This window comes from Cavia porcellus, unplaced genomic scaffold, assembly GCF_034190915.1.
Source record: "Cavia porcellus strain 051 isolate PalLab524CR breed Dunkin Hartley unplaced genomic scaffold, mCavPor4.1 scaffold_23, whole genome shotgun sequence".
In the NCBI taxonomy this organism is placed as follows: domain Eukaryota; kingdom Metazoa; phylum Chordata; class Mammalia; order Rodentia; family Caviidae; genus Cavia; species Cavia porcellus.
Window position 1 is genome coordinate 17,468,647 of NW_026947506.1, and position 72,089 is coordinate 17,540,735.

Here is a 72,089-nt window from a genome sequence, read left to right on the forward strand (position 1 = left end):
TTTAGAACAGATACCTAACATACTTTCTGTTGTTATTGCTGTGTTGTTATTGCTACAGAGGAAAATACTTAACATCAGAACTTAAGAACTTTAGGTTTATTTTGTCTCATTGTTTCAGAGATTGTGGTCTGTATTTTACTAGTTTCAAAGCAGAAATATGGTAAACACAAGTGAAGACAAAGGGTAACTAATTTCTGAGAACCAGACACTAGAAAGAGTAGAGAAGGAACCTCAAAGGGAGATATTAGGAACTAGATTTGGTCACACTAGCATGACTCAACCAGACACAGTAAGAAGTGTGCTTTATAAATGTCCTGTATAGCCAACCAATTGTAAATAACATGGCTTCACATATTTTCCTTCTAGAAGTATTGATGTGGAAGGGTGAGGAATTTTAACCTGCAAGGAAAAATCTACTAGCCTGCAAAGCTTTCTGTCTGAAGTTATTACAAATTCATGCCTCAAAACTGGATAGTGACCAAATGGAACAAATGTGGGACATCATTTCAGCATTTATTGTGGCCTTCACACTGGTTATGTTTGTCTTCCAATTTCAGGGTTTTTAAAAATGACCTTGGATGAAGTCTGAAGCTTGTTTAATGGAGTTGGAATATTTGGCTTTCTGTCGTCTTTACTCTTTTGAAGAATATTGCTATAATTAAATTCTTTTTTACATTTACACAATAATTGGGGCTGGGGATTTAGCTCAGTGGCACAAGCACCTGCCTTGCAAGCACGCAGTCTTGAGTTCGATCCCTGATACAAAAAAAAAAAAAATAGTAGTACAGAATGATTATATTTCTTTTGGGAAATGTATATTCATTTTCTTATCTGAAAATGAAGATTGAGATAGACAGTGTTAAAATCTTGACACTGCAACTTGTTACCTCATTACTAAATATTGATATCTTCCCATTTTCACTAAGAATACATTGAGTCCTTCAAGAAAATAGGAGCTAATCTGAAAAGTCAGTTGTATCATTACTAAATATTGATTATCTTCCCATTTTCACTAAGAATACATTGAGTCCTTCAAAAAATAGGAGCTGATCTGAAAAGTCAGTTGTAAAGCCCTTAATGGCAAGTATCCTTCAGGTGAGGATAATTATTATATAATTATTATAGAGAAAAGCCTGGTCTAGAAGTCTCTTGGGTCATTTAGCTCCACTTTAACAGGCAGCGATTTGTTTCTCCTGTTGGTGCAGAGGGGGAGCAACGAAGCAGGCGTCAATCAGCAAAAAAGAGGCGGGCTGTAGGAACTGTCCAATCAGTTTGCCCAAAGTAGGAGGTCCTTCTAATGTTATTGCGCTGAAGTCGTTTCCACAGCAAATTCTGAGAGCCCTTACCAAAGACATAGTTTTGTGACTTTTAAAGTCTGCAGGCTGCTTGGGAAGGACTCTGGGAGATCCTGAACCACACAAGGCTGATGTTGCGGGTCGGAAGCTGGGGACGGGATGGAATCTGGGTGAGGTCTGAAAGAAAGTGATCAAAACCAGGTATGCGGAACTACAGTCTCCCTGCTTTGCTCCAGACTCTTGGGCACTGATATTTGTTGCTTTTTGTCCCCTTTTCCCTTTGCTGAATCACCGTTTCCTGCATCTTGTCCCCAATATTGTGATAGCTCTGACCCGGAATAAAATCCAAGGAAGCAAAGGCTTTATTTTCAGGCCTGGCAACACAGCCTCCTTAGGATCCACCCAGAGACTGCGTGCCTCACAGCTAAGGGATTAAGTTTTTAAAGCCGAAAACCGCAGGAATGTTGCAATCATTGACACAGATAGCATCTGGGCTTCTCCGTATTTCCTTGAGGTTAAGCATTTCTTAAACAACAGCACATTTTATTATAGATAGCCAGATGAGGGGGTAGGAGAGTTACAAGAAACTGAAACCTAAAGCTTTTACAGCTTTTTCAGGAAATAGAAACTTAACCTAGAAAGATGGGAAGGGGAGGGGGGCTGTACGGAACATATAGAACAAGAAGGAGACGCAATGGTTAGAGCAAGGCTATAACAAATATAACACTGTCAGTCCACAATGGTGTCCTGGGTGATCCCAGGCACAGCTTCATTTCCAACAGTCTTGGAGGAAATACGGATCCTGATTAAGGTGTGAGTTGAAACTAGGTGCACGTGTGGGATGCCAGTTCTCTGTTCTCCTTTTAGTAAAATATCTGGAGGGTTTGATATTTATAAATGTCTGCAAAACAGAGTCTCCCTCACATATCTGATCTCAGACTTCTGCTTATTATATTTACGGTGACTATCTCATTTTTCCAATATTTTCTCACATTGCCAAACTCATAATGTATTGAGAAGGGCCATGAGAATTCAATGCAAAGTTTAATCTTGCAGGTGATATGACTAAGTGGTGGAGTGCTTTTTTCCAAGCACGCAGTTCATTCTTACATTTCTTACTCAGCAACATTGAAAAATATCACCTTAATTATTTATGTCACATCGCAACACACAATGATAAAAGAGAGATTGTGGTCTCAGAATATTGTGGAATTAAAGAAGATGAAGTGTATTATGAGAGTTTTATATTGGAAATAAAAAGAGCTCCCAGATTCCTTTGAAGTATCCTGAGTGGGTGATCATGTGGCTACTCAATCCAGAGCTAATTATATATAACCAGAGTAATTGCAGTAATTGCACCATTGTTTAATAGCCACTTATCACAAATGACTCTGTACTTAAAGTGACCATTTGGAACTTAGACTTCCATGTAAAGTTTAAAGAATTTTAGGGGAAAAGTGGTTAGTGGGGTTTTAGAGAAAAACTGTTTAGTTTTCATTTTTAGTGCTTAGAATCTTGGTTGCTTAATAAGTAGCAGCCATATTTTCTGAGAAATTTTATTCTGGGTGCACTGTGTGTAGTTCAACTACTATTCTTATTTTAATTATTATTAATATGGCTTATTAACCCTCTTTCTCAGCCCCTTTTCACTAGATAGGTGGCTTGTTCAAAGATTGGTAAGTCAACTATTTATTACAATTAGATTATTTAAATGAGGTCTTCCAGAGAGTTTAGAATGCTAAGAAAAATGGAAGGGATGTTAATGTCTTAACATTAACTTAAGAGAGGGGATGTGGTTCTTGCGGAGGACAATTTAATAAAAGAGTTGCTGGTTAAACCTATACAAAGAAACATTGAACTGGCATATCTACATGTACATGATGATATAGGGGAAAGAAACTCCCAACCTACTATACAAGTACCCTCAACCTACTGTACAAGTAGCAAGTTCATGTCCTCTAAATTTGAAGAATAAATTTTAGGAACAATGGAGGTTAAGAGCAGAAAATATTTATTGAGAGAAAGAAAGCCTCTGAGAAAGACAGACAAACAGAAGAGGTCCCAAGAGGATTGCCAAAGACCTTGTCTTTTCTAGAGACTTTATTTATGGAGTAAAACCACAAAGAAAAGCAGGTCTAAGGTGGAGAAAAAATGGGAACTCACAAAGTGGGTATGAGGTGGCACAGAACTAATTGCTCAGGGACAAATGGGGAAGTGAGTCAGGTAGCAGGCTGGCATGCTTACAGAGCACTGACTCTTCCTGTTGGGGTTTGGGATGGTCACTCCTGGCTTACCCAGGGTGATAGAGATCTATTTAGAATAACAACCCTTATGATGTAGGTATATTTGTTAGATCTTTTGTCTTGAGGTCTGGCCCACACTGGGAGGTGTCTGTTTCATGCAAAGTTGCAAAATAACTAGTCTTTTGCACTGTCTCTTTTGAAGGCATAGCCCTGTCTAACTGCCTATAATATTACTATCTAATTCAGTTGCCTTTAAAGATGAGATATCAGCAGTAGTGGGAATGGAAAGGGATGTCATCTCTGAAATAATTGTTATAGTCCCGCTATTTTAGTTATGTTAGAAATATCATAGGTGGTCAGATTAGACTAGGCCCTTGAAAGAGCTATGTAGATGAAAATACTCTACAACTGTATTTGGAGTTACATTCCTTGAAGGCCAGACCTCAAGACAAAAGATAGAGTGACTGTATCCACACACTTTCTCAGGGGATGAAGAACAATCATTGATATTCTAGATAGGTATCAACTACCTAGGGTCAGAGAGTAGAACCTTCCTTGTCATATACATGAAAGAGCTCACATTATGGAAAAACCCTATGTATGTGAGCAATTGTGGGAAAGCTTTCAGCACACACGGTGTTTATCAAATACATGAAAGAAAACACACTGGGGAGAATCCATATGTATGTAAGCAATGTGGGAAAACTTCCAGCAGAAACAGTCATTGGAGAACACATGAAAGAATTCACATGGAGGAGAAACCTTATGTATGTAAACAGTGTGGGAAACCTTTTAGGACATGTGATGCTATTCAAATTCATGGAAAAACCCACACAGGAGAGAAACCCTATGTATGTAAGCAATGTGGGAAAGCTTTCATGACATGTAGTTTTCACAAACATAAAACAGTTCTCACTGGGCAGAAACCCTATATGTAAGCAATGTGGGAAAGGGCTCAGCAGATTGATTGCATGTACAGTACATGAAAGAATTCAGATGGGAGAAACCCTGTATATGTAAGCAATATGGGAAGCTTTTAGATGACACTATGACTGCCAAAGACATGAAAGAAATCACTCTGGGCAGAAAACTTATGTATGTTTGCAATGTGGTAGAGCTTTCACTACACAGGATTATTGTAAAATACATGAAAAAATTCACACTGGGGAGAAACCCTATGTAAGCAGTGTGGGAAAGTTTTTACCACATATGGGTATCATCAAAAACATCAAAAAAGTCACACTGGAGAGAAACCTTATATATGTAAGCAATGTGAAAGAGGATTTACTGCTAAATTCACATTAAACAGACATAAAACTCACTGGAGTGAGACCCTATGTATTTAAGTAATATTGAAGTGCTCCCAGCACAAACATGTAATATCAAGTATATGAATATATGTAGTTCATGTCAGATACATGAGAGACTCACTAACAAAAAAAATTGTTCGGATTACACACTTTTTGCTTTAAATTTTGGTGTATGTTCTGTGTATTTGTTGTGTCAAAATGTATTTTTCAATTTGATGCTATTTTCATATTAAGTATTTTCATTAGATGTTGAACATGTGTTTTTCATGAAGTTGAATCATTTTGACACATGTTATACATTTGCAGATTTTGTTTTTCATATCATGACAGGATGCTTGCTTATATGTATACATCACTGTAGATTATGTCATGTGCCTAATTTTGGATTTGTTTCATCTTCAATATTATCACTTCTATAAAATTTACCATCAAGAATTTTATGTTTCATATTTATATTGCAATGACATTTAATTTACTGGGAATTTTTCCAACACATATCCCAAAAATAAACCACTGCTGTAAGTTTCTGAGTGCCAGCATCCCACAAGACTGTAACTTGTCTCCAAAAGGATATCATGAATTATAGTAATCTCTCCAGAAAGAATAAAGGATGATACAATTTATCAAAAGCAACACTTTCTTTTAAAAGATTGTTTTTCAGCTCTAGGTATTTCAGGGAGTATAGTCACTATTAAATGTACAAAGCAAATGCCTTATTCTGTCCCCTGATACTGTGATACCATTCTATCTTTGGTAATCTTTATTGTTTTTATCTACTTAGCTATAATATTGGAAGTAAGGAAAACCTAAATCATGAGAGGTGCCACTCAGTCTATTAAAAGCTGAAATTTATAATTTACATTGTGTCAGGGGTTTTTCTGTGGGAGTGATGTACTTCTCAATGCTATTCTTCATTGTTCATAAGGTTCACTGTCTGATGTTGATGTTTGTTACAAATGACTTGAAACATACTTTGCCAACATGTATGTGTGAATCCCAGTTGGTCTCCTGCAATCTGTATTTTAAAAATCATTTCTATTTTTTTTTTTTGTCTTTTTCATTTTTATCGGTACCAGGGATCGAACTCACGACCGCCTGATTGCAGGGCAGGTGCTTATGCCGCTGAGCTAAATCCCCAGGCTCATTTCTACTTATTAACATCACTAGGAAGATATGTTTTCTATATTGCTATCCCAGATAGTAACAAAATATTACAAATATAATACATTTTCTCTTAATCACATTTACTTTCCCATTATTTTGCTGTGAAAAATAGATTGGTAGGCTTGGTGATATATTTTCAATCCTAGAAACTCAGGAGGCAGAAGTGGGATGAACACTAAATTGAGTACTGCCTAGTGAGAAAGTGTCTCAAAATATTTATCAAACACCTGCAAATGTACCCCAGTGGTTTAGTACTCCTAGGTATACTCCCCAGTATCAAAATTATTTTAACATTAACTATTACACATTAATTTTTTTGTCTTTTTCTCACTTAGCATATAAAGGTCTAAACCAAATAATATCCCTTAAGCACCAGCATCAAGAGAGTTTGAGACATAATGATCATGGCTTTAAGTCAGTTATGATGTAGATAACAGCTAGATGCCTTTGCAAACTAATCAGCAGTTCTCTTTTTTATCTACATATTTAGGTTTAAGGAAAGAAACAAGTTAAGTTCAAGAACACTTTTTTTTGGGGGGGTACCGGGGTTAATAACTGTTTTGTTCTGATAATCACTTTGGCTAAATATGTTGTGATGTCAAATAGTATAAATTTGAGGAATGTATGGTCTTCTCTTGGTAGAAAAATTGTTTGTAGTGGGGTATGAGGCCCTGTAATCCTTTGTGTGTAGATTATTGAATGACAATATTAACTGAATTAACAAGTAATTTCATACATGCCATTTCAATATATTTTTTATTAGTTCATATAAGTAATGAAAAATAGGTTTCATTTTGGCCTATTGAAGCATGCAAATAATACACTTTGATTACATATTCTTCTTTAATCTCTCCCTTTCTCTTTTTCTCTGGTCATCTTTCTTTTCTTTCTTTTTTTTTTTTTTCCCCTAATAGTCTTGTTACTGGATGGAGTGTGAGAAGACCTTTGCCTAACTTAAACATACAACGTTTAGGGTTTCACTAACTCCATTAACACAAAAAGAATTTTCAGGGCATAGCCACAAGAGGCACAGAAAATGTTATTGATAAAAATTTTTCTGCACAATAGTTTGAAACGAGGATTCTTTATGTATTTTTGGCAATACAAATTGTGAAATTTGGCAATCTATAATCTCCTGTTTTGGTAGATGGGGAAAATGGCTCACTCACATTAAGATAATAATTAACTCTAAGAGGAGCCTAATGTAAGAGGTTAATTTATATGTAAAAATGTGGACTATTCACAGGTGAAACAGGACAATTTGCCAGGGAATAAGGAACAGATAAACTTTTTTGTAGGTGAAAGGAAATTGTCCAGGCTTATTGTGTCCTGGACAAAAGGAAAAGTTTATACTGGGTTTGTGTCTTGAAGTTTCAATTTTCAGTTTTAAAGTTATGATTTTTTTACTTGTCTCTTTTTCACATATCTCTATTTCTCCCAACATAGCCCTCTAAGACTTTGATTTATACTGTATTGTATTATATTATATTATATTATATATTTCCAACTTAGTTAAGGATTAATGGTTCTCCAGTTATTTTTTTAAAAATATTTATTCATTTATTTATTTATTTTGTCTTTTTTCATTTTTATCCATACCAGGGATCTGCCTGCTTGCAAGGCAGGCGCTTATGCCGCTGAGCTAAATCCCCAGCCCCGGTTCTCCAGTTATTTCACAAGGTTTACGAGGAACCTATTTGCTCTTCTATAGTCTTTTACTCTACCAGTTCTGTCAAGTGCCAGAAGCATCAAGGTCTTGCTTGACTATATGGCTTTCTTTGGAGGCATGCAGACATTCCTCTCTTTAGTGATCCTCCCATTAGTGCAATGTACATTGTTTAAATCTTGTCCTCTGGAATTCAGTAATCTCCCTGTTTGTGAAGTTGGACAACTTATCAGAACAATATAATGTTTTGAGAGGAGTACCATAGTATTCTGGGTCTAGTTGAACATGGACTGCAAGGATCGAAATACTGGCTTTCCTGTTAACTCAGTTTGAATTCTTCTACATATAGTACACTTGGGGAACCTAAATATTTAATATGCCAAGAAGTTAGCATTAGTTAGCATTAAAAGTATATAGAAATGGTTTTATAAATATTAACTTAGTTTTTATGCTTACAGTGAAATTAATATACTTTTAACAGTTGTACATTGTGTAAAATTCTAATCTCCAGATGGTGTAGGGGAAATGCAGATCAACCATGATGGCATCTTGTCTTTCCAATTATCTATATATTTGGTTTAATCTCTATGAATTATCATTCAGAATGATTTTTTACTTCTTAATGTGATTGCCTCTCCTATTTAAGAGTACCTATGTTTTGGAGACTCTTCTCCGAGTATTATTATTATTTTTTTTGGCTTTTTCCTTTTTATTGGTACCAGGGATCGAACTCCTGACTGCCTGCTTGCAAGGCAGGCGCTTATGCCACTGAGCTAAATCCCCAGCCCCATTCTCCAAGTATTTCTATCATGACATCTTCTCTACTGTCTCCTCTAATAAGCCATGTTGCATCCCATATTTGCAGTTCCTTAACAACAATCTCTTTGAAGTAGGGTATTGTGATGCATGTTTGTATTCATGCTATTCAGGAGACTGAGGGAGGAGGATCATGAGGAGATAGAGGCCAACTTAAGTTGTTTAGTTGAGACCAGAAAATAAGGAATGGCTTAAACTGGCTGGGAAAGGAGGCATGGCAAAACTCCAGAAAAATTGTACCAAACTGGTTCTTCAAAATTTGCCTGTGAACCTTTCATGAGAACTTGTCAGGTTTTGGATGGGAGGATCTAATTGTGATGTAAGCATGGGAAAATCTGAAAAGAAATGTAAAGGAGACAGATGGCATTAAGTAATCACTATCATGATCCTCAGTTACTCTATTCTGTATTCTATAGTACTTTTACTTTTGGTTTTACTTTTATGTTTATTTTTCTTCTTTATTTGCTTAGGAAAAAACTCATTCTGCAAAGCCCATTTTCATACCTTTCCTTTTATTTTTTTCCTACATTTAATTCTTATGGTTGTTTCATTTAATTGTTTGTTCAAGACAAATGTTCCTAGAAATCATCTCTAAATGGAGACTCCAGATCCCCAGAAACAATAACAACTGGGCTTAGACAGCAAGGACATCAGGAAAGACCATTGGACACATTTTTTCTGTTTTCTTTCAGTTTCTCTTCCCTAGGCTGGGAATTCAGGAGTATTTTAATGCCACCAGAAACTGCTTCTTTTCCCACCATGTGGGAGGACGATAGGGAATACATCACTTCTGTTTTATTTCTCCAGCTACAATAGACATTCAATCCTGCTGGAAGTTTATCTCTCTTTTTCTCATTTGCAGTCACTCTATGGGTGCAAATTAAGTAAAGAGATATCCTGCTATTGCCCCAGTTACATAGTAGATCATTTGGAAGCTGTGTATGCTTGACCTAAAGTTTATGATGGCTGGTATAGTGTGTGCAATATAAATTTTGGTGTGCCCTATTATCAGCACATTTTTCAACTCTTTTGAATTTTGCTACTCTTTGGGGCAAATTAGCCTGGATTCTGCATACCACAGTTTGAAGCTCTTGAGCTCAGAATCTTATCTGTGTGTTTTTCCCAAATGTATTTTTCTTTCTCAAAGTGCTATTTTCATCCTGGATACAGGCTGCCTTGCCCTATAGCCATTTACTCTTGTTTTATTGCAGGACTAGATGCAATTTTGAGTCAATTGAAGTCATTTTTGTTTAGCTTCATTTTCCATTTTCCTATTTTGAATCAAATGGCCTTACCATCCTGGGAAATCTCACCCTTATAGATAGAAGATGAACCTCCAATTTTAGACAATAATGGGCTTCCTCCCCATTTTCTTTTAAATTGGGCTTTTTTCATATTTCATTTAACAAAATTCTGATATGTTAGAATTATGAGTTAAGGTGTGAGCAAAACAAAAACACAGCCAGTGAGTATCAAAAGCACTGCCATCCTTGTTCTTCAAACTTTCTTAGGAGTTTGTTTTAAAAAGATTTCTATTTCTAATGCCTTAAACAAGTACCAATATTTTCATTATCAGAAGAAATGGAGGATATATTATTTCTCAAGTGGCTTCACCCTGCTTAGGCAGAGCCATAAAGTGGCTCAATAGAGGCAAAGGGAATCCTGGTGGGGAGATTACAGTCTGACTTCATGGGAAACAGTACCAGGTAAAGCTCTCTAATAGTTCAACCTCTCTCCCTAAGGAGTTAATTGGCCCCAATACTAAAGTCTATCATGTATGCTTATTTCTATAACAGACATCAGTATCATTCTAGAGTCATACAGAAGTATCTGACTAGTAAGTTTTTGAGTGTCATAAGGGAACCCCATGTGCCTCAAAGTAGGTCTCCTCCATCATGGGACTCCATCTTGAGCTAAGATCTGGTCTTCTCTCTGTATATAGGCCCCAACAGGAGCCATGAGAAACCTCACAGATTTTGCCCCAAAGTTTCCAGTGATTTCAACACTCATCCATATTGCTGATTAGAAGTAAAGGTTTGATCCTGACCATTTGAAAACAGGAACAGTTTATCCAATGTTGCATTTGTTTTTGATGTGAATTAGGGAATGGCAAGAGATAGATAAGTGATGACATTTTAAATTATGATGTCCTTTTTAAACTCATTTCTGCATATAATATAGAGGGTACAAAAAAAAACCCTCTAAAGCCTGTATTTATTGAACCTTTATCACAGAAAATGGGCAGAAATTATGGTATTTAAAATGATCCCTGAGGGAGAGGTAGATATCTTTGATGATGTTGTGTTGGACCCTCCACCTGCCTCCCATAGAGATATGGGTCTATTCAGTCTGTTTAGTGAAGATATCTCCATTGGGAGATCTCTTCACTCTCTTTGTAGTTCTCAGACCAGTAAATCATGCTCAGTCTTCCACATGACTCAGAAATTCCACTGAACACTTGTGGCCTAAAGGAACCCAGTTTTAATCAGCTCCCTCACTATGTTCTTCAGACAATGCACGACACACTGGCTATACACAGACAGCTTTATCCCCTGCAGGATGAACCATTAGTGGTGCTTCTTATTCTGTAATTCACAACATGTCCTACACCTAAGAGAGGTTGCAAGTATGAAAAGAAATACTCAAATTCAGATTCATTTTTCAGTTGCAGATGCTCAGCAATGCAAAGAATGGCTAGGTCAGTTGACCCAAATGTTGCAGAAGTGTTTTAAACTTTGATCCTTTCTTTTTGTATCTCATAGTGGGTTGCCCAATTCATTCTGACTACTTGCTGTACTGAGATGAAGGACAAACAATCCTACAAAAGGCTAGGAATTATGCAAATGAGCAATATGCTTTTAAAAGGGAAAGAAACCACCATGGACAGGATATTTTCCCTTCGATAAGACCAAATTGGAAGTATAATACTCATAAGTGACTAAAAGTGATGTATGATATGCTAGCTGCTCTTGTAATGGGGGTAAAATGCTTATTTTAAAAATCTGTTAATTATTATAAAGTCAGTGAGATCATACATGGAACAGAAGAAAATTCAGCTGTCTCCCGTAACAGATTCACAGAAGTATTTCATAAATATATGAGCATAGATTCATTTTCTTGGGAAGGAGAAGTACTCCGTTTCACTTGTCAATCAGCCTCAGATATTCAGTGTAAATTACAAAAAACTCCAGATGGACCCACAGACACCTATGGCCTAATTGCTGTACATGGCCTTTTCTGTGCTTAACATTTGGAACTAAGAAGAAAATCAAAAAAGAAAGGTTTAGGTTATAACTATCACAGTTAGCAATACTTTAAACACACTCAGATTATCTAAGGCAAAATCCAAGTAAAACTGATAGAAAATTTACTTTTTCAAATGCAAAACGTCTAGCCCTAGGCACATGACTATCTCAAGTCACCCTCTGGACACTGATCGAACTGTGAATCTGCCAAGATGCCTAACTCACGGCACTTGAGTGTTGACTGCCCAAACCCATAGACAGGTACTAGACCAGCCAAAACTCTCATTTCTGTCTCTGATGATGAAAAAGACCCCAGAGAACCTAAAATGTATGTTTCCAAATAATTTCACATATATTCTAAGGTACAATGGCTAACTTTAGAAGTCATTTCTGAACCAATTCCAATACTTATTGACATAGGCAACTCATTAAGGCTGTGATCTTGGATCTCCTGTCACCAAAGAGCTTTATTTCTTCCTGGATTTTGAAGACCTGGCTACCCAATTTTGGTCTAATGCCAAAGTTTTTATATGAGGCTGACAAAGACCCCAAGTCTATACCTCTAGAATGAATAAAAGTGATGGATAATGCATTTATTGGAAATAACATGCCCTTACTCAGGCTCCAGCATGGAGAATACCAGTCTTAAAATAAAATCCTTCTTCCTCTACATATCAGAAAAGAAATTATTGCTTTTGTGTCTTGCCACAAAGGTTAAGAAAACCATATTCAGTAGTATATGTTCAAAAAATTAAAAATTAAATGTGGTGGCTTCTGGATGACTACCGAGCCTGTAAGAAGTAGCAGCTACTGCTTACTCACAGAGAAAGCTGCAAAATTAAGAGACTAGAAATCCTAATTTTCCATTAGGTCAGAGCTATACTGGAGACAAAATTTACTTGTTAACAGGAAAATGGCTTAACAAATATCAGGGTGTGCACTTGGACAACCCTTCAGTTTTTATAAAATCTTGTACTACATGTAATCTTGCCTCTTCTATACATATTTTTTTTTTTGTCTTTCTCATTTTTATCGGTACCAGGGATTGAACTCACAACTGCCTGCTTGCAAGGCAGGCACTTATGCTGCTGAGCTAAATCCCCAGCCCCAAATTAGCTATTCTTGTGAACAAGTGATCTCTCTGACCTATGCAATCAGGCAGAACATTAATGACCTACACTTCCATAATGCTGAGAAGACACAGTGTACTGGATGAAATAACTTAATTCAAGAATGTTGAAAGATAGGATTTGCTGTTGTCAGTTCACAAGTCATTGAAGCAATCTCTTTCCCCAGGGACATCTAATCAAAAGGACAAGCTAACAATTATTTCTTGGGCATTCATATCAGGAAAAGGCAAATTTTAAATATCTATACAGTTTCCAAATATGCCTTCCTAATATTGGTGTCCATGCAATTATCTGGAAGAAATGGGGTCTTCTAACTAATAAGCAATCATACTTGAATCTCAAGAAGGAAATCTAACAGCTCCTAGAGGCAGCCCATTTCCCTAAGCAGGTCAGTCATGTGTTTCAAGATAAACCAGAGAGACATGTGTGAAGTATCCTTGGGAAATAAAAAAGTTGATAGGGAGGCAAAAAGGGCAACTTTATAGCTCTTTAAGACTACAGCCAAAACTACTTCCTTTGCAAGAGCTTATACAGAGAAGAGAGAAATATCTTGGGGAGTGATGGCAATTAGACTTTAGCCACATGCCACCATGTGGAGGATTTCAACAGATATTGTTCCTAGCTGACACCATTACAGGATGAATAGATGCTTTACCTAACTGGTGTTTTTTTTATTTTTTCAATTTACACACACACTCAAACACACACACACATATATACATACACACACACACATATGTGGGGGAGATTAAGATGAAAGAGGACGTAACAACACAGGTCAGAACAGAACAATTTACGTAACAGAGGATAAACCGACATAACAGTAGTTACCATAGTGTTTCTTTCCTTGAAAATTTGAGTATGCCTTCATATACCATCAAACATAACAAGACAGTGTAAAACCATTCAAGAGGGTAAAAGTATTGCAGAGTATTTAGAACGAGCTAACAGAAAATGAACAATAGTTTCTTTATTGTCTTCTTCACTATAACAATTTTGCTTATACTATCACATATAATAAAATCCAATAAGATAAAACTGATGCAGACAGAAGAAAAGCTTGAAAACAACCTGATATTAAGTCAGCGCTAGCGATTATACTGTATTATTTTCTTCAGAATAACTGTTCATATCATCACAGAAAATAAAATCAAACACCCCAGAATAAAACCATTCCAATTAATGAATCAAAACATCATAAGGCTTCAAAACAATATAATGGGTAATCATGATTACCACATACTTTTATGTATTCTGACCATTTCTTACATGAGGGAAACATTGGTATTTATATAAGTAAGTTTGATTTATTTCGCTTATGAGTATGGTCTCAAGTTGCACCCACTTATTTATAAATATCTCAATGCGATTATTTTTTTATAGCTGAGTAGTACTCCATTGTATAAAAATACCACAACTTTTTTTTATTTAAAGAGAAAAAAGAAAGGACATGAAAAAACAAAGCAGTAAAAGGGTACAAATAATACAATATTTCAAGAAAAAAATATACAGTAAGAAATCACCAGTTAATAGGTTACATATTATCTTCCCAGAAACAGTTGTCCAAACTACAAAATTAAAGCATATAAAGTCAACATTCATACAGTGAAATTGGAGACAGTTCTGTTCAGTGATCCAACAAAAGCTCAGTAATATGATTTTCCATCCTACACACTCGAACGTACCTGCGGTTTTATACCTTAGTCCACCTTCCTTTCCTCTCTTTTTTACAATAACAATTAGACTTTTTGGTATTGTTACTCCCACGGTTCTTAATACTTTTTTTGAAGACAATAAAACCAAATGTGACTAAGCAAAACAGTCAGAACAGAAAGGAGGGCATAGCACATGATGCAAAAATAGAATACCAGGTGATCAAAAGTGGTTACCATTGTGCCTCTTGCTATTTTTAAATTGAGTTGTCCACATCATCAGGTTTAATAGAATTGATCAAAACAGTACAGAACAAGACCAATAAAACCTACACTGAAGACCTTGCAGGACTTCAAAAAAAGGATAATAGTCAAACCATAATGGGCATCATAGTATATCTTATTGCCTTCAAAGTAATTGCCTATACCCTCAAACTTGATACTATCAAACAACATGGAATATAGAATGATCAGACAGAACAAGATGGGGAGAGCAATACTGGGGTTCAAATCAAGTTAATAGAAAAACCAAGAAAGTTACTATCATATATCCCACTATTTTAAATTTAGTCTTCCCTTAGTTAAAAAATGAGAGAAAATAGATTAATTTTAAAAAGCAGGGGAGATTGAGATAAGAGAGGACATTGTAACAGAATCACACAGGGCAGAACTGAACAATTCAAGCATTATTGTGTTTCACCACCAGATAATCTAAGATAATAGTAGTCACCATAGTGCCTTTTTCCTTGAATTATTTGAGTGTAACTTCGTATAATATAACATCAAGCATATCAAGACAGTGTGAAGCCATTCAAGAGAATGCAAGAATTACAGGGTGTTTAGAACCAGCTAATAGAAAATGAACAACAGTTTCTTTATTATCTCTTTGCCTATAAAGAATTTTGTTTATACTATAGTATATAGTGAAATATAGTAAGATACAACATGTTAAAACCAATGGAAACAGATGTACCACAGCTTGATGGGACTTCAAAACAAGATGTTATTAAATCAGCACAGCTTTTATGTTGTGTTGTTTTCTTCAAAATAGCTGTTTGTACTGTCGTAGATACTAAAATTGAACAACCGAGTTTAAAACCATTGCAGTTAATGAGTGAAAACATTATATGGCTTCAAACCAATATGGTTGGGAATCATGATTACCAAATACTTTTATGTATTCTTATCATTTCTTATACTAGGGAAACTATTTGGTATTTATACAGGTGAGTTTGATTTATTTCACTTATGAGTATGGTCTCAAGCTGCGTCCATTTATTTACAAATGCCTCAATGTGATCATTCTTTATAGCTGAGTAGTTCTCCATTGTATAAAAATACCACAACTTTTTATCCATTCTTCAGTTGATGGACACTTGGGTTGTTTCCAAGATCAGGCTATTACAAATTGTGCTGCTGTAAACATGGGTGCACATATATCACTGTGGTATGATGCTTTCAGTTCTTCTGGGAATATGCCTAGAAGTGGTATAGCTGGGTCAAATGGGGCTTCCAGTCCCAGTTTTCTGAGAAATCTCCAGACTGACCTCCACAATGGTTGCACTAGTCTACACTCCCCCCAACAGTGTAGGAGAGTTCCTTTTTCCCCACAGCTTCTCCAGCATTTGTTGTTGGTGGTTTTCTTGATCTTGGCCATTCTTTCAGGAGTGAGATGGAATATCAATGTGGTTTTAATTTGCAGTTCTCTAATGACTAATGATGATGAACATTTTTTCATATATTTATTTTCCATTTGTATTTCTTCATCAGAGAATTGTTTATTCATGTCAGATGCCCATTTTTGGATTGGGTCTTTGAATTTTGGGAGTCTGATTTTTTAAAAGTCCTTATATGTTTTGACAGAAGTCCTTTGTCTGAGGGGCACTCACTAAGATTTTTTCCCAGTTAGTGGGTTTTCTTTTCACTATGCTGGAGATTTCTTTTGATGTGCAGAAACATTTTAATAAGAGGTGATCCAAATGATAGACTCTGGGTAGCACTTTGCATGTGGTTTGAGTCCTTTACATGAATTCTCTACCTACTCCTATATCTTCAAGGTTTCTACCCAACTTGTCTTCCAATACATTTAGTGTGTCTGTTTTAATATTCAGATCTTTGATCCATTTAGATTTTATTTTAGTACATGGTGATAGGCATGAATCTAGTTTTAGTTTTTTGGCATATGGAAAGCCAGTTTTTCCAACACCATTTATTAAAGAGACTGTCATTCTTCCAGTGAACATGTTTGGCCCCTTTGTTGAAGATAAGGTGGTTGAGTGTGTTTGTAGTTGTGGTTGTATTTTCTAATCGATTCCACTGATCTTCAACTCTGTTTTTGTTCCAGTACCATGTTGATTTTACTACGGTTCCTTTGTAGTATAACTTCAAGTCAGGGATTGTGATACCTCCTGCCTTGCCTTTGCTGCTTAGGACTGTCCTTGCTATTCTAGGTCTCTTCTCGCTCCAGATGAATTTTAGGAGTGATTTCTCAAGTTCTTTGTGGTATGTAGATAGTATTTTTATCAGGATTGCATCGAATCTAATACCACAACTTTTTTATCCATTCCTCAGTTGATGGACACTTAGGTTGTTTCCAAGATCTGGCTGTTACAAATTGTGCTGCTATAAACATTGGTGCACATATGTCACTGTGGTATGATGTTTTCAGTTCTTCAGGGAATATGCTTAGATGGAGAATAGCTGAAACAAATGGGACTTCCAATCCCAGCTTTTTGAGAAATCTGCAAACGGACCTCCACAATGCTTGCACCAGTCTACACTCCCTCCAACAATGCAGGAGAGCTCCTTTCCCCACATCCTCTCCAGCATTTGTAGTTGGTGGTTTTCTTGATCCTGGCATTCTTTCAAGAGTGAGATGGGATCTCAGTGTGGTTTTAATTTCCATTTCTCTAATGACTAATGAGGATGAACATTTTTTCATGTATTTACCATTTGTATTTCTTCATCTGAGAATTGTGTATTTATCTCAGATGCCCATTTTTGGATTGGATCTTTGAATTTTGGGGGTCTGAGTTTTTTTTTTTAATTCTTTTTATGTTTTAGACAGAAGTCCTTTTTCTGAGGGAGAGTTCACTAAGATTTTTTCCCAGTTTGTCCATTTTCTTTTCACTATGCTGGAGATTACTTTTGACATGCAAAAACTTTTTAATGAGATGTGATCCCAGTTATTGATTCTGGGAAACATTTCCCATGCAGTTTGATTCCTCTTTATGAATTCTCTACCTACCACTATGTCTTCAAGATTTTTACAGTTTGTCTTCAAATAAATTTAGTTTTTCTATTTTATTATTCAGGTCTTTGATCCATTTAGATTTTCATTGAGTACATGGTGGTAGGCATGAATCTAGTTTTAGTTTTTGGCATATGGAAAGCCAGTTTTTCTAATACCATTTATTAAAGAGGCTGTCGTTCTTCCAGTGAACATGTTTGACCCCTTCATCAAAGATAAGGTGGTTGAGTGTGTTTGTAGTTGTGGTTGTATTTTCTAATCTATTCCATTGATCTTTGGCTCTTTGATTCCAGTTCCATGTTGATTTTATTGCAGTTGCTTTGTAGTATAACTTCAAGTCAGGGGTTGTGATGCCTCCTGCCTTGCCTTTGCTGCCTAGAACTGTCTTTGCTATTTAGGTTTCTTGCCACTCCAGATGAATTTTAGGAGTGATTTCTCTGGATCTATGAGGTATGTTGATGGCATTTTAATTGAGATTTATTGAACATGTATAACAGTTTTGGGAGAATGGCTATTTTCACATTTCATGTAGAGGATTTAAGAAAACTTCATAGACACGTTGGAGTATGTTTACAGGCATGCAGGTTCTGTAAACATTTAAAGACGGGATAAAGATGTGTGTGTTTTTCTCAAAACAAGTTGTCACTATGTTGCTCACACTGGCCTGGAACTTGTGAGCCTCATGCCCCAGCTCAGATTACAGGTGAGTGGTACGGTGTCCATCATGCTATTCTTAATCAACACCTTCCACCCTCTACTAGTAGCATGTGATAGTATCTACTTCTAAACTACAAACACCATTCTCTAATTTGATGAATTCTCTTGATAGAAAGTTAAATTTAATTATTTATTTTCATTTGCCTATTTCCTATCTTTCTTAATCGCACCCCTTTAATATTCTTAGGTAAATATTCTGGAAATTGTTTACATCATGTGTTCATATTTGCCATGAAGATACTTATTTTTTATAAAACTGACTTTTTTGCTCTCTCTAGATATTCCATCCTTACTCTGGGATTATTACTGAAGCAAATTTCAACCATTATGGTGTTTAGTGTGCATAAATCCTAGCTATGTTTCATTTTATATATATTTAAAATCACTTTATCTTTTATAGATTTGCAATTTTATATTTGAAATTGTGCTCAGTCCTAGAGCAGAAAGTTCTTTCCCCCATATATTTTGTATAGCCACCATATTTGTCTTTCATATTTTGTCCTGAATCTGCCTGGATTGCACATTTCCTTGTGTGTTCAATAGAAATGAGATGTACTTGGCCAAAAAAAGTAATATTTTTGACCATAATGAAATAATTACTAGCTTCTTTCTTTGCATTCATACTGGCAGTCTGATCAAGTTTAGGTTTTAAATAAAACAGAAGTATTTCTAAACACTTCTTATAAATTTAATGTGTGTGCCTGTTTTTTTTTTTTTTTTTTTTGCCTAACTCCAGATTACAGTTTAAAAAACTGATTCTTAAGGTGACTCAGGCATTAGGTAGAGGGAATGTCGCATTTCTTTAGTTCCTTTATTAAAATTTGTATAATAAAACACTATCCCCCATTTATCATGAGACCATTTAGATTTTTTTGGTCCAATTTTCAATGGATTAACACATATTATGAATACAGTTATATTAAGGATATAATTTGAAGACTTTATATTATATCATCACATTGTAGGATAATTATTATCTCTGTATTTAATCATCTTCTACAATTCTATCTGCACATATTATTTTACACTTGGACTGTTTTGCAAATTTTTTTTCTACTCCTAGATGTTGTATACAAGAGTCTACAGAGTATTTTACAGGGATACCTCATTGTGTATGAGACCATGTCTCCAAAACCAAAAGGAAAAAGTAAAAAAAGTAAAGAAAGATTGAAATAATTAAAAATATTTGAACTGAATTAAAATTGATTTACCTAAAATTGGAATTACAGAATAATGTGCCAGAAGAAAGTTGGTCCCCTCATGACAACCAGGAAGCAGTAGCAAACAGGGTTATGAAAAATACCCACTGTACTAGAGCACACCTCCAGTGATCTCCTGCTTATGTCTATGATGTATTAGAAGGCATCAATCACTCAACTAAGTTATCAAAGTAATCGATATATTTGGAAATTTATTTAGGATATGCACATAACTGAATGTTACTAGGTTTTTATGTATTTATTTATATGGTTATTTATTTAGTTAGAAGGACAAAATACCTGAAATATAGAATTTAAGAAAATTAGGTTCATTTTGTCTCATTTCAGTTTGCAGTTTGCTTTTGACTGTTTCCAATGTACAAACATCTTGGCAAATAGAAATAAAAAAAAATAAGTAACTACTTTATAGATTCAGGAGACAAAGTACAGAAGGAGTCAAAGAGAAAGGCTCCAAGGACAAGATTTAGTTGATCAGATCAAACTCACATTAACTCACCAGACACACCTAGAAGTGTGGTACTATAATAGTCTATAGGTCTAAGTTAAACAAAAACATCAAAAGTTTCACATGGCTCCAAGCAATATATTCCTTCTAAAAATATTAATGCCCTAAAAGAGTCAAAATTTGAATTTGTAAGGAGAGAACTACAGGGCATGAGAAAATTACAGTCTGAAATCCTAATGTTTCCCTGCTCATCTAAAGGAAATGGTTCAGTGGATAAGCAGTGGGACTGCACTTCTGACCCTCATGCTTGGCAAAATGCTCACTTTGAAAAAACAGGGGAGGAGGGTTTGACCTTGGGTGAGCAGTAAGCTTGCGTGGCAGAGTTAAAATGTATGCTTTCTTTTTAAAATTTTTAAAATTCTTTTTCAGAATATTGCTATCATTTAACCCTAACATCTTGTGTTTTTTTTTCCAGCGGCATATATTCATTTTTGTAGCTGAAAAATCAGTAAATGGAAAGCAATAGTTTGAAAATCTTCAAACTGAAGGCAGTTGCCTCATTCCCAAATATTGACCTCTCATGCAACCAGTTCTCCCTCTATTCCATTGTGTCCTGTGCTGGCCTGTACTCAGGTTGTTTTCTGACATAAGGAGATTGATTCTTTACTAGAATATTGACCCTGGGAATCTTCTGAACACATTCCTGATCCATTTGCAGGAAAATTTCCTGAGTAATGTAAGAAAACCTTTAAATGCAAGTACTATTTAGGCGAGATGAGATTAACATTTTATGACAATCTCGTGTCTGCTTTACAGTCTTTCTCTTGGGCTCCATCGACTCTTGCAGTTAAAGATTTGTTTCTCTTTTCATACTTGGCTCAGAGGGAGGGCAATAGAGTGGAAGTTAATCAATAAAAATGGAGCGAGCTGTATAATCTGTCCAATCAGAGGAGGCAAAGGGGAAGGGTTCTTCCAATGTCATGGCGCCAAAATGCTTGTCCCTAGCACCTTGTGCAAAAGACCCCAGATGGTTGGGCTGCTTTGTGTGACTTCTACAAGCTTCAAACTGCATAGGAAAGACCCTATAAGACCATCAAGCTACACAATGGTGAGGCTTTGGGACAGGAGCATTGATATGGGGTGGAATCTTCAAGAGGTACAATTAGAATTGGTGAAAACTAACTATGATGACTTAGGGTCTGGAATATAGCTCCGTGGCACAGTGCCTGCCTGAAAATCATGAGGTCATGAGTTCCATCCCTGGTACCAAAGGAAAAATAAAAAGAAAAAACTCCTTGCCTAACTATGGTGACTAAGGTCCCCCAGGTTAGCTCCAGGTCCTGATGTAGTGTCAGGTGGGCAGTGCTCTATTCTCTGTTCCTATTGTCCCTTGATTTGAGAGAAGCAAACTTCCAACCTACTAGATGTCCGGTTTGATTTCGTGTTTTTTAAAAACAAAGAATAAATTTTAGAAGCATTGGAGTTTAAGAGTGAAACATATATTTATTGGGAGAAAGAAAGCTTCTGTCCTGATAAGAGGTTACCGTGATAGAGAGACCAAGAGACATACAAGTTACTCTTGGAAAGCTAAGTTACTTCTCTGGGCCCAGTACCAAGGTTTGGCAGATGTCATTTTAGAGATAGCTAAGCCCCAGGCTGGCATAATCTACCATGTCCCAAAAAAACAGACAGACAGCAGGATTCACCAGTAGGTTGCTCAGGACCCTGCCTTTTCTAGGGATTTTTATAGAGCAAAACCATGAGGTGAGGCAGGTTCAAGGTGGGGGGAAATGGGAACTTGCAATGCAGGGATGCATGAGGTGTGACAGATTATGATCAATTAGTAAGATTATGAGTGTAGTTGTTCAGGTAAAATTGATTAGGTTGGGATCCAATAGGGAAGATAGCAAGAGAGAGCAGGGCCTTTGCCTGTAGGGAGTTGAGTTAGTGCCTTCTGATTTCCTCAAGGTGTTGGATACCTATTTAGAATATCAATCTCTGATGTTGACACTCAAGTTGTGGTTCTGTTTTCTTTGTTTTTGTGGTGAGATCTGTCCCACAGCAGGAAGTGTTTGTTATCCCCATACTTGCAAGTTATCTGGTGTCTTACACTGGCTCTTTTGAGGGCCTAGCCTCTCTGACTGCCATAATATTTCTATTTAACTCATCTGCCTGAAACATTGCTAGTGCAAGACCAGTTCTGAGTTCTGAGGACTTTTTGCCCACTTTGACACTGTCAGCCTGAGTGCTTTCTTGAGAAACCCCCTGCTACCTTTGCATCTGCACCTTTCTGCACAGAGCAGGGGCCTTGGGGAGATCCAGGCTCAGATGCAAACTGAGGAGGGTGCAGTGGTGGTGAGCTAGGTCCCTGGTTTCATTTCTGCCAGCAGCACACCTGGAGGGTCTGAGGGTTATAAATACCTGTGATGCAGGGTCTCATACAGACAACTCCTCTCCTCAAACTTTCATTTTTCAATATTTGTAGTGATCTTCTAAATTTCCACTACCTTCCTACATTTCTAAACCCATAGTAGATATTGAGAAAGACCCTGATAATTCAAAAAAATGTGGTTATGTGCCCAGTGGAGGAGGACCTGCCAAATGTAGAGTGGATTCCTGAGCTCCATACAGAGCAATGCCAAAGACATTTAAAAATTTGTTTAGATGATAGATCCACTCAGAATTGGACAGTTTAGGTGAGTTCTGCAACAGGGATGGAATGCTGAGGAAAATATATTTGGTGTTAATGTCTTAGAAAAGAAACGGGGAAGTGTACCTGCTAGAGACAACTTCCAGAAGGGGCTGCCTATTAAACCCATATTGAGAGACACTTTGAGTTGGGGCTGTTAGATTATTCTGGTGCTATAGAGAAGCAAAAAGTACAAAACCAACAGTTTTATTGAATTGAGGACATAGACTGGAGCAACAACCCGTGGCGCTTGGGCTGTCTCCTTTAACCTGATCGGAGGTGGCACAAGGGACCGATATTGGTGACATATAAGGGACTGATTGGAATTCTGTATGCATGCAAACAGGAAGGAGAGTTGCCATTAGGGCTGAAGAAGGAGGAAGTGTTAAGAGCTCTTGCTTTGGCCTTCTGCCATGTTAGAGCACTGCCATAAATTATACAGTAATTTATACCAGGGCAAGAACCTTTCAGGGGCATTTACATGGATATATATGTGTGATACCTGTAAGGGTGGAAAGGAGCCAGGGCATCATCTCAATATTAAGGGGCCTAATTCTTGGCCTAATTGTTACCTTTGTTTAAATACAAAAATGCTGCTTGAGTTAGATTTTCCAAGGAGTGATAGAGTAGGAGAAAAGCCTAAAACAGAAGTTGTGCAGCATATCAATGATTAGGTATAAAGAGGTTTTTTGTTTGTTTATTTAGGGAGGACCAAAGGAGGTAGAAAAGAGGCAGGAGATATCAGTATGCCAATAATAGTATCTATAATATAGAAGGTCTCTGAAACTCAGATTGTTCTTAGGGTAAGCATGAAAGCAGACTTGTGTTTGTATATGTTTCAATTTATTTCATGAATTACTATTGAAGCTGTGTATTTAAGAATATGTTTTGAAAGCTATTTATTTAAGAATATGTTTTGAAATGGACTGTAGTGGTGTACAACTGAAATCTTGACACTTGGAATTCAGATGCAAGAGGATCAGTATGAGCTTGAGGCCATTTTGAGCTATACAGTGAGTTCAGTTCCAACCTGAACTACAGAATTAGAATTAGACTGTTTAAAAAAAGTGGAAAAAAATGCATTTTGTCTCATAGTACCTAAAGCAACTGAGTTCAGTAGTTCAGTGTTAGAGCAAAGCCTCACTGTGACTGAGGTCCAATATTCAATCTGTTCACTGAAGAAAAAAAGAAATTGTAAAGCTGTATCTTCTAACGTTGCTTTATTACAGTCTATATCACATTTATAATTTGTATTTGACAGAAGAATTTGTATTTTCAGGCAGAGTCTTGATTTTTTGAAAAAATATTTATAACTTGCATCATCAGTCTAAATACATCCATACCTATACTCTGAATATATCAGTTTAATACATCCATACCTGTATTCTGAATATTTCTGAATGCATTAGAATTAACAATTTTTAATTCTACTCTGTTGTACCATAAAATTTTCCACTAAAACCATGACTGAGGGCTAGGGATATAGCTCAGTGTTGCATCATCTGCCTAGTAAGCACAAGGTCATCAATTTGATTCCCAGTACCCCTCTGACCCTAAAACACAGAAATAAATAAAAATGAAAACATGACTGAGTTAAGTCTGTTTTTCACTGAGTAGAGTTATGCTGTTTACTACTTGAATTTTAGGGAAATTTTACAAGATATTTAAGATTCTATGCTAGGTGCTTACAATTACAAATTCCTGCTGAATTTTCCACTGATTATATTGTGATCTCCCCCTCCTTTAGACTCCCAGGAAACTGGATTTGCAAGTGTGTAGCATTGTTTCTATCTTTGCTGTTTGTGTAGAAGAAAATAATGGTAATAGTACAGATTAAAAAATCAAGGGCTGGGGATTTAGCTCAGTGTGTCAAGTGCCTACCTGGTAAGCATGAGGTCATGTGTTTGCTCACTAGCACCAAAAAAAGAAAAAACCTAATTAAATAATAAATTAAAGATCAGACACCCAGGGAGAATACATTTATGAAATTCTCCCAACCAAATGTTTATTTCTTAGAACATTCTCACTATTAGAAGGATTATACACTGATCATGGCTGTGTACACTGATCCAAATGCATGCTGTTCTCTACAGTCAGTGTTAATAAACCTACATATTTGCTAAACTTTGCCTCAAGAACTTAATGTATAGGTCAAGTGTTATGGTCATTAAAATTGAATTGATTAGAAAAAAGTACAGTACATAGGTTTATTAAGTTTCATTTTATTTTTTTTTCACAATCTATCTTTTCATCACTTGTCTTCATTCTGATTTGGGTCTTGGCAGGTACAACACATATGCATCTTGTAAAAGTATTAACTTTATTTCAGTTTATCTTCTTTGCCTTCTTGCATTTCCCATGGCAGCTGCAATATCTGCTGCAGTATGTCCTCATACTGTTGGGGAATCTGCTCACCTGGGTACTTTTCAGAGTGACTGAAGAATACCCACATTATGTATGCTTTTTGTTGTTTTTATTCATCTCCAGAATTGTATGCAGTGTTACCATAATTGTCAACCTACTGTTTGTCACTTCTGTGCCATTCTCATTACCCAGGCTCACCAGATACTCTGCAATTTTTGCTTCATGCAATCCTAGCTCATAGTTACAAGCTGTGCCCACTGTTTGTGTATTTCCCTGACACAGTGATACAGTATTCACATGCTCTGATCATATGCAGCAGATAGTGACAATTCCAGTTTTCTTCATTGCCCTTTGTGAATCCACAGTAAATCCAACATTTTCACTGCTGTGTTTTCCTTTATGAGGGAGTCTGTATACACAAGAAATTTGTGCATCATGTAGGTGATCCTATGATCTGTTTAGCTCTCATTGTCCTCTTCTGTATCTTAAATGTGTCAGACTTTATCCCAATCCTGAAGGACTGCAGCTTTGCCCATGAGTGCAGTCTGCCTCTCTTTGGTTGGCAAGGACTCTGATTCTTCCTCTGTCACTTATTTCTAGCCCAAATTCTGCAGTGTTTCAAAAGGGACTTTAGATTTGGATGCACAAGGTCAAAAATCCTCTAACTGTTATTCTTTGGGTGAGGGATCCAAAGAGCATACCCACAAGGAAGTTAGGAATCACAGTCACCCTCAGAAATTAAGAACAAAATAAAGGAGAAATAAAAAGCAGATGAATAAAACAAGAAAATACCAAACAAAAAAAAAAAGAAAAATGAATGAAAAAAATCGTTCTCTTCCAGGATTCTCTCTGGATTCATTATTAGATGGCCTAGGATACAGTGTTCTGAGTCCTGCCACTCTTTCCCTTCAAACCAGGCACTGCCTTATGATGGAGTAGTAGACAGCATTAGCCAGCCTTCCTCAAGATGAGACTCATTGGAATAAGCTCAGTCCAATCAATTTCCATGCCTCTGCACCCAACTAGGATCTTCTAAAGGAAGCCAGCAGCTGTTCTGGTTAAGGTTCATCTGACTTCACTTCAACATGGCTCCCGTCAAACATTCCCTCCCTCTGAATAACAAAATCCTTCTCCATTCTGTGCCAGACAGTAAAGACCTCAATGCCCGCTGCTTAGCTCCACTGCTGAGTCTCTCAACAATGTCCAGTGGGCTCACCAGCTGCCACAGTTACCATGAACAAGAGTCCCCTGGTCCACACATCTCCCCTAACTAGTGTTGATGATTTCCTGATTCTGCAATAACTAGCATAACCGAAATAGGTTCAATGCCCATATCAGTACAATACCCAACAAGCATCATTGCTATGCTCTCTTAGTTAATTTTAGGTCCTGAATTGTATGCAAGATATGTGCACTAGTTGTAATTCTGTTGTGTAGATTTTGATATTTCTACATTAAAAAGATACTTTCTGGAAGAAAATGACAAGAAAAATAGAAATCATATGTAATTTGCAATAAATTTTCTTCTCTACAGCTTCTTTTATAAATATGAGCATAACACTATTAGAGACACACACACACACACAAACACACACACACACACACACACACACAAAGTATATTTAAGCTAATGAAAGGCAAGCTCTTGAAGTCCCTTTTAAATAGGGTAAAATTTTTCCAAAATTAACCCTTCTTAGAATATTGAATAAGTTTCTTCCTTGGATACACTGTGGAATTCCATTTGCATGGAAAATGTCATCAGCCTTGTAGGAACATTTTGTACATTTTTTCACGAATTCTCTTTGTGTAGCAATGCCTTTTAAATCAGGCTGATGAAAGGTGGGAAAATGCTGCTTTTGTTTCTAATCCAGCCCTAGAACTGTGTTAGAACTGAATGAGCAAAAATTTTTCCACATTCTTGTGTACAGATACAAGAGTATTGCCTGGCATATACCTTGTGATACATAGTAAGTTGCTGTTTATTGAGATTACAAGATGACAACATCAAGAGTAGGATGAATTACAAGTGCAAAATGGAAAGTAAAGAGGAACAGAATCTTGAAAGATTCAGGGTTATAGTACCTAAGAATTTAGACCCGGATGTCTTCCACAGAGGTGTGATGAGGCTAATCCATGTGCCTGCTTTCAAGGTCAGATACATTTGGCTCCTATTGCATCCCATTTTGGTTAGAAAACTCTAAATCTGTTCCATGTTTTCCTAGGGTTTGTGATTTGCTGACTGAGAGATCACTACATGCTAACTATACACATAAATAATCAGTCATATTGTGATTAGAGTGGAATGAAGGAAAGGAAATGGGTCAAGCAATTTTACTATTTGTCACTAGTCTCCTACCACTTTCATCATCTGGGACTCCTGGATAGATACTTTATTTATTATTGTGTTGTTTGCACATAAGAGTTGGAAGAGTCACAAGATGCCTTCACTAGTAGCTAGAGAATGTGTGACACACAACTTTGGATGATACTGGTAAGTCGGTGCCTCCAGGGACTTTGGCAGGCCTTTCAGTGCTTGCCAAATGCAGTTGGTGAATTCATTGCTTCAGAATGCCTGTAAAGTTATGGCAAATTCTTGTTCATCTTCTGTCATATATTTTTCTTAGAAATAAGCAGTCAAACAAGTGGTGTCTTCCAAAAAATCTTTTGCTAGTAATGTTGGATTAGCATTAACCCCCATAGAATCCCGACATCACAGAGGGATGATTGTTTTCTGGAAACGGGAGCACATCAGCCTTCAAGAGTTCGCAACTGTGACACCAACTGAGGAAATGAACAAGCATTCTCAGTCCTAACTCCTAATGCTTAACAGCTGGCATGTCATTCTCACAAGAGTTTTAATATAGCGCTATGTCTCACTGTTTGCCCTTCAGCCACTTAAGTTGCAAATCTTGCCTGGTTCCTCTCTAGAACTACAAGGAAAACATTCTTAGGGTCAATTTGCACACTCAGTATAACTTCCATCACTATGAAGTGCTTGACAATAAGTCACTGTAACACATATTTGTACTCAGAGAAGCTGAGAAGACCTGTGCTTGCCCTGAAAAATCTTCTGCCCTAATCCACTTGGCTCCATTCGTTTCACTATGAGGAAATTAGACTTTGTAAATTATTTTCTATGTTTTTTGTTGTTCATTTGAGGCAGTGATAGAAACTCATACTTTTTAATTTCCACATTTCATTTAAAAGATAACAATTATTTACATATTTGGAAAGAAAATATTAACATTTGAATGTTCTCCCTTGTAGAATGAAAAGCAATTCCAAAGCAACTGGGATGACTCCTACATAATCACCAAGTCAGGTATGGACAGCTGAGGAATCTGTGTCCTCAAAGTTTTCACACCAAAATTAATAAAAAATTTCCTTGTTTCCTCTTTTAAAGTTTTTCCTGTTTTATTCTCTTTAATGAGGAGGAGAGAATGGAAGTGAAATAAAACTTGAGGGTGATAATACCAAAACACATATTCCCACAACATCTAAGAACCATCGTTCTTTTCGAGAAATATGCACACAGAGTGAATTATTTTGTCTCATTTTCAACCATCTCAGCCTGCTTGAGGGGAAAAAGCGACACTTCTAGGAGTGAGGACACAAGAATAGGACATATGTATGCCAAATATCTGCAAAAGTCAGGCAGTAAACTGAGACAAAGAAGCACTTGCCTAGCAATAACCGGGTTGTGAGTTGTGAGTTCAAGCCATGATAAATACCAAGAAAAATAGAGATAGATAAACAGACAGACAGATAGATACACTTAGAGACAGAGAGAGAGAGAGAGAGAGAGAGAGAGACAGAGAGAGAGAGAGAGAGAGAGAGAGAGAGAGAGAGAGAGAGAGAGAACTCTTAGTGATTTTACTGCATAATTGTTTTACAGGTTGTTATCCAATGTTGATATTCAAGAAGATTTACACAACCAGCATATAAAGGTTTACCAGCTATAAGCCCTCATTAAACAAATGTTTTGAAATCTGTACCTGTTCAAGACAAGGGGATTCATTTCCTTAGATATTTTTAAAAGCTCTGAGCCATTACAGAGTCTAGGTGATTCCAAAATAACACCACAAGCAATTTTTACAAAAGTCCAAAATTTGAGATGAAACCCACTTCGTTCTCACTTTTAATTTTACTTCTATTCTTCATAATACAATAGAAACATGTATTCTATTGTTGCGGATATTAAATGTTCACAGTGAGAAAGTTCTTTATGAGATTTATAATGTTAATTTGCCAACACCCATTTCTCAGTGCAGTTGTAAGTTATAAATTTTGCTTCCTCAAGATGAATTCCTCTGAAATACATAAAACGTTTCTACATTTAATTCCCTTTTTTGCCATTTTCATAAATCTGAGCATTTTCTTCTCTTTTTTCTCCAAGACCATAATTGGACTGCTCGATCAGAGGCCTAGATTTTGAGGGAATGTGCTGTAGTTCTTGTGCTGCCTGTCTGTGTCACTGGGACAGGACAACATGAGCAAAGATTTGCATCATGTGATTGTCCTTTGGCTTCAGCAGCCTGAGTTCTGGGTCATTTATTTCTCCCATCTACTATGTTAATTAGTGACATTGTTCATCCATTGTGTTCATACTGTGGGTGGGCCTGAAATCATCAGCACACTCTGAAATTTTTCTTAGCTTCTGGATCTAACATACAGAAAAAGGATGAGGAGCCCAACAACTGTATAAAGTAAGATTCAGGTTCATTTATAGAGAAAAGTGTGGAACAGTAAAAAGCCCATGTTACAAGTGGGGTGCCCAGGGATGCATGATGGTGCAGAAAGCCAGGAAAGAGTCTTGCATTTACAGAGTGAAGTTCATGGTCCCTGCCTCTAAGGGTAGCCCCACCCCAGGTTGGTCTGCAACATTGCCAGGAGTTTCGAATTCAGTTTGGCATCAACATTGTAAAAAAACACTTTGCACAATATTATAAAACACAAATTTCAGAATGCATGATACACGGCTTCAAAATTCTCAAGATCCCATTTCCTTTTTCTGACCCTAAGATGGTGGTCCCTTCTCTCCCCTAGCGAGGCACAATTTAATCTTTCCACATAGAAGAGTGAAGTTTCCACAGATTGCCCTAGCATATTATGGTTCAGTGGCAGCAAATGTGGCCACGGTTTTGGGAAGATAAATGGAGATGTGGGATCTTAGGACAGTCTCAGAGGCTTGCATGGGGGTACCATGAATGCACACTGCATGGAAACCAGAGAGTGATAGGCTTCGGCCACCAAGTGAGGGTGTGACAACACCATGGCCTTCCACTCAGAGGTCTCCAGGATGTCAGAAACATAACAATTGATGAAATCCAGTGTCCAGGTTTTCAACTGATGTGCATTGTGGAGGTCAGCCAAGATGAGGATTTCCACGGCATTGTCCACAGAGAGGTTGCTGCAGAGGTGGTTCTCACACATGAGCTTCAGGTGCTCCAGACCAAACCTGGTTGCAGCCTCCAGCAGTTCAGTTGCCATGATCCCTAGATTTGGTGCCTTTCCAGTGTACATAAAGTATATCATTTCCTTAAAAACTTCAGGATCCATGTCACTGATTTCAACAGGATTCTTTTTGCTTCCTTGCTTTTCATGTTCCAACAACGCCATGAAAACTGGAGAGCGAGCTGCTAAGATCTCTTTGTGAGCCTGGAATTCCTGGCCAGCCACACACAAGCAACAGTCTGTGAGCTGGGATCGCTCCCACAGTCTTCCTAGATCCTCTGCCAAGCAGCCCTCAGGAACCTTATCCAGCTTCCTAATATTCTGGCTGGAATGATTGGTGGGATCTTGTGCTACTTTCACTTCACAGAAGAAGGAAAGCTTGTCATTGGAGAGAAGCCCATTGTTTGGATCCAAAAGAAACTCTCTAAGGATGAAATTTTTGAATCCCCAGCACTTTCCTTGCACAAATGTAAAAGCTTGTTGACTTGAGAGCTCTTTTGTTTTCTCTCCTTTGGCATTCAGAATGGAAAAGGTGAATTTTGCACGAGCTACCCTCCTTGGACAGCAGATCATTCCCAGGTATAGGGACAGATAATCTTGGCTTTCTTCATCAAGCCCATTTGGGTAGACTAGTAAGCGCCATTTCACTTGATCATTTCCTTCAGCTGAAAACATTGAACTTTGAATGCAGTCATCTATTTCCTTTAGGCAAAATCTAATGTTATCAATGGTCCACAAAAAGGACACATTTACTACTTTGATATCTGTGGTGTACCTTCTGTCCACTGTTGACTGCTGTGACATTTCTGCTGGGCCTGCGGTACTGGAAACCCTTAACATCAGGAGAGTGAAAGTGCAGCAAGCTTGTCAAGTCACAGGAATCAAATTTCTTCTTCATCAGATGGCACAAATTTCACTGCAGTCAGCAGTTCCAAGCCAGGCAGGGCAGTATGGCAATCACAAGTAGAGAGCCTAATGTATAGATTAAAAGAAATAAGTATTTAGAATTAAGCTGACTGAGATTTCCTAGTATATAAGACAATTCTGAAATGTTTCTTGATCACTCAAAGAAATAGCTCACCAAAAACACAGATCTGAAAATATGAAGCCTTGTTGAGTCTCTTCTGAGTTGCTTTCAGGAGGCTAATTCATCTGGGCTGGAAGCAAGGATATGTTTTCCAAGTTTCGAGCAGGGAACAGCCTCATCATGGAAACCGAAAGGATTCTTCCTTCTTGGTGTCCCTTTTATAACTCTTAGGATAGGATCCACCCTATGGTGGTTCTTCCCACCCTATTCTAATCCAATTGCCCTAGGTGTGTCTCACTCAAAATGTGAGAGTCAGTCAATTTTCATCCTACCTGTGTTTTCCATATGTGTATGAAAACATTCTGTTTTACTATCCAAGAATTTCTTTTTTCTCATTCATATGGGGGAGTTCTCTGGTCTATCTTCTTCCTCCCATTGACAGAAGATGAGAGGCCTGGGTGCAGGATGTAACTCCAGCATGCCACTGTTCTCAGTAGGCCCTCTGTTTTTATTCCTTTCTGGTGGTAAGGAGCAAAGCAGGACAGAGAGGTCACTAAGGCAACTTTTCACTTAGGATCACATGTGGGTGAAACCCAGTTGCAGGGAAGTAATGTCAAAGGATCAGATTCAAGGCTCCATGAGAAATAGGTGTACTGGGAGGGAAGAGGTGGTTCTTCTGGGTCATCTGATACAGTGTCGGGAGCAAGGGACATGGATTTGGGACAGGTATAAACAGGGAATATTGGCAGAATGTCTCTAAACCTAAAGTCTAGTGTGGGATAACTGTAAATGCTACTTGCTCAGAGATCTTAGATTTCCTACTAACCCAGTTCACTCCTTGGACCCAATGTTTGGAACTAGTAAAAATACTGAGTTCCACTGGCATTTCCTGGGACATGGGTCATGGTGGGAGTGCCAGGAGTGCAAGCAAACCCTGTTCCCAGCGTGAGCAGTTGTGAGCCTGCCAGCCGGCAGGCTGACAAAGAAACATCACATCTTCTGCCCCCTCCCATTAGCAAGTGGGAGCCAGTAATCTGGAGATCTATTGAGAGGTTGACCGTAGGCCATGTAGTAAAGAGAAGATTTCCTTCTATCATCTCTTTAAAGCCCCATACTTTTATACATGTTTTGCTTTGTTCTATATTATACGGTCTTTTTTTAAAAGCTGGTTGTGTTTAACTGCGTTTCCACATACATGAAAGTATGCACAGGTATTTTGAAGCAAACCAGAGATTCTAGCACAGCCATAAGTGACTTCCTTATTGTCTGATTTTAAAGACCTAAAACTCCTTTCTCATACTGTTTGGATTAATTTTTATCCTAGGTTGCTCAGTATGAATTCTCTGTATGGCAAGACATGGACAACTATTTGGAAGAAAACAAGAGACAATATGATAGATAGGGAAGATCTCAGATTATCTAGTTTTGAAATTTATATCTTTTACATTGAGTTCTTATGTCCAATTTTGCTCTCTTTCATTGTGTTTAACTTTATCCCCATTGACAAAAAAAAAAAAAAAAAACAATGGTGATTTGCAGGGTGTGGGCACACACATCTTTAATCCCAGCACTCACAAAGCTGTGGCAGGAAAATCATTGAAGTTTCAAGGACATGTGGGATTAAGTACCAACCTGAATCAAAAACCAAAGGAATGAAAGGACAGAAGGAATGAGGATGGAATGAAGTAAGGAAGCAAGGAAGGAAGGAAGGAAGGAAGGAAGAAAGGAAAGAAGGATGGAAGGAAAGAAGGAATGTAGGGAGGTACAGAGGAAGAAGGGCTAGCTCTTCAGGGATAGATATCACTGGCTTTCTTCCAAAGCTTCTCTTTTTTCTGTTTTACATACTCAGATGTGTGCTCCAGTTTTCCACCAGACTCAGAAGTGTTACATACCCTCACGTACTTGGGGACCTTATTGGGAGGAGCACAACAGTCCTAATCCCTAACAGATTTTTTTTGTCTTTTTCATTTTTATTGGTACCATGGATAGAACTCAGGATTACTGCTTGCCAGGCAGGTGCTTATCCTGCTGAGATAAACCCCCAGGCCCTCCCTAACAGATTTTAATACTCTATTTTTGTTTGATTGTCTGCAAACTTGTCTATTACACATGGGCAGGTAGAATTCATTTAATCATTGCTAACTGGAGAAATAATTGCCTCAATTATTGGTAGGTTAAATTCCTTTTCTGTACCTGGAAAGCTTTCTGTCATGATGTCCACAAACTGCTTTTAATGTCATTTTTTGTCTCTTCTTGTCACTAAGTGCCAGCCTGTACTCAGTCTCTGAAGTCCTTTCCTCAAACTAGCCTACAGTGTTCTGAATTTTTAAAATGCATTTATGTTTCCTTGGATATCAGCTTGAAGCTATTTAATGGGTTCATTTATTTCTTAGGTGGTGCTTCAATAATTCTTGTAAGCTCGTCTTTTTTTTGTCTGTGTCTGCACTAACATCACTAAGAATGTTGTGTATTTTGGTAATCTCTGTAGTTACTTGTAGTTACTAGAGAAATTACTTCTGATTTAATATTTTCCACAGCCTCATTCAATTGCCTTGTTGCCACATTGAAGTAACCTACTATTGGGTTTTCAAATTTTCCAACCTCATTTCCCCCCAGGTTTGCTTTGTTGGCCAGGGTGCCAGAGGATTTGTCAGATTTGTGTGTTCTCATGTCTTTCCTGTTTCAATTGAATTCCTAGAGTGATACTTGCTAGTTTCCTAACAGTATGAACTGAATATGTGAAGATAAAACAGAATGCAAACAATTATTAACAATGTATGAATTCATGATATGTCCAATCTGGCCTCAAGGGTTAAGATTCCAAATATATTTTGGAGAAAGCAGAGGAACGGCAAAAGGGAAAGAGATTACATTAAAACGGAGATGATACATGGATCCCACCTACTGGGGGAAAATAATGTAGAAGACTAAAAGAGATTTGAAAGAGAAAATTTTAAATCCAAACAAAAGCATACCCACAGTGAAGTTAGGAATCACAGTCACCCTCAGAAATTAAGAACAAAATAAATAAATACAGAAATAAAAAGCATATGAATAAAACAAGAAAATACCAAACAAAAAGAAAAATGAATGAAAAAAAATCGTTCTGTTCCAGGATTCTCTCTGGATTCATTATTAGATACCCTATGGATACAGTGTTCTGATTCCTGCCACTCTTTCCCTTCAAATCAGGCCCTACCTTATGTTGGAGTAGTAGACAGTGTTAGCCAGCCTGCCTCAAGCTGAGACTCATTGGAATAAGCTCAGTCCAATCAATTTCCATGTGTCTGTACCCGACTAGGCTCTTTGAAAGGAAGCCAGCAGCTGTTCTGGTTAAGGTTCATCTGACTTCACTTCAACATGGCTCCCGCCAAACATTCCCTCGCGCTGAATGACAAAATCCTTCTCCATTCTGTGCCAGACAGTAAAGACCTCGATGCCTGCTGTTAGCTCCACTGCTGAGTCTCTCAGCAATGTCCAGTGGGCTCACCAGCTGCCACTGTTACCATGAACAAGAGTCCCCAGGTCCACACATCTCCCCTAACTAGTTTTGATGATTTCCTGATTCTGCAATAACTAACATAACCGAAATAGGTTCAATGCCCATATCAGTACAATACCTAACCATCATCATTGCTTCGCTCTCTTAGTTAATTTTAGGTTTTGAATTGTATGCAAGATATGTGCACTAGTTGTAATTCTGTTGTGTAGATTTTGATATTTCTACTTTAAAATGATACTTTCTGGTACAAATTGACAAGAAAAATAAAAATCATGGGTAATTTGCAATAAATTTTCTTCTCTAGAGCTTCTTTTATAAATATGAGCATCATCTAATCAGTCAAAACAAGATCGTGGGAGTACTACAGGACTTCAAAACAAGTTAATAGGAAATCAAAAAGAGTTACTATTTATATATCCTAATTTTTTGAATTTTTTTCTTTAATTAAGACAAACAGAAGAAATGACTAAATAATTTTTTTAAAACAATAAGGGGGAGATTGAGATAAAGCAGGACATAACAATAAAACAATAGAGGTCACAGCATGACTGTTTCAACAACCTAGTACTTCACCACCATATAACCTGACTTAATAGTAGGTACCATAGTGTCTTTGGATCATTGAACACAGCTGTTTGCAGTCTACCTGTTTGAATATCCACCTTGTATTCTTTGATACTGTGATTTGAGGAACTATTTTCAAGATGATAATATGTAATATACTAACAGGTGATTTCTTAATGTTATTTTTTTTTTGTTTGTTTGTTTGTTTGTTTTTTGGTTTTGTTTTGTTTTTTTGCAGTTCTGTGTTATGTGTACCCTTACACCGCTTTGGTTTGTTTTGTGTTTTTCTCTTTTTCCTCTTAAATAAAAAAAAAATATGAGCATAAAACTATTAGAGATAAACACACACAAACAGACACACATACACACACACACACACACACACGCACACACACACACACACAAAGTGTATTAAAGCTAATTAAATGCAAGCTCTCGAAGTCCCTTTTAAATATGGTAAAATTTTTCCAAAATTAACCCTTCTTAGAATATTGAATAAGTTTCTTCCTTGGATACACTGTGGAATTCCATTTGCATGGAAAATGTCATCAGCCTTGTAGAAACATTTTGTACATTTTTTCACGAATTCTCTTTGTGTAGCAATGCCTTTTAAATCAGGCTGATGAAAGGTGGGAAAATGCTGCTTTTGTTTCTAATCCAGCCCTAGAGCTGTGTTAGAACTAAATGGGCCAAAATTTTTCCACATTCTTGTGTACAGATACAAGAGTATTGCCTGGCATATACCTTGTGAGACGTAGTAACTTGCTGTTTATTGAGATTACAAGATGACAGTAGGATGAATAACAAGTGCAAAATGGAAAGTAAAGAGGAATAGAATCTTTAAAGATTCAGGGTTACAGTACGTAAGAATTTAGACCAAGATGTCTTCCACAGAGGTGTGATGAGGCTCATACATGTGCCTGCTGTTAAGGTCAGATATATTTGGCTCCTATTGCATCCCATTTTGGTTAGAAACCTCTAACACTGTTCCACGTTTTACTAGGGTTTGTGATTTGCTGACTGAGAGATCACTGCATGCTAACTATACACATAAATAATCAGTCATATTGTGATTAGAGTTGAATGAAGGAAACGAAATGGGTCATACAATTTTACTATTTGTCACTAGTCTCCTACCACTTTCATCATCCGGGATTCCTGGATAGATACTTTATTTATTAGTGTGTTGTTTGCACATAAGTGTTGGAAGTGTCACAAGATGCCTTCACTAGTAGCTCGAGAATGTGTGACACACAAGTTTGGATGATACAGGGAAATTGGTGCCTCCGGGGACTTTGGCAGGCCTTTCAGTGCTTGCCAAATGCAGTTGGTGATTTCCTTGCTTCAGAATGCATGTAAAGTTATGGCAAATCTTGTTCATCTTCTGTCATATATTTTTCTTAGAAAGAAGCAGTCAAACAAGTGGTGTCTTCCAAAAAATCTTCTGCTAGTAATGTTGGATTGGCAATAACCCCCATAGAATCCCGACATCACAGAGGGATGATTGTTTTCTGGAAACAGGAGCACATCAGCCTTCAAGAGTTCACAACTGTGACACCAACTGAGGAAATGAACAAGCATTCTCAGTCCTAACTCCTAATGCTTAACAGCTGGCATGTCATTCTCACAAGAGTGTTAATATAGCGCCATATCTCACTGTTTGTCCTTCAGCCACTTAAGTTGCAAATCTTCCTTGGTTCCTCTCTAGAATTACAAGGAAAACATTCTTTGGGTCAATTTGCACACTCAGTATAACTTCCATCACTATGAAGTACTTCACAATAAGTCACTGTAACACATATTTGTACTCAGAGAAGCTGGGAACCTGTGCTGCCCTGAAAAATCTTCTGCCCTAGTCCACTTTGCTACATTCATTTCACTATGAGGAAATTAGACTTTGTAAGTTATTTTCTATGTTTTTTGTTGTTCATTTGAGGCAGTGATAGAAACTCATACTTTTTAATTTCCACATTTCATTTAAAAGATAACAATTATTTACATATTTGGAAAGAAAATATTAACATTTGAATGTTCTCCCTTGTAGAATGAAAAGCAATTCCAAAGCAACTGGGATGACTCCTACATAATCACCAAGTCAGGTATGGACAGCTGAGGAATCTGTGTCCTCAAAGTTTTCAGACCAAAATTAATTTAAAAATTCCTTGTTTCCTCTTTTAAAGATTTTCCTGTTTTATTCTCTTTAATGAGGAGGAGAGAATGGAAGTGAAATAAAACTTGAGGGTGATAATACCAAAACACATATTCCCACAACATCTAAGAACCATAGTTCTTTTCGAGGAATATGCACACAGAGTGAATTATTTTGTCTCATTTTCAACCATCTCAGCCTGCTTGAGGGGAAAAAGCGACACTTCTAGGAGTGAGGACACAAGAATAGGACATATGTATGCCAAATATCTGCAAAAGTCAGGCAATCAACTGAGACAAAGAAGCCCTTGACTAGCAATAACCAGGTTGTGAGTTGTGAGTTCAAGCCATGATAAATACCAAGAAAAATAGAGATAGATAAACAGACAGACAGATAGATACACTTAGAGACAGAGAGAGAGAGAGAGAGAGAGAGAGAGAGAGAGAGAGAGAGAGAGAGAGAGAGCTCTTAGTGATTTTACTGCATAATTGTTTTACAGGTTGTTATCCAATATTGATATTCAAGAAGATTTACACAACCAGCATATAAAGGTTTACCAGCTATAATCCCTCATTAAACAAATGTTTTGAAATCTGTACTTGTTCAAGACAAGGGGATTCATTTCCTTAGATATTTTTAAAAGCTCTGAGCCATTACAGAGACTAGGTGATTCCAAAATAACACCACCAGCGATCTTTACTAAAGCCCAAACTTTGAGATGAAACCCACTTCCTTCTCACATTTAATTTTACTTCTATTCTTCATAATACCATAGAAACATGTATTCTATTCTTAGGGATATTAAATGTTCACAGTGAGAAAGTTCTTTTTGAGATTTATAGTGTGAATTTCCAAAGAGCCACTTCTCAGTGCAGTTGTAAGTAATAAATTTTCTTCCTCAACATGAATTCCTCTGAAATACATAAAACACTTCTACTTTTAATTCTCTTTTATGCCATTTTCATAAATCTGAGCATTTTCCTCTCTTTTTTCTCCAGGACCGTGATTGGACTGCTGGCTCAGAGGCCTATATTTTGCGGGAATGTGCTGTAGTGCTTGTGCTGCCTGTCTGTGTCACTGGGACAGGACAACATGAGCAAAGACTTGCATTGTGTGATTGTCCTTGGCTTCAGCAGCCTGAGTTCTGGGTCATTTATTTCTCCCATCTACTATGTTAATTAGTGACACTGTACATCCACTGTGTTCATCCTGTGGATGGGCCTGAAATCATCAGCACACTCTGAAAATTTTTCTTAGCTTTTGAATCTAACATACAGAAAAAGGCTGCGGAGCCAAACAACCGTATAATATAAGATACAGGTTTATTTACAGAGAAAAGTGAGGGACAGTAAAAAACCCTTGTTTCAAGTGGGGTGCCCAGGGTTGCATGATGGTGCAGAAAGGCAGGAAGGAGTCTTGCATTTACAGAGTGAAGATCATGATCCCTGCCTCTAAGGGTAGCCCCACCCCAGGTCTGTCTCCAACATTGACAGGATTTTTGGTTTCAGTTTGGCATCGACATTGTAAAAACCCACTTTTCACAATATTATAAAACACACATTTGAAAATGCATGATACACGACTTCTAAATTCTCAAGATCCCATTTCCTTTTTCTGACCTTAAGACGGTGGTCCCTTCTCTCCCCTAGAGAGGCACAATTTAATATTTCCACATAGAAGAGTGAAGTTTCCACGGATTGCCCTAGCATATTATGGCTCAGGGGCAGCAAATGTGGCCAGGGATTTGGGAAGATAAATGGAGATGTGGGATCTGAGGACATTCTCAGATGATTGCATGGGGGTACTATGAATGCACACTGCATGGAAACCAGAGAGTGATAGGCTTCGGCCACCAAGTGAGTGTGGGACACCACCATGGCCTTCCACTCAGAGGTCTCCAGGATGTCAGAAACATGAAAATTGATGAATTCCAGTGTATGGGTTTTCAACTGATGTGCACTGTGGAGGTCAGCCAAGATGAGGATTTCCACGGCATTGTCCACAGAGAGGTTGCTGCAGAGGTGGTTCTCACACATGAGCTTCAGGCGCTCCAGACCAAACCTGGTTGCAGCCTCCAGCAGTTCAGTTGCCATTATCCCTAGGTTTGGTGCCTTTCCAGTGTACATAAAGTATATCATTTCCTTAAAAACTTCAGGATCCATGTCACTGATTTCAACAGGATTCTTTTTGCTTCCTTGCTTTTCATGTTCCAACAACGCCATGAAAACTGGAGAGCGAGCTGCTAAGATGGCTTTGTGAGCCTGGAATTCCTGGCCAGCCACACACAAGCAACAGTCTGTGAGCTGGGATCGCTCCCACAGTCCTCCGAGATCCTCTGCCAAGCAGCCCTCAGGAACCTTATCCAGCTTCATAATATTCTGGCTGGAATTATTGGTGGGATCTTGTGCTACTTTCACTTCACAGAAGAAGGAAAGCTTGTCATTGGAGAGAAGCCCATTGTTTGGATCCAAAAGAAACTCTCTAAGGATGAAATGTTTGAATCCCCAGTCCTTTCCTCGCACAAATGTATAAACTGGTGGACTTGAGAGCTCTTTGGTTTTCTCTCCTTTGGCATTCAGAATGGAAAAGGTGAATTTTGCACGAGCTACCCTCCTTGGACAGCAGATCATTCCCAGGTATAGGGACACATAATCTTTGCTTTGTTCATCAAGACCATTTGGGTAGAGTCGTAAGCACGATTTCACTTGATCATTTCCTTCAGCTGAAAAGATTGAACTTTGAATGCAGTCATCTATTTCCTTAAGGCAAAATCTAATGTTATCAATGGTCCACAAAAAGGACACGTTCACTACTTTGATGTCTGTGGTGTACCTGCTGTCCACTGCTGGCCCCTGTGACATTTCTGCTGGGCCTGCGGTACTGGAAACCCTTAACATCAGCAGAGTGAAAGTGCAGCAAGCTTGTCAAGTCACAGGAATCCAATTTCTTCTTCACCAGATGGCACAAATTTCACTGCAGTCAGCAGTTCCAAAAAAGGCAGGGCAGTATGGCAATCACAAGTAGAGAGCCTAATGTATAGATTAAAAGAAATACGTATTTAGAAATAAGCTGACTGAGATTTCCTAGTATATAAGTCAACTCTGCAATGTTTGTTGATCACTCAAAGAAATAGCTCACCAAAATGCACAGACCTGAAAATATGAAGCCTTGTTGAGTCCAGTCTGAGTTCCTTTGAGGAGGCTAATTCATCTGGGCTGCAAGCAAGGATATGAATTCCAAGTTTCAAGCAGGGAACCACCTCTTCATGGAAACAGAAAGGATTCTTCCTGTTTGGTGTCCCTTTTATAACTCTTAGGACATTATCCACCCTATGGTGGTTCTTCCCACCCTATTCTAATCCAATTGCCCTAGGTGTGTCTCACTCAAAATGTGAGAGTCAGTCAATTTTCATCCTACCTGTCTTTTCTATACGTTTATGAAAACAGTCTGTTTTACTAGCCCAGAATTTCTTTTGTCTCATTCATATGGGGAAGTTCTCTGGTCTATCGTCTTCCTGCCATCTTCTTGCCATTTCCAGAAGATGAGAGGCTAGGGTGGAGGATAGTAACTCCAGCATGCCACTGTTCTCAGTAGGCCCTCTGTGTTTATTCCTTTCTGGTGGTAAGGAGCAAAGCAGGACAGAGAGGTCACTAAGGCAACTTTTCCCTTGGGATCACATGTGGGTCAAAGCCAGTTGCAGGGAAGTAATGTGAAGGGAGCAGATTCAAGGCTCCATGAGAAATAGGTGTGCTGGGAGTGAAGAGGTGGTTCTTCTGGGTAATCTGATACAGTGTCGGGAGCAAGGAACATGGATTTGGGACAGGTACAAACAGTGAAGATTGGCAGAATGTCTCTAAACCTAAAGTCGAGTGTGGGACAACTGTAAATGCTACTTGCTCAGAGCTCTTAGATCTCCTACAAACCCAGTTCACTCCTTGGACACAATGTTTGGAAATAGTAACAACACTGAGTTCCACTGGCATTTCCTGGGACATGGGTCATGCTGGGAGTGCCAGGAGTCCAAGCAAAGCCTCTCCCCACCATGAGCAGCTGTGAGTCTGCCAGCCTGCAGGCTGAGAAACAAACATCACATCTTCTCCCCCTCTCCCATTAGCAAGTCAGAGGAAGTAATGTGGACGTCCCTTGAGAGGTTGACCCTAGGCAATGTAGTAAGGAGGGGATTTCCTTCTATCATCTCTTTGAAGCCCAATAATTTTATCCATGTTTTGGTTTGTTCTATATAATATTTTTTTTTAAAGCTGGTTGTGTTTAACTGAGTTTCCACATACATGAAAGTATGCTCAGGCATTTTGAAGCAAACAAGAGATTCTAGCACAGCCATTAGTGACTTCCTTTTTGTCTGATTTTAAAGACCTAAAACTCTTTCTCCGACTGTTTGGATTAATATTATACTAGGTTGCTCAGTATGAATTCTCTGTATGCCAAGACATGGACAAGTATTTGGAAGAAAACTAGAGACAACATGATAGATAGGGAAGAACTCAGATTATCTAGTTTTGAAATTTATATCTCTTGCATTGAGTTCTTATGTCAATTTTGCTCTGTTTTGTTGTGTTTAATTTTATCTCCTTTGACACAGTATAACAATGCTGATTTGCAGGGTGTGGGTGAATACATCATTAAACCCAGCACTCACAAAGCTGAGGCAGGAGTATCATTGCAGTTTCAAGGACATGTGGCATTACATACTAACTTGAATTAAAAACCAAAAGAATGAAAGGACAGAGGGAATGAGGGATGGAAGGAAGCAAGGAAGGAAAGAAGGAAGCAAGGAAGGAAGGAAGGAAGGAAGACAGGAAGAATGGCTACCACTTCAAGGATAGATATCACTGGCTTTCTTCCAAAGCTTCTCTTTTTTCTGTTTTACATACTCAGATGTGTGCTCCTGTTTTCCACCAGACTCAGAAGTGTTACATACCCTCACAAACTTGGGGACCTTATTGGGAAGATCACAACAGTACTAATCCCTAACAGATATTTTTTTTGTCTTTTTCATTTTTATTGTTACCAGGGATAGAACTCAGGACTACTGCTTGCCAGGAAATTGCTTATGCTACTGAGAGAAACCCCCAGCCCATCCCTAACAGATTTTAATACTCTATTTTTATTTGAATGTCTGCAAACTTGTCTATTACCCATGGGCAGGTAGAATTCTTTTAATCACTGCTAACTGGAGAAATAATTGCCTCAATGATTGGTAGATTAAATTCCTCTTCTGTACCAGGAAAGCTTTGTGCCATGATGTCTACAAAGTGCTTTAATGTCATTTGTTGCCTCTCCTTGTCACTAAGTGCCAGCCTGTACTCAGTATCTGAAGTCCTTTCCTCAAACTGGCCTAAAGTGCTCTGAAGTTTTAAAATGGATTTTTTTTCTCTTGCATATCTGCTTGAATCTATTTAATGGGTTCATTTATTTCTTAGGTTGTACTTCAACAGTTCTTGTAAGCTCGCCTGTTTTTTGGCTGTGTCTGAACTAACATCACTAACAATGTTGTGTACTTTGGTAATCTCTGTAGTTAGTTGTGGTTACTTGAGAGATTACTTCTGATTTAATATATTCCACAGCCTCATTCAATTGCCTTGTTGCCACATTGAAGTAACCTAGAATTGGGTTTTCAAATTTTCCAACCTCATTTCCCCCCAGGTTTGCTTTGGTGGCCTGGGTGCCAGAGGATTAGTCAGATTTGTGTGTTCTCATCTCTTTTCTGTTTCAATTGAATTCGTGGAGTGATACTTGCTAGTTTCCTAACAGTATGAACTGAATTCGTGAACATAAAACAGAATGCAAACAATCATAAACAATATATGAATTCATGATATGTCCAATCTGTCCTCAAGGGTTAAGATTCAAAATATATTTTGGAGCAAGAAGAGTACCATGAACAATGGCAAAAGGGAAAGAGATTACAATAAAATGGAGATGGTAGATGGATCCCATCTACTGGGGGAAACTAATGCAGAAGACTAAATGAGATTGTAAAGAGAAAAATTGAAATCCAAACAAAAGCATACCCACAGGGAAGTTAGGAATCACAGTCACCCTCAGAAATTAAGAACAAAATAAAGGAGAAATCAAAAGCATATAAATAAAATAAGAAAATACCAAACCAAAACGAAAAATTAAAAAAAAAATCGTTCTCTTCCAGGATTCTCTCTGGATTCATTATTAGATGCCATATGGATACAGTGTTCTGAGTTCTGCCATTCTTTCCCTTCAAACCAGGCATGGCATTTTGATGGAGTAGTAGACAGCATTAGCCAGCCTGCCTCAAGACGAGACTCATTGGAATAAACTCATTCCAATCAATTTCCATGTGTCTGCACCCAACTAGGGTCTTGTAAAGGAAGCCAGCAGTTGTTCTGGTTAAGGTTCATCTGACTTCACTTCAACATGGCTCCCGCCAAACATTCCCTCCCGCTGAATGACAAAATCCTTCTCCATTCTGTGCCAGACAGTAAAGACCTCGTTGTCTGCTGCTTACCTACATTGCTGAGTCTCTCAGCATTGTCCACTGGCCTCACTAGCTGCCACTGTTACCAGGAACAAGAGTCCCCAGGTCCAAACATCTCCCCTCACTAGTTTTGATGATTTCCTGAGTCTGCAATAACTAGCATAAACAAAATAGTTTCAATGCCCATACCAGTACAATACCCAACAAGCATCATTGCTGTGTTCTCTTAGTTAATTTTAGGTTCTGAATTTTATACAAGATATATGCAATAGTTGTAATTCAGTTGTGTACATTTTGATATTTCTACATTAAGAAGATACTTTCTTGTACAAAATGACATGAAAAATAGAAATCATCGGTAATTTGCAATAAATTTTCTTCTCAATACTTTCTTTTATAAATATGAGCATAAGACACACTATTAGAGATAAACACACACACACACACACACACACACACACACACACACACAAAACGTGTATTAAAGCTAATGAAATGCAAGCTCTTGAAGGGCCTTTTAAATAGGGTAAAATTTTTCCAAAATCAACCCTTCTTAGAATATTGTATAAGTTTCTTCCTTGGATACACTGTGGAATTCCATTTGCATGGAAAATGTCAGCAGCCTTGTAGGAACATTTTGTACATTTTTTCATGAATGCTCTTTGTGTAGCAATGCCTTTTAAACCAGGCTGATGAAAGGTGGGAAAATGCTGCTTTTGTTTCTAATCCAGTCCTAGAGCTGTGTTAGAAATGAATGAGCAAAAATTTTTCCACATTCTTGTGTACACATACAAGAGTATTGCCTGGCATATACCTTGTGATACGTAGTAAGTTGCTGTTTATTGAGATTGCAAGATGACAGCATCAAGAGTAGGATGAATTACAAGTGCAAAATGGAAAGTAAAGAGGAATAGAATCTTTAAAGATTCAGGGTTACAGTACCTAAGAATTTAGACCCAGATGTCTTCCACAGAGGTGTTATAAGGCTAATCCATGGGCCTGCTTTCAAGGTCAGGTACATTTGGCTCCTGTTGCTTTCCATTTTGATTAGAAAACTATAATACTGTTCCAGGTTTTCCTAGGGTTGTTGATTTTCTGAGTGAGAGATCACTACATGCTAACTATACACATAAATAATCAGTCATATTGTGATTAGAGTTGAATGCAGGAAACTAAATGGTTCATGCAATTTTACTATTTGTCACTAGTCTCCTACCACTTTCATCATCCGGGACTCCTGGATAGATACTTTATTTATTAGTGTGTTGTTTGCACATAAGTGTTGGAAGTGTCACAAGATGCCTTCACTAGTAGCTCGAGAATGTGTGACACACAACTTTGGATGATACAGGTAAATTGGTGCCTCCGGGGACTTTGGCAGGCCTTTCAGTGCTGGCCAAATGCAGTTGGTGATTTCCTTGCTTCAGAATGCATGTAAAGATATGGCAAATCTTGTTCATCTTCTGTCATATATTTTTGTTAGAATTAAGCAGTCAAACAAGTGGTTTCTTCAAAAAAGTCTTCTGCTAGTAATGTTGGATTAGCATTAACCCCCATCCAATCCCAACATCACAGAGGGATGATTGTTTTCTGGAAACGGGAGCACATCAGCCTTCAAGAGTTCACAACTGTGACACCAACTGAGGAAATGAACACGCATTCTCAGTCCTAACTCCTAATGCTTAACAGCTGGCATGTCATTCTCACAAGAGTGTTAATATAGCGCCATATCTCACTGGTTGCCCTTCAGCCACTTAAGCTGCAATTCTTGCCTGGTTCGACTCTAGAATTGTAAGGAAAACATTCTTTTGGTCAATTTGTACATTCAATATAATTTCTGTTTCTATGAAGCACTTGACAATAAGTCACTGTAACACATATTTGTACTCAGAGAAGCTGAGAAGACCTGTGCTTGCCCTGAAAAATCTTCTGCCCTAATCCACTTTGCTCCATTCATTTCACTATGAGGAAATTACACTTTGAAAGTTATTTCAATGTTTTTTTTTGTTCATTTGATGCAGTGATAGAACCTCATACTTTTTAATTTCCACATTTCATGTAAAAGATAATAATTATTTATATATTTGGAAAGAAAAAAATTAAAATTTGAATGTTCTCCCTTGTAAGATGAACAGCGATTCCCAAGCAACTGGGATGACTCCTACATAATCAGGAAGTCAGGTATGTACAGCTGAGGAATCTGTGTTCTGAAAGTTTTCACACAAAAAATTAATAAAAAATTTCCTTTTTTCCTCCTTTAAAGCTTTTCCTGTTTTATTGTCTTTAATGAGGAGGAGAGAATGGATGTGAAATAAAACTTGAGGGTGATAATACCAAAACACATATTCCCACAGCATCAAAGAGCCATAGTTGTTTTCAAGAGATATGCACACAGAGTGAATTATTTTGTCTCATTTTCAACAATCTCAGCCTGCTTGAGGTGAGAAAGGGACACTTCTAGGAGCAAGGACACAAGAATAGGACATAGGTATGCCAAATATCTGCAAAAGTCAGACAGTAAACTTAGCCAAAGAAGCACTTGCCTGGCAATAACCAGGTTGTGAGTTGTGAGTTCAAGCCATGATAAATACCAAGAAAAATAGAGATAGATAAACAGACAGACAGATAGATACACTTAGAGACAGAGAGAGAGAGAGAGAGAGAGAGAGAGAGAGAGAGACAGAGAGAGAGAGAGAGAGAGAGAGAGAGAGAGAGAGAGAGAGAGAGAACTCTTAGTGATTTTACTGCATAATTGTTTTACAGGTTGTTATCCAATGTTGATATTCAAGAAGATTTACACAACCAGCATATAAAGGTTTACCAGCTATAAGCCCTCATTAAACAAATGTTTTGAAATCTGTACCTGTTCAAGACAAGGGGATTCATTTCCTTAGATATTTTTAAAAGCTCTGAGCCATTACAGAGTCTAGGTGATTCCAAAATAACACCACAAGCAATTTTTACAAAAGTCCAAAATTTGAGATGAAACCCACTTCGTTCTCACTTTTAATTTTACTTCTATTCTTCATAATACAATAGAAACATGTATTCTATTCTTATGGATATTAAATGTTCACAGTGAGAAAGTTCTTTTTGAGATTTATAGTGTGAATTTACCAACAGCCATTTCTCAGTGCAGTTGTAAGTAATAAATTTTGCTTCCTCAACATGAATTCCTCTGAAATACATAAAACACTTCTACTTTTAATTCTCTTTTATGCATTTTCGTAAATCTGAGCATTTTCCTCTCTTTTTTCTCCTGGACCGTGATTGGACTGTTCGCTCAGAGGCCTAGATTTTGCGGGAATGTGCTGTAGTGCTTGTGCTGCCTCTCTATGTTACTGGGACAGGACAACATGAGCAAAGACTTGCATTGTGTGATTGTCCTTTAGCTTCAGCAGCCTAAGTTCTGGGTCATTTATTTCTCCCATCTACTATGTTAATTAGTGACACTGTACATCCACTGTGTTCATCCTGTGGATGGGCCTGAAATCATCAGCACACTCTGAAATTTTTCTTAGCTTCTGAATCAAACATACAGAAAAAGGATGAGGAGCCAAACAACCGTATAAAGTAAGATACAGGTTTATTTATAGAGAAAAGTGAGGGACAGTAAAAAGCCCTTTTTACAAGTGGGATGCCCAGGGCTGCATGATGGTGCAGAAAGGCAGGAAGGAGTCTTGCATTTACAGAGTGAAGTTCATGATCCCTGCCTCTAAGGGTAGCCCCACCCCAGGTCTGTCTGCAACATTGACAGGATTTTTGGTTTCAGTTTGGCATCGACACTGTAAAAACCCACTTTTCACAATATTATAAAACACACATTTGAAAATGCATGATACACGACTTCTAAATTCTCAAGATCCCATTTCCTTTTTCTGACCTTAAGACGGTGGTCCCTTCTTTCCCCTAGAGAAGCACAATTTAATATTTCCACATAGAAGAGTGAAGTTTCCACAGATTGCCCTAGCATATTATGGTTCAGTGACAGCAAATGTGGCCAGGGTTTTGGGAAGATAAATGGAGATGTGGGATCTTAGGACAGTCTCAGACGCTTGCATGGGAGTACCATGAATGCACACTGCATGGAAACCAGAGAGTGATAGGCTTCGGTCACCAAGTGAGGGTGGGACACCACCATGGCCTTCCACTCAGAGGTCTCCAGGATGTCAGAAACATGAAAATTGATGAAATCCAGTGTCCGGGTTTTCAACTGATGTGCACTGTGGAGGTCAGCCAAGATGAGGATTTCCACGGCATTCTCCACAGAGAGGTTGCTGCAGAGGTGGTTCTCACACATGAGCTTCAGGTGCTCCAGACCAAACCTGGTTGCAGCCTCCAGCAGTTCAGTTGCCATGATCCCTAGGTTTGGTGCCTTTCCAGTGTACATAAAGTATATCATTTCCTTTAAAACTTCAGGATCCATGTCACTGATTTCAACACGATTCTTTTTGCTCCCTTGCTTTTCATGTTCCAACAATGCCATGAAAACTGGAGAGCGAGCTGCTAAGATGGCTTTGTGTGCCTGGAATTTCTGGCCAGCCAAACACAAGCAACAGTCTGTGAGTGGGATCGCTCCCACAGTCCTCCTAGATCCTCTGCCAAGCAGCCCTCAGGAACCTTATCCAGCTTCATAATATTCTGGCTGGAATTATTGGTGGGATCATGTGCTACTTTCACTTCACAGAAGAAGGAAAGCTTGTCATTGGAGAGAAGCCCATTGTTTGGATCCAAAAGAAACTCTCTAAGGATGAAATGTTTGAATCCCCAGTCCTTTCTTCGCACAAATGTATAAGCTTGTGGACTTGAGAGCTCTTTTGTTTTCTCTCCTTTGGAATTCAGAATGGAAAAGGTGAATTTTGCACGAGCTACCCTCCTTGGACAGCAGATCATTCCCAGGTATTGGGACACTTAATCTTTGCTTTGTTCATCAAGACCATTTGGGTAGAGTCGTAAGCCCCATTTCACTTGATCATTTCCTTCAGGTGAAAAGATTGAACTTTGAATGCAGTCATCTATTTCCTTTAGGCAAAATCCAATGTTATCAATGGTCCACAAAAAGGACACGTTCACTACTTTGATGTCTGTGGTGTACCTGCTGTCCACTGTGGGCCCGTGTGACATTTCTGCTGGGCCTGCGGTACTGGAAACCCTTAACATCAGCAGAGTGAAAGTGCAGCAAGCTTGTCAAGTCACAGGAATCCAATTTCTTCTTCACCAGATGGCACAAATTTCACTGCAGTCAGCAGTTCCAAGCCAGGCAGGGCAATATGGCAATCACAAGTAGAGAGCCTAATGTATAGATTAAAAGAAATACGTATTTAGAAATAAGCTGACTGAGATTTCCTAGTATATAAGTCAACTCTGCAATGTTTGTTGATAACTCAAAGAAATAGCTCACCAAAATGCACAGACCTTAAAATATGAAGCCTTGTTGAGTCCCGTCTGAGATCCTTTCAGGAGGCTAATTCATCTGGGCTGGAAGCAAGGATATGAATTCCAAGTTTCAAGCAGGGAACCACCTCATCATGGAAACAGAAGGGATTCTTCCTGCTTGGTGTCCCTTTTATAACTCTTAGGACAGGATCCACCCTATGGTGGTTCTTCCCACCCTATTCTAATCCAATTGCCCTAGGTGTGTCTCACTCAAAATGTGAGAGTCAGTCAATTTTCATCCTACCTGTCTTTTCTATACGTTTATGAAAACAGTCTGTTTTACTAGCCCAGAATTTCTTTGGTCTCATTCATATGGGGAAGTTCTCTGGTCTATCGTCTTCCTGCCATCTTCTTGCCATTTCCAGAAGATGAGAGGCTAGGGTGGAGGATAGTAACTCCAGCATGCCACTGTTTTCAGTAGGCCCTCTGTGTTTATTTCTTTCTGGTGGTAAGGAGTAAAGCAGGACTGAGAGGTCAATAAGGCACCTTTTCCCTTGGGATCACATGTGGGTGAAAGCCAGTTGCAGGGAAGTAATGTGAAGGGAGCAGATTCAAGGCTCCATGAGAAATAGGTGTGCTGGGAGTGAAGAGGTGGTTCTTCTGGGTAATCTGATACAGTGTCGGGAGCAAAGGACATGGATTTGGGACAGGCACAAACAGTGAATATTGGCAGAATGTCTCTAAACCTAAAGTCTAGGGTGGGACAACTGTAAATGCTACTTCCTCAGAGCTCTTAGATCTCCTACTAACCTAGTTCACTCCTTGGACCCAATGTTTGGAAATAGTAATATTACTGAGTTCCACTGGCATTTCCTGGGACATGGGTCATGCTGGGAGTGCCAGGAGTCCAGGCAAACCCTCTCCCCACCATGAGCAGCTGTGAGTCTGCCAGCCTGCAGGCTGAGAAACAAACATCACATCTTCTCCCCCTGTCCCATTAGCAAGTCGGAGCCAGTAATCTGGACGTCCCTTGAGAGGTTGACCCTAGGCAATGTAGTAAGGAGGGGATTTCGTTCTATCATCTCTTTGAAGCCCAATACTTTTATCCATGTTTTGGTTTGTTCTATATAATATGGTCTTTTTTTTTTAAGCTGGTTGTGTTTAACTGAGTTTCCACATACATGAAAGTATGCACAGGCATTTTGAAGCAAACAGCAGATTCTAGCACAGCCATTAGTGACTTCCTTTTTGTCTGATTTTAAAGACCTAAAACTCCTTTCTCAGACTGTTTGGATTAATTTTATACTAGGTTGCTCAGTATGAATTCTCTGTGTGGCAAGACATGGACAACTATTTGGAAGAAAACAAGAGACAATATGATAGATAGGGAAGATATCAGATTATCTAGTTTTGAAATTTATATCTCTTACATTGAGTTATTATGTCCAATTTTGCTCTGTTTTGTTCTGTTTAATTTTATCTCCTTTGACACAAAATAACAATGCTGATTTGCTGGGTGTTGGCGAACACATCATTAATCCCAGCACTCTCAAAGCTGAGGCAGGAATATCATTGCAGTTTCAAGGACATGTGGGATTAAATACTAACTTGAATTAAAAACCAAAAGAATGAAAGGACAGAGGGAATGAGGGATGGAAGGAAGCAAGGAAGAAAAGAAGGAAGCAAGCAAGGAAGGAAGGAAGGAAGGAAGGAAGGAAGGAAGGAAGGAAGGAAGGAAGGTAGACAGGAAGAAGGGCTGACACTTCAGGGATAGATATCACAGGCTGTCTTCCAAAGCTTCTCTTTTTTCTGTTTTACATACTCAGAGTGTGCTCCAGTTTTCCACCAGACTCAGAAGTGATACATACCCTCATGTACTTGTGAACATTATTGGGAGGATCACAACAGTCCTCATCCCTAACAGATATTTTTTTGTCTTTTTCATTTTTATTGTTATCAGGGATAGAACTCAGGACTACTGCTTGCCACGCAGGTGCTTATCCTGCTGAGAGAAACCCCAAGCCCATCCCTAACAGATTTTAATACTCTATTTTTATTTGATTGTCTGCAAACTTGTCTATTACCCATGGGCAGGTAGAATTCTTTTAATCACTGCTAACTGGAGAAATAATTGCCTCAATGATTGGTAGATTAAATTCCTCTTCTGTACCAAGAAAGCTTTCTTTCATGATGTCTGCAAATTGCTTTTAATGTCATTTGTTGTCTCTCCTTGTCACTAAGTGCCAGCCTGTACTCAGTATCTGAAGTCCTTTCCTCAAACTGGCCTAAAGTGCTCTGAAGTTTTAAAATGGATTTTTTTCTCTTGCATATCTGCTTGAATCTATTTAATGGGTTCATTTATTTCTTAGGTTGTGCTTCAACAGTTCTTGTAAGCTCGCTTGTTTTTTGGCTGTGTCTGAACTAACATCACTAAGAATGTTGTGTATTTTGGTAATCTCTGTAGTTAGTTGTGGTTACTTGAGAGATTACTTCTGATTTAATATATTCCACAGCCTCATTCAATTGCCTTTTTGCCACATTGAAGTAACCTAGCATTGGGTTTTCAAATTTTCCAACCTCATTTCCCCCCAGGTTTGCTTTGGTGGCCTGGGTGCCAGAGGATTAGTCTGATTTGTATGTTCTCATGTCTTTTCTCTTTCAATTGTATTCCTGGAGTGATACTTGCTAGTTTCCTAACAGTATGAACTGAATTCCTGAACATAAAACAGAATGCAAACAATCATAAACAATATATGAATTCATGATATGTCCAATCTGTCCTCAAGTGTTAAGATTCAAAATATATTTTGGAGCAAGAAGAGTACCATGAACAATGGCCAAAGGGAAAGAGATTACAAACAAAGGGAAAGAGATTACAATAAAATGGAGCTGGTAGATGGATCCCATCTACTGGGGGAAACTAATGCAGAAGACTAAATGAGATTTGAAAGAGAAAAATTGAAATCCAAACAAAAGCATAACCACAAGGAAGTAAGGAATCACAGTCACCCTCAGAAATTAAGAACAAAATAAAGGAGAAATCAAAAGCAGATGAATAAAACAAGAAAATACCAAACCAAAAAAAATGAATAAAAAAAATCGTTCTCTTCCAGGATTCTCTCTGGATTCATTATTAGATACCCTATGGATAGAGTGTTCTGAGTTCTGCCATTCTTTCCCTTCCAACCAGGCATGGCCTTATGATGGAGTAGTAGACAGCATTAGCCAGCCTGCCTCAAGACGAGACTCATTGGAATAATCTCATTCCAATCAATTTCCATGTGTCTGCACCCAACTAGGGTCTTGTAAAGAAGCCAGCAGCTGTTCTGGTTAAGGTTCATCTGGCTTCACTTCAACATGGCTCCCGCCAAACATTCCCTCCCGCTGAATGACAAAATCCTTCTCCATTCTGTGCCAGACAGTAAAGACCTCATTGTCTGCTGCTTACCTACACTGCTGAGTCTCTCAGCCTTGTCCACTGGCCTCACTAGCTGTCACTTTTACCAGGAACAAGAGTCCCCAGGTCCAAACATCTCCCCTCACTAGTGTTGATGATTTCCTGATTCTGCAATAACTAGCATAACCAAAATAGGTTCAATGCCCCTATCAGTACAATACCCAACAATCATCATTGCTGTGCTCTCTTAGTTAATTTTAGGTTCTGAATTTTATACAAAATATGTGCACTAGTTGTAACTCAGTTGTGTAGATTTTGATATTTCTACATTAAGAAGATACTTTCTTGTACAAAATGAGAAGAAAAATAGAAATCATGGGTTATTTGCAATTAATTTTCTTCTCTATAGCTTCTTTTATAGATATCAGCATAACACTCACTATCAGAGATAAACACACACACACAAACACACACACACACCACACACAAAGTGTATTAAAGCAACGAAATGGAAGCTCTTGAAGTGCCTTTTAAATAGGGTAAAATTTTTCCAAAATTAACCCTTCTTAGAATATTGTATAAGTTTCTTCCTTGGATACACTGTGGAATTCCATTTGCATGGAAAATGTCATCAGCCTTGTAGGAACATTTTGTACATTTTTTCACTAATTCTCTTTGTGTAGCAATGCCTTTTAAACCAGGATGATGAAAGGTGAGAAAATGCTGCTTTTGTTTCTAATCCAGCCCTAGAGCTGTGTTAGAACTGAATGGGCAAAAATTTTTCCACATTCTTGTGTACACATACAAGAGTATTGCCTGGCATATACCTTGAGATACGTAGTAAGTTGTTGTTTATTGAGATTGCAAGATGACAGCATCAAGAGTAGGATGAATTACAAGTGCAAAATGGAAAGTAAAGAGGAATAGAATCTTTAAAGATTCAGGGTTACAGTACCTAAGAATTTAGACCCAGATGTCTTCCACAGAGGTGTGATAAGGCTAATCCATGTGCCTGCTTTCAAGGTCAGGTACATTTGGCTCCTGTTGCTTCCCATTTTGGTTAGAAAACTCTAAATCTGTTCCATGTTTTCCTAGGGTTGTTGATTTTCTGAGTGAGAGATCACTACATGCTAACTATACACATAAATAATCAGTCATATTGTGATTAGATTTGAATGAAGGAAACTAAATGGTTCATGCAAGTTTACTATTTGTCACTAGTCTCCTACCAATTTCATCATCCGGGACTCTTGGATAGATACTTTATTTATTAGTGTGTTGTTTGCACATAAGAGTTGGAAGTGTCACAAGATGCCTTCACTAGTAGCTCGAGAATGTGTGACACACAACTTTGGATGATACAGGTAAATTGGTGCCTCCGGGGACTTTGGCAGGCCTTTCAGTGCTTGCCAAATGCAGTTGGTGATTTCATTGCTTCAGAATGCCTGTACAGTTATGGCAAATTCTTGTTCATCTTCTGTCATATATTTTTCTTAGAATTAAGCAGTCAAACAAGTGGTTTCTTCAAAAAAGTCTTCTGCTAGTAACGTTGGATTAGCATTAACCCCCATCGAATCCCAACATCACAGAGGGATGATTGTTTTCTGGAAATGGGAGCACATCAGCCTTCAAGAGTTCACCACTGTGACACCAACTGAGGGAATGAACACGCATTCTCAGTCCTAACTCCTAATGCTTAACAGCTGGCATGTCATTCTCACAAGAGTGTTAATATAGCGCCATATCTCACTGGTTGCCCTTCAGCCACTTAAGCTGCAGTTCTTGCCTGGTTCCTCTCTAGAATTGCAAGGAAAACATTCTTTTGGTCAATTTGTACATTCAATATAACTTCTGTTTCTATGAAGCACTTGACAATAAGTCACTGTAACACATATTTGTACTCAGAGAAGCAGAGAAGACCTGTGCTTGCCCTGAAAAATCTTCTGCCCTAATCCACTTTGCTCCATTCATTTCACTATGAGGAAATTACACTTTGTAAGTTATTTTCAATGTTTTTTGCTGTTCATTTGAGGCAGTGATAGAAACTCATACTTTTTAATTTCCACATTTCATGTAAAAGATAATAATTATTTATATATTTGGAAAGAAAAAAAATTAACATTTGAATGTTCTCCCTTGTAGGATGAACAGCGATTCCCAAGCAACTGGGATGACTCCTACATAATCAGCAAGTCAGGTATGGACAGCTGAGGAATCTGTGTTCTGAAAGTTTTCACATAAAAAATTAATAAAAAATTTCCTTTTATCCTCCTTTAAAGCTTTTCCTGTTTTATTCTCTTTAATGAGGAGGAGAGAATGGACGTGAAATAAAACTTGAGGGTGATAATACCAAAACACATATTCCCACAACATCTAAGAACCATCGTTCTTTTCAAGAAATATGCACACAGAGTGAGTTATTTTGTCTCATTTTCAACAATCTCAGCCTGCTTGAGGTGAGAAAGGGACACTTCTAGGAGCAAGGACACAAGAATAGGACATATGTATGCCAAATATCTGCAAAAGTCAGGCAGTAAACTGAGCCAAAGAAGCACTTACCTGGCAATAACCAGGTTGTGAGTTGTGAGTTCAAGCCATGATAAAGACTGAGAGAGATAGAGATAGAAAGACAGACAGACAGACAGACAGATAGACAGATAGACAGATGTACATATATATATATATATATATATATATATAGAGAGAGAGAGAGAGAGAGAGAGAGAGAGACAGAAATCTTAGTGATTTTACTGCATAATTTTTATACAGGTTGTTATCCAATATTGACATTCATGAAGATTTACACAACCAGCACATAAAGGGTTACCAGCTGTAAGCCCTGATTAAACAAATGTTTTGAAATCTGTACCTGTTCAAGACAAGGGCATCCATTTCTTTAGATATTTTTAAAAGCTCTGAGCCATTACAGATTCTAGGTGATTCCAGAGTAACACCACTAATGATTTTTACAAAAGCCCAAACTTTGAGATGAAACCCACTACCTTTTCATTTTTAATTTTACTTCTATTCTTCATAATACCATAGAAACATGTATTCTATTCTTATGGATATTAAATGTTCACAGTGAGAAAGTTCTTTTTGAGATTTATAGTGTGAATTTGCCAACAGCCATTTCTCAGTGCAGTTGTAAGTAATAAATTTTGCTTCCTCAACATGAATTCCTCTGAAATACATAAAACACTTCTACTTTTAATTCTCTTTTATGCCATTTTTGTAAATCTGAGCATTTCCCTCTCTTTTTTTCTCCAGGACCATGATTGCACTGCTCTCTCAGAGGCCTAGATTTTGCGGGAATGTGCTGTAGTGCTTGTGCTACGTGTCTGTGTCACTGGGACAGGACAACATGAGCAAAGACTTGCATTGTGTGATTGACCTTGGCTTCAGCAGCCTGAGTTCTGGGTCATTTATTTCTCCCATCTACTATGTTAATTAGTGACACTGTACATCCACTGTGTTCATCCTGTGGATGGGCCTGAAATCATCAGCACACTCTGAAATTTTTCTTAGCTTCTGAATCTAACATACAGAAAAAGGATGAGGAGCCAAACAACTGTATAATATAAGATACAGGTTTATTTATAGAGAAAAGTGAGGGACAGTAAAAAGCCCTTCTTACAAGTGGGGTGCCCAGGGCTGCATGATGGTGCAGAAAGGCAGGAAGGAGTCTTGCATTTACAGAGTGAAGTTCATGATCCCTGCCTCTAAGGGTAGCCCCACCCCAGGTCTGTCTGCAACATTGACAGGATTTTTGGTTTCAGTTTGGCATCCCCATTGTAAAAACCCACTTTGCACAATATTATAAAACACAGATTTGAAAATGCATGATACACGACTTCTAAATTCTCAAGATCCCATTTCCTTTTTCTGACCTTAAGACAGTGGTCCCTTCTCTCCCCTAGAGAGGCACAATTTAATATTTCCACATAGAAGAGTGAAGTTTCCACGGATTGCCTTAGCATATTATGGTTCAGGGGCAGCAAATGTGGCCAGGGTTTTGGGAAGATAAATGGAGATGTGGGGTCTTAGGACAGTCTCAGACGCTTGCATGGGGGTACCATGAATGCACACTGCATGGAAACCAGAGAGTGATAGGCTTCGGCCACCAAGTGAGGGTGGGACACCACCATGGCCTTCCACTCAGAGGTCTCCAGGATGTCAGAAACATGAAAATTGATGAAATCCAGTGTCCGGGTTTTCAACTGAGGTGCACTGTGGAGGTCAGCCAAGATGAGGATTTCCACGGCATTCTCCACAGAGAGGTTGCTGCAGAGGTGGTTCTCACACATGAGCTTCAGGCGCTCCAGACCAAACCTGGTTGCAGCCTCCAGCAGTTCAGTTGCCATTATCCCTAGGTTTGGTGCCTTTCCAGTGTACATAAAGTATATCATTTCCTTAAAAACTTCAGGATCCATGTCACTGATTTCAACACGATTCTTTTTGCTCCTTTGCTTTTCAAGTTCAAACAATGCCATGAAAACTGGAGAGCGAGCTGCTAAGATGGCTTTGTGAGCCTGGAATTCCTGGCCAGCCACACACAAGCAACAGTCTGTGAGCTGGGATCGCTCCCACAGTCCTCCTAGATCCTCTGCCAAGCAGCCCTCAGGAACCTTATCCAGCTTCATAATATTCTGGCTGGAATGATTGGTGGGATCTTGTGCTACTTTCACTTCACAGAAGAAGGAAAGCTTGTCATTGGAGAGAAGCCCATTGTTTGGATCCAAAAGAAACTCTCTAAGGATGAAATGTTTGAATCCCCAGTCCTTTCCTCGCACAAATGTATAAGCTTGTGGACTTGAGAGCTCTTTGGTTTTCTCTCCTTTGGCATTCAGAATGGAAAATGTGAATTTTGCACGAGCTACCCTCCTTGGACAGCAGATCATTCCCAGGTATAGGGACACATAATCTTTGCTTTGTTCATCAAGACCATTTGGGTAGAGTCGTAAGCACCATTTCACTTGATCATTTCCTTCAGCTGAAAAGATTGAACTTTGAATGCAGTCATCTATTTCCTTTAGGCAAAATCTAATGTTATCAATGGTCCACAAAAAGGACACGTTCACTACTTTGATGTCTGTGGTGTACCTGCTGTCCACTGTGGGCCCCTGTGACATTTCTGCTGGGCCTGCGGTACTGGAAACCCTTAACATCAGCAGAGTGAAAGTGCAGCAAGCTTGTCAAGTCACAGGAATCCAATTTCTTCTTCACCAGATGGCACAAATTTCACTGCAGTCAGCAGTTCCAAGCCAGGCAGGGCAGTATCTCAATCACAAGTAGAGAGCCTAGTTTATAGATTAAAAGAAATACGTATTTAGAAATAAGCTGACTGAGATTTCCTAGTATATAAGTCAACTCTGAAATGTTTCTTGATCACTCAAAGAAATAGCTCACCAAAAGGCACAGACCTGAAAATATGAAGCCTTGTTGAGTCCCGTCTGAGTTCCTTTCAGGAGGCTAATTCATCTGGGCTGGAAACAAGGATATGAATTCCAAGTTTCAAGCAGGGAACCGCCTCATCATGGAAACAGAAAGGATTCTTCCTGCTTGGTGTCCCTTTTATAACTCTTAGGACAGGATCCACCCTATGGTGGTTCTTTCCACCCTATTCTAATCCAATTGCCCTAGGTGTGTCTCACTCAAAATGTGAGAGCCAGTCAATTTTCATCCTACCTGTCTTTTCTATATGTTTATGAAAACAGTCTGTTTTACTAGCCCAGAATTTCTTTTGTCTCATTCATATGGGGGAGTTCTCTGGTCTATAGTCTTCCTGCCATTTCCAGAAGATGAGAGGCTAGGGTGGAGGATAGTAACTCCAGCATGCCACTGTTCTCAGTAGGCCCTCTGTGTTTATTCCTTTCTGGTGGTAAGGAGCAAAGCAGGACAGAGAGGTCAATAAGGCAACTTTTCCCTTGGGATCACATGTGGGTGAAAGCCAGTTGCAGGGAAGTAATGTGAAGGGAGCAGATTCAAGGCTCCATGAGAAATAGGTGTGCTGGGAGTGAAGAGGTGGTTCTTCTGGGTAATCTGATACAGTGTCAGGAGCAAGGGCCATGGATTTGGGACAGGTACAAACTATGAATATTGGCAGAATGTCTCTAAACCTAAAGTCTAGTGTGGGACAACTGTAAATGCTACTTGCTCAGAGCTCTTAGATCTCCTACTAACCTAGTTCACTCCTTGGAACCAATGTTTGGAAATAGTAATATTACTGAGTTCCACTGGCATTTCCTGGGACATGGGTCATGCTGGGAGTGCCAGGAGTCCAGGCAAACCCTCTCCCCACCATGAGCAGCTGTGAGTCTGCCAGCCTGCAGGTTGAGAAACAAACATCACATCTTCTCCCCCTCTCCCATTAGCAAGTCGGAGGAAGTAATCTGGATGTCCCTTGAGAGGTTGACCCTAGGCAGTGTAGTAAGGAGGGGATTTCCTTCTATCATCTCTTTGAAGCCCAATACTTTTATCCATGCTTTGGTTTGTTCTATATAATACGTTTGTTTTTTTAAGCTGGTTGTATTAACTGAGTTTCCACATACATGAAAGTATGCACAGGTATTGTGAAGCAAACCAGAGATTCTAGCACAGCCATTGGTGACTTCCTTTTTGTCTGATTTTAAAGACCTAAAACTCCTTTCTCAGACTGTTTGGATTAATTTTATACTAGGTTGCTCAGTATGAATTCTCTGTATGGCAAGACATGGACAACTATTTGGAAGAAAACAAAAGACAACATGATAGGTAGGGAAGAACTCAGATTATCTAGTTTTGAAATTTATATCTCTTACATTGAGTTCTTATGTCCAATTTTGCTCTGTTTTGTTGTGTTTAATTTTATCTCCTTTGACACAAAATAACAATGCTGATTTGCTGGGTGTGGGCGAACACATCATTAATCCCAGCACTCGCAAAGCTGAGGCAGGAATATCATTGCAGTTTCAAGGACATGTGGGATTAAATACTAACTTGAATTAAAAACCAAAAGAATGAAAGGACAGAGGGAATGAGGGATGGAAGGAAGCAAGGAAGGAAAGAAGGAAGCAAGGAAGCAAGGAAGGAAGGAAGGAAGGAAGGAAGGAAGGAAGGAAGGTAGACAGGAAGAAGGGCTACCACTTCAGGGATAGATATCACTGGCTTTCTTCCAAAGCTTCTCTTTTTTCTGTTTTACATACTCAGAGTTTGCTCCAGTTTTCCACCAGACTCAGAAGTGTTACATACCCTCATGTACTTGGGGACCTTATTGGAAGGAGCACAACAGTCCTCATCCCTAACAGATATTTTTTTTTCTCTTTTTCATTTTTATTGTTACCAGGGATAGAACTCAGGACTACAGCTTGCCAGGAAATTGCTTATGCTACTGAGAGAAATCCCCAGCCCATCCCTAATAGATTTTAATACTCTATTTTTATTTCAATGTCTGCAAACTTGTCTATTACATATGGGCAGGTAGAATTCTTTTAATCACTGCTAACTGGAGAAATAATTGCCTCAATTATTGGTAGTTTAAATTCCTCTTCTGTACCAGGAAAGCTTTCTGTCATGATGTCTACAAAGTGCTTTTAATGTCATTTGTTGTCTCTCCTCGTCACTAAGTGCCAGCCTGTACTCAGTATGTGAAGTCCTTTCCTCAAACTGGCCTAAAGTGCTCTGAATTTTTAAAATAGATTTTTTTTTCTTGCATATCGGCTTGAATCTATTTAATGGGTTCATTTATTTCTTAGGTTGTGCTTCAACAGTTCTTGTAAGCTCGCCTTTTTTTTTTTTGGCTGTGTCTGAACTAACATCACTAAGAATGTTGTGTATTTTGGTAATCTCTGTAGTTAGTTGTGGTTACTTGAGAGATTACTTCTGTTTTAATATATTCCACAACCTCATTCAATTGCCTTGTTGCCACATTGAAGTAACCTACCATTGGGTTTTCAAATTTTGCAACCTCATTTCCCCCCAGGTTTGCTTTATTGGCCTGGGTGCCAGAGGATTAGTCTGATTTGTGTGTTCTCATGTCTTTTCTGTTTCAACTGAATTCCTGGAGTGATACTTGGTAGTTTCCTAACAGTATGATCTGAATTCGGGACGATAAAACAGAATGCAAACAATCATAAACAATATATGAATTCATGATATGTCCAATCTGTCCTCAAGGGTTAAGATTCAAAATATATTTCAGAGGAAGAAGAGTAATGGCCAAAGGGAAAGAGATTACAATACAACGGAGATGGTAGATGGATCCCACCTACCGGGGGAATCTGATGCAGACGACTAAATGAGATTTGAAAGAGAAAAATTGAAATCCAAACAAAAGCATACCCACAGGGAAGTTAGGAATCACACTCCCCCGCAGAAATTAAGAACAAAATAAAGGAGAAATAAAAAGCAGATGAATAAATCAAGAAAATACCAAACCAAAAAGAAAAATGAATGAAAAAAAAATCATTCTCTTCCAGGATTCTCTCTGGATTCATTATTAGATGCCCTATGGATACAGTGTTCTGAGTTCCGCCATTCTTTCCCTTCAAACCAGGCACTGCCTTATGATGGAGTAGTAGACAGCATTAGCCAGCCTGCCTCAAGAGGAGGCTCATTTGAATAAGCTCATTCCAATCAATTTCCATGTGTCTGCACCCAACTAGGGTCTTGTAAAGGAAGCCAGCAGCTGTTTTGATTAAGGTTCATCTGACTTCACTTCAACATGGCTCCCGCCAAACATTCCCTCCCGCTGAATGACAAAATCTTTCTCTATTCTGTGCCAGAAAGTAAAGACCTCGATGTCTGCTGCTTACCTACAATGTCGAGTCTCTCAGCATTGTCCACTGGCCTCACTAGCTGCCACTGTTACCAGGAACAAGAGTCCCCAGGTCCAAACATCTCCCCTCACTAGTGTTGATGATTTCCTGATTCTGCAATAACTAGCATAACCAAAATAGCTTCAATGCCCCTATCAGTACAATACCCAACAATCATCATTGCTGTGCTCTCTTAGTTAATTTTAGGTTCTGAATTTTATACAAAATATGTGCACTGGTTGTAATTCAGTTGTGTAGATTTTGATATTTCTACATTAAGAAGACACTTTCTTGTACAAAATGACAAGAAAAATAGAAATCATGGGTAATTTGTAATAAATTTTCTTCTCTATAGCTACTTTTATAAATATGAGCATAACGCTCACTATTAGAGATACACACACACACACAAACACACACACAAAATGTAGTAAAGCTAACGAAATGCAAGTTCTTCATGTGCCTTTTAAATAGGGTAAAATTTTTCCAAAATTAACCCTTCTTAGAATATGGTATAAGTTTCTCCCGTGGATACACTGTGGAATTCCATTTGCATGGAAAATGTCATCAGCCTTGTAGGAACATTTTGTACATTTTTTCATGAATTCTTTTTGTGTAGCAATGCCTTTTAAACCAGGCTGATGAAAGGTGGGAAAATGCTGCTTTTGTTTATAATCCAGCCCTAGAGCTGTGTTAGAACTGAAGGGGCAAAAATTTTTCTAAATTCTTGTGTATAGATACAAAAGTATTGCCTGGCATATACCTTGTGATACATAGTAAGTTGCGGTTTATTGAGATTACAAGATGACAGTAGGATGAATGACAAGTGCAAAATGGAAAGTAAAGAGGAATAGAAACTTTAAAGATTCAGGGTTACAGTACCTAAGAATTTAGACCGAGATGTCTTCCACAGAGGTGTGATAAGGCTAATCCATGTGCCTGCTTTCAAGGTCAGGTACATTTGGCTCCTGTTGCTTCCCATTTTGGTTAGAAAACTCTAAATCTGTTCCATGTTTTCCTAGGGTTGTTGATTTTCTGACTGACAGATCACTACATGCTAACTATACACATAAATAATCAGTCATATTGTGATTAGAGTTGAATGAAGGAAACGAAATGGTTCATGCAATTTTACTATTTGTCACTAGTCTCCTACCACTTTCATCATCCGGGACTCCTGGATAGATACTTTATTTATTAGTGTGTTGTTTGCACATAAGAGTTAGAAGTGTCACAAGATGCCTTCACTAGTAGCTCGAGAATGTGTGACACACTACTTTGGATGATACAGGTAAATTGGTGCCTCCGGGGACTTTGGCAGGCCTTTCAGTGCTTGCCAAATGCAGTTGGTGATTTCCTTGCTTCAGAATGCCTGTACAGTTATGGCAAATTCTTGTTCATCTTCTGTCATATATTTTTCTTAGAATTAAGCAGTCAAACAAGTGTTTTCTTCAAAAAAGTCTTCTGCTAGTAATGTTGGATTAGCATTAACCCCCATCGAATCACAACATCGCAGAGGGATGATTGTTTTCTGGAAACGGGAGCACATCAGCCTTCAAGAGTTCACAACTGTGAAACCAACTGAGGGAATGAACAGGCATTCTCAGTCCTAACTCCTAATGCTTAACAGCTGGCATGTCATTCTCACAAGAGTGTTAATATAGCGCCATATCTCACTGGTTGCCCTTCAGCCACTTAAGCTGCAATTCTTGCCTGGTTCCTCTGTAGAATTGCAAGGAAAACATTCTTTTGGTCAATTTGTACATTCAATATAACTTCTGTTTCTATGAAGCACTTGACAATAAGTCACTGTAACACATATTTGTACTCAGAGAAGCTGAGAAGACCTGTGCTTGCCCTGAAAAATCTTCTGCCCTAATCCACTTTGCTCCATTCATTTCACTATGAGGAAATTACACTTTGTAAGTTATTTTCAATGTTTTTTGTTGGTCATTTGATGGAGTGATAGAAACTCATACTTTTTAATTTCCACATTTCATGTAAAAGATAATAATTATTTACATATTTGGAAAGAAAAAAAATTAACATTTGAATGTTCTCCCTTGTAGGATGAACAGCGATTCCCAAGCAACTGGGATGACTCCTACATAATCAGCAAGTCAGGTATGGACAGCTGAGGAATCTGTGTTCTGAAAGGTTTCACACAAAAAATTAATAAAAAATTTCCTTTTTCCTCCTTTAAAGCTTTTCCTGTTTTATTCTCTTTAATGAGGAGGAGAGAATGGACTTGAAATAAAACTTGAGGGTGATAATACCAAAACACATATTCTCACAACATCTAAGAACCATAGTTCTTTTCAAGAAATATGCACACAGAGTGAATTATTTTGTCTCATTTTCAACAATCTCAGCTGGCTTGAGGTGAGAAAGGGACACTTCTAGGAGCAAGGACACAAGAATAGGACATATGTATGCCAAATATCTGCAAAAGTCAGGCAGTAAACTGAGCCAAAGAAGCACTTGCCTGGCAATAAGCAGGTTGTGAGTTGTGAGTTCAAGCCATGATAAAGACTGAGAGAGATAGAGATAGATAGACAGACAGACAGACAGACAGACAGATAGACATATATATATATATATATATATATATATATATATATATATATAGAGAGAGAGAGAGAGAGAGAGAGAGAGACAAAACTCTTAGTGATTTTAGTGCATAATTGTTATACAGGTTGTTATCCCATATTGACATTCATGAAGATTTACACAACCAGCACATAAAGGGTTACCAGCTGTAAGCCCTGATTAAACAAATGTTTTGAAATCTATACCTGTTCAAGACAAGGGGATCCATTTCTTTATATATTTTTAGAAGCTCTGAGCCATAACAGATTCTAGGTGATTCCAGAGTAACACCACTAATGATTTTTAAAAAAGCCCAAACTTTGAGATGAAACCCACTACGTTTTCATTTTTAATTTTAATTCTATTCTTCATAATACCATAGAAACATGTATTCTATTCTTATGAATATTAAATGTTCACAGTGAGAAGCTCTTTTTGAGATTTATAGTGTGAATTTGCCAACAGCCATTTCTCAGTGCAGTTGTAAGTAATAAATTTTGCTTCCTCAACATGAATTCCTCTGGAATACATAAAACACTTCTACTTTTAATTCTCTTTTATGCCATTTTCGTAAATCTGAGCATTTTCATCTCTTTTTTCTCCAGGACCATGATTGGTCTGCTCACTCAGAGGCCTAGATTTTGCGGGAATGTGCTGTAGTGCTTGTGCTGCCTGTCTGTGTCACTGGGACAGGACAACATGAGCAAAGACTTGCATTGTGTGATTGTCCTTTGGCTTCAGCAGCCTGAGTTCTGGGTCATTTATTTCTCCCATCTACTATGTTAATTAGTGACATTGTACATCCACTGTGTTCATCCCGTGGATGGGCCTGAAATCATCAGCACACTGAAATTTTTCTTAGCTTCTGAATCTAACATACAGAAAAAGGATGAGGAGCCAAACAACTGTACAAAGTAAGATTCAGGTTTATTTACAGAGAAAAGTGAGGGACAGCAAAAAGCCCGTGTTACAAGTGGGGTGCCCAGGGATGCATGATGGTGCAGAAAGCCAGGAAGGAGTCTTGCATTTACAGAGTGAAGTTCATGGTCCCTGCCTCTAAGGGTAGCCCCACCCCAGGTCTGCCTTCAACATTGACAGGAGTTTTGGTTTCAGTTTGACATCGACATTGTAAAAACCCACTTTGCACAATATTATAAAACACAGATTTGAAAATGCATGATACACGACTTCTAAATTCTCAGTATCGCATTTCCTTTTTCTGACCTTAAGACGGTGCTCCCTTCTCTCCCCTAGAGAGGCACAATTTAATATTTGCACATAGAAGAGTGAAGTTTCCGCGGATTGCCCTAGCATATTATGGTTCAGGGGCAGCAAATGTGGCCAGGGTTTTGGGAAGATAAATGGAGATGTGGGATCTCAGGACAGTCTCACACGCTTGCATGGGGGTACCATGAATGCACACTGCATGGAAACCAGAGAGTGATAGGCTTCGGCCACCAAGTGAGGGTGGGACACCACCATGGCCTTCCACTCAGAGGTCTCCAGGATGTCAGAAACATGAAAATTGATGAAATCCAGTGTCCGGGTTTTCAACTGATGTGCACTGTGGAGGTCAGCCAAGATGAGGATTTCCACGGCATTCTCCACAGAGAGGTTGCTGCACAGGTGGTTCTCACACATGAGCTTCAGGCGCTCCAGACCAAACCTGGTTGCAGCCTCCAGCAGTTCAGTTGCCATGATCCCTAGGTTTGGTGCCTTTCCAGTGTACATAAAGTATATCATTTCCTTAAAAACTTCAGGATCCATGTCACTGATTTCAACACAATTCTTTTTGCTTCCTTGCTTTTCATGTTCCAACAACGCCATGAAAACTGGAGAGCGAGCTGCTAAGATGGCTTTGTGAGCCTGGAATTCCTGGCCAGCCACACACAAGCAACAGTCTGAGAGCTGGGATCGCTCCCACAGTCCTCCTAGATCCTCTGCCAAGCAGCCCTCAGGAACCTTAACCAGCTTCCTAATATTCTGGCTGGAATGATTGGTGGGATCTTGTGCTACTTTCACTTCACAGAAGAAGGAAAGCTTGTCATTGGAGAGAAGCCCATTGTTTGGATCCAAAAGAAACTCTCTAAGGATGAAATGTTTGAATCCCCAGTCCTTTCCTCGCACAAATGTATAAGCTTGTGGACTTGAGAGCACCTTGGTTTTCTCTCCTTTGGCATTCAGAATGGAAAAGGTGAATTTTGCATGAGCTACCCTCCTTGGACAGCAGATCATTCCCAGGTATAAGCACACATAATCTTTGCTTTGTTCATCAAGACCATTTGGGTAGAGTCGTAAGCACCATTTCACTTGATCATTTCCTTCAGCTGAAAAGATTGAACTTTGAATGCAGTCATCTATTTCCTTTAGGCAAAATCTAATGTTATCAATGGTCCACAAAAAGGACACCTTCACTACTTTGATATCTGTGGTGTCCACTGTGGGCCCCTGTGACATTTCTGCTGGGCCTGCGGTACTGGAAACCATTAACATCAGCAGAGTGAAAGTGCAGCAAGCTTGTCAAGTCACAGGAATCAAATTTCTTCTTCACCAGATGGCACAAATTTCACTGCAGTCAGCAGTTCCAAGCCAGGCAGGGCAGTATCTCAATCACAAGTAGAGAGCCTAGTTTATAGATTAAAAGAAATACTTATTTAGAAATAAGCTGACTGAGATTTCCTAGTATATAAGTCAATTCTGAAATGTTTCTTGATCACTCAAAGAAATAGCTCACCAAAATGCACAGACCTTAAAATACGAAGCCTTGTTGAGTCCCGTCTGAGTTCCTTTCAGGAGGCTAATTCATCTGGGCTGGAAGCAAGGATATGAATTCCAAGTTTCAAACAGGGAACCACCTCATCATGGAAACAGAAAGGATTCTTCCTTCTTGGTGTCCCTTTTATAACTCTTAGGACAGGATCCACCCTATGGTGGTTCTTCCCACCCTATTCTAATCCAATTGCCCTAGGTGTGTCTCACTCAAAATGTGAGAGTCAGTCAATTTTCATCCTACCTGTCTTTTCTATATGTTTATGAAAACAGTCTGTTTGACTAGCCCAGAATTTCTTTTGTCTCATTCATATGGGGGAGTTCTCTGGTCTATCGTCTTCCTACCATTTCCAGAAGATGAGAGGCTAGGGTGGAGGATAGTAACTCCAGCATGCCACTGTTCTCAGTAGGCCCTCTGTGTTTATTCCTTTCTGGTGGTAAGGAGCAAAGCAGGACAGATCGGTCAATAAGGCACCTTTTCCCTTGGGATCACATATGGGTGAAAGCCAGTTGCAGGGAAGTAATGTGAAGGGAGCAGATTCAAGGCTCCATGAGAAATAGGTGTGCTGGGAGTGAAGAGGTGGTTCTTCTGGGTAATCTGATACACTGTCCGGAGCAAGGGACATGGATTTGGGACAGGTACAAACAGTGAAGATTGGCAGAATGTCTCTAAACCTAAAGTCTAGGGTGGGACAACTGTAAATGCTACTTCCTCAGAGCTCTTAGATCTCCTACTAACCTAGTTCACTCCTTTGACCCAATTTTTGGAAATAGTAATGTTACTGAGTTCCACTGGCATTTCCTGGGACATGGGTCATGCTGGGAGTGCCAGGAGTCCAGGCAAACCCTCTCCCCACCATGAGCAGCTGTGAGTCTGCCAGCCTGCAGGCTAAGAAACAAACATCACATCTTCTCCCCCTCTCCCATTAGGAAGTCGGAGCCAGTAATCTGGACGTCCCTTGAGAGGTTGACCCTAGGCAATGTAGTAAGGAGGGGATTTCCTTCTATCATCGCTTTGAAGCCCAATACTTTTATCCATGTTTTGGTTTGTTCTATATAATATGGTCTTTTTTTTTAAGCTGGTTGTGTTTAACTGAGTTTCCACATACATGAAAGTATGCACAGGCATTTTGAAGCAAACAACAGATTCTAGCACAGCCATTAGTGACTTCCTTTTTGTCTGATTTTAAAGACCTAAAACTCCTTTCTCAGACTGTTTGGATTAATTTTATACTAGGTTGCTCAGTATGAATTCTCTGTGTGGCAAGACATGGACAACTATTTGGAAGAAAACAAGAGACAACATGATAGATAGGGAAGATTTCAGATAATCCAGTTTTGAAATTTATATCTCTTGAGTTATTATGTCATTAAGTTATTATGTCCAATTTTGCTCTGTTTTGTTGTGTTTAATTTTATCTCCTTTGACACAAAATAACAATGCTGATTTGCAGGGTGTGGTCGAACACATCATCAATCCCAGCACTCTCAAAGCTGAGGCAGGAATATCATTGCAGGTTCAAGGACATGTGGGATTAAATACTAACTTGAATTAAAAACCAAAAGAATGAAAGGACAGAGGGAATGAGGGATGGAAGGAAGCAAGGAAGGAAAGAAGGAAGCAAGGAAGGAAGGAAGGAAGGAAGGAAGGAAGGAAGGAAGGAAGGAAAGAAGGTAGACAGTAAGAAGGGCTACCACTTCAGGGATAGATATCACTGGCTTTCTTCCAAAGCTTCTCTTTGTTCTGTTTCACATACTCAGAGTGTGATCCAGTTTTCCTCCAGCCTCACAAGTGTTACATTCCCTCATGTACTTGGGGACCTTATTGGAAGGAGCACAACAGTCCTCATGCCTAACAGATATTTTTGTTTTCTCTTTTTCGTTTTTATTGTTACCAGGGATAGAACTCAGGACTACTGCTTGCCAGGAAGTTGCTTATGCTACTGAGAGAAATCCCCAGCCCATCCCTAACAGAATTTAATACTCTATTTTTTATTGAATGTCTGCAAACTTGTCTATTACACATGGGCAGGTAGAATTCTTTTAATCACTGCTAACTGGAGAAATAATTGCCTCAATTATTGGTAGCTTAAATTCCTCTTCTGTACCAGGAAAGCTTTCTGTCATGATGTCTACAAAGTGCTTTTAATGTCATTTGTTGTCTCTCCTCGTCACTAAGTGCCAGCCTGTACTCAGTATGTGAAGTCCTTTCCTCAAACTGGCCTAAAGTGCTCTGAATTTTTAAAATGGATTTTTTTCTCTTGCATATCGGCTTGAATCTATTTAATGGGTTCATTTATTTCTTAGGTTGTGCTTCAACAGTTCTTGTAAGCTCGCCTTTTTTTTTTTTGGCTGTGTCTGAACTAACATCACTAAGAATGTTGTGTATTTTGGTAATCTCTGTAGTTAGTTGTGGTTACTTGAGAGATTACTTCTGTTTTAATATATTCCACAACCTCATTCAATTGCCTTGTTGCCACATTGAAGTAACCTACCATTGGGTTTATTGGGTTTTCAAATTTTGCAACCTCATTTCCCCCCAGGTTTGCTTTATTGGCCTGGGTGCCAGAGGATTAGTCTGATTTGTGTGTTCTCATGTCTTTTCTGTTTCAACTGAATTCCTGGAGTGATACTTGGTAGTTTCCTAACAGTATGATCTGAATTCGGGACGATAAAACAGAATGCAAACAATCATAAACAATATATGAATTCATGATATGTCCAATCTGTCCTCAAGGGTTAAGATTCAAAATATATTTCAGAGGAAGAAGAGTAATGGCCAAAGGGAAAGAGATTACAATACAACGGAGATGGTAGATGGATCCCACCTACTGGGGGAAACTGATGCAGACGACTAAATGAGATTTGAAAGAGAAAAATTGAAATCCAAACAAAAGCATACCCACAGGGAAGTTAGGAATCACACTCCCCCGCAGAAATTAAGAACAAAATAAAGGAGAAATAAAAAGCAGATGAATAAATCAAGAAAATACCAAACCAAAAAGAAAAATGAATGAAAAAAAAATCGTTCTCTTCCAGGATTCTCTCTGGATTCATTATTAGATGCCCTATGGATACAGTGTTCTGAGTTCCGCCATTCTTTCCCTTCAAACCAGGCACTGCCTTATGATGGAGTAGTAGACAGCATTAGCCAGCATGCCTCAAGAGGAGGCTCATTTGAATAAGCTCATTCCAATCAATTTCCATGTGTCTGCACCCAACTAGGGTCTTGTAAAGGAAGCCAGCAGCTGTTTTGATTAAGGTTCATCTGACTTCACTTCAACATGGCTCCCGCCAAACATTCCCTCCCGCTGAATGACAAAATCCTTCTCTATTCTGTGCCAGAAAGTAAAGACCTCGATGTCTGCTGCTTACCTACAATGTCGAGTCTCTCAGCATTGTCCACTGGCCTCACTAGCTGCCACTGTTACCAGGAACAAGAGTCCCCAGGTCCAAACATCTCCCCTCACTAGTGTTGATGATTTCCTGATTCTGCAATAACTAGCATAACCAAAATAGCTTCAATGCCCCTATCAGTACAATACCCAACAATCATCATTGCTGTGCTCTCTTAGTTAATTTTAGGTTCTGAATTTTATACAAAATATGTGCACTGGTTGTAATTCAGTTGTGTAGATTTTGATATTTCTACATTAAGAAGACACTTTCTTGTACAAAATGACAAGAAAAATAGAAATCATGGGTAATTTGTAATAAATTTTCTTCTCTATAGCTACTTTTATAAATATGAGCATAACGCTCACTATTAGAGATACACACACACACACACACACACACACACACACACAAACACACACACAAAATGTAGTAAAGCTAACGAAATGCAAGTTCTTCATGTGCCTTTTAAATAGGGTAAAATTTTTCCAAAATTAACCCTTCTTAGAATATGGTATAAGTTTCTCCCTTGGATACACTGTGGAATTCCATTTGCATGGAAAATGTCATCAGCCTTGTAGGAACATTTTGTACATTTTTTCATGAATTCTTTTTGTGTAGCAATGCCTTTTAAACCAGGCTGATGAAAGGTGGGAAAATGCTGCTTTTGTTTATAATCCAGCCCTAGAGCTGTGTTAGAACTGAAGGGGCAAAAATTTTTCTAAATTCTTGTGTATAGATACAAAAGTATTGCCTGGCATATACCTTGTGATACATAGTAAGTTGTGGTTTATTGAGATTACAAGATGACAGTAGGATGAATGACAAGTGCAAAATGGAAAGTAAAGAGGAATAGAAACTTTAAAGATTCAGGGTTACAGTACCTAAGAATTTAGACCGAGATGTCTTCCACAGAGATGTGATAAGGCTAATCCATGTGCCTGCTTTCAAGGTCAGGTACATTTGGCTCCTGTTGCTTCCCATTTTGGTTAGAAAACTCTAAATCTGTTCCATGTTTTCCTAGGGTTGTTGATTTTCTGACTGACAGATCACTACATGCTAACTATACACATAAATAATCAGTCATATTGTGATTAGAGTTGAATGAAGGAAACGAAATGGTTCATGCAATTTTACTATTTGTCACTAGTCTCCTACCACTTTCATCATCCGGGACTCCTGGATAGATACTTTATTTATTAGTGTGTGGTTTGCACATAAGAGTTAGAAGTGTCACAAGATGCCTTCACTAGTAGCTCGAGAATGTGTGACACACTACTTTGGATGATACAGGTAAATTGGTGCCTCAGGGGACTTTGGCAGGCCTTCCAGTGCTTGCCAAATGCAGTTGGTGATTTCCTTGCTTCAGAATGCCTGTAAAGTTATGGCAAAT

The 72,089-nt window shown here is 38.5% G+C and overlaps 2 protein-coding genes and 1 long non-coding RNA gene across 3 annotated transcripts; 1 reads left to right on the forward strand and 2 right to left on the reverse strand.

Annotated features, from left to right (window-relative positions):
• The first annotated feature begins 1,301 nt into the window (after positions 1 to 1,301).
• On the forward strand, positions 1,302 to 28,606 carry LOC134472451 (uncharacterized). Its single transcript, XR_010042269.1, has 2 exons — positions 1,302 to 1,496; positions 28,474 to 28,606. It is a non-coding gene; the product is annotated as an uncharacterized LOC134472451 (long non-coding RNA).
• Positions 28,607 to 30,375: 1,769 nt separating this feature from the next.
• Positions 30,376 to 40,715, reverse strand: LOC134472276 (speckle-type POZ protein-like; the record flags this gene model as incomplete). The annotated part of the gene is made up of 2 exons (XM_063233552.1): positions 30,376 to 30,489; positions 39,777 to 40,715. Coding segments are annotated over 2 exons (1,053 nt in total), but the record flags the coding sequence as incomplete, so codon positions are not given.
• A 16,466-nt stretch (positions 40,716 to 57,181) lies between these two features.
• On the reverse strand, positions 57,182 to 58,315 carry LOC134472340 (speckle-type POZ protein-like). Its single transcript, XM_063233666.1, has one exon. It carries the CDS (start codon positions 58,313 to 58,315, stop codon positions 57,191 to 57,193), a length of 1,125 nt encoding a protein of 374 aa, XP_063089736.1. The 3' UTR covers positions 57,182 to 57,190.
• Between the last annotated feature and the right edge of the window lie 13,774 nt (positions 58,316 to 72,089).

Excerpts from the sequence above, each read along its gene's own strand:
- LOC134472340 (XM_063233666.1), bottom strand. The coding sequence starts at position 58,315 with ATGTTAAGGGTTTCCAGTACCGCAGGCCCAGCAGAAATGTCACAGGGG.